Consider the following 72089-nt stretch of genomic DNA (forward strand, 5'->3'; position numbering starts at 1 on the left):
TTTCACTCTTAAAAGAGTGGGGCGATATCTGAGTAACAACATGATTCAAGTTCTTATTCAATATTTCTAATTATAATCTTAAGCATTCTTAAGTCAGTACTAAAATTGGCTGAAGTTATATTTCCACTGAAATATATCAAAATGAGAAAAGCTAATATTACATAGATATACAGCTAAAAAGATATTATGGACGTCTTAAACGTCCGGCTGGGATATCATACCATTGTAACAGCTCCATTTGATCTCTACAGATATTTAGTGGACAATATGATTTTGACTAAAGTTATTCAATTTCAGAATGAAAATTATCAGTAAAAAAAATTACCAATGCATAAGTTAACAATTAAAAAACCGCAGTTATTCTTGTTCCTACCTTGTTAGCTCTAATCAAGGTTGAAATATGATCTGATTACAATCAGAAGGGGGGATAACTATAGTTTGTGCATCAGGTTCTGTAGGGATTGTATCTTGTTCTAACAATGTATGATAAGTCACATAGTTGACTGTATTTCCCTCAACATCAGTTGAACTAATAACTAAATTACCCTGCTGTATAGCTGATTCTAGTTGTTCTGAGTCAATCACAAAATTAACAGTACTGTCTTCTTCGTGCTCTTTCTCTGTCATCAAATCTTCTTTCTTAGTTCGATTTGTAGATGACGGTATTCCGTGTAACTTTTGTTGATGTCTTTGTAAATGATGTTTATGTCTAAATGAATATTCACATATATTGCACATAAACTGTCCAGTAGTTGTATGAGATTTGACATGAGCTTGACATAAAACTTCTTTATTAAATCTCCAAGTACAGCCTGGATATGTACAACCAAATGGTCGACTCATGTCATGCACTCTTTTATGTTTCTTTAAGGTAGAATTATCTAAGTAGGCCTGGCCACAAACATCACATAGAACACTACCATGATTATGTAATTGTCTATGAGCATGAATTAAAGAATTAACACTAGAACTAAAACTACACTGAGAGCATTTAAACATTTTTGGTCTATGTGTTCTTCTATGGGCTTGTAAATAATTTTTCGTTTTAAATGATTTACCACACTCATCACACAAAAATTTACTTTCTGTTTTATGAGTTTCCATGTGTTTTCTTAAATATCGTAATCTATTGAATACTTTGTCACATTTAGAACAGGTAAATATACCAGGTCTATCTTGCATCTCAACTCCTCGAAACTTTTTCTTCTTTTCTTTTGATTCGCGTAAATCAGCAAAATATTCAGACATTCTCATTAGTTTTTGATTTGAATCTAATTTTGGTGATTTGATTTCTATATATTGATGTATTGCCATCATGTCCACATGGTTTTGAGACATATGCTTACATAGAGACATTCTCCAACTGGTTTTAAAATCACAATGAAGACATTTAAAGCCATGTTTCTCATAGGAAAACTTTTTACCCTGTTTGTTATTATTCATAAATATAAAATGAAAATCTTCATCTTCCACTAGGCTGTTGGAATTGTTACTTTTCATTGGTTTTGATACATTAATTGGTTCTGATTTTATTACTATGTCAGTATCAGGAAGTATGATCTTCTGCTCTGGTATTTCTTCTAACGATCTGGTATTTTCTACCTGGGCCATGTCTTGTATCTGTTGAGGTAGAGATCCAGAATCTATATCAGCTGGTCCTTGATTTATAACATCAATAACATTATTAATATCTTCATTAGTTTTAGTAATAACAACATGTATTGTATTCAACTCATTGTTTGAATCAAGAGAATGATTTTCAGTTGATGTGTCCAAGCTTACTGCAACTTCTTCCCCCTCCAGTCTAGCTATAGTTGTTACTATTTCCTCTGTTTCTATATTAGATGGTGTGTCTATAACTTGTTTACGATTACTCTTTATAAATCCTTGTCCTTCAATAAATTCTACACGATGTTTCTTCTTATAATGATCACGTAGGAAACATTTTTGGTTGTAAGATCGGCCACACAAAGAACACTCAACTGGCTGACCACTAGCTGCATCTAAAAACAGTAAGTGTAAGGTATTAAGCATTTCTTATGAAATGACTAACTGATACATAAATTATGTGTATTGTTTCACTTAAATTACAGAAAGAGAAGACAAAGCTTGTTAAGTAAGCAAAAACAAATTCCTAAAGTAGATAGAAATATACACTTACGTTTTATTTTATGATTTATAAAAGAACAAAGACTGTGAAAAGATTCTCCACAAATTCCACATTGAAAAACATCAGAAGCATAAATGTGACCATTTACTATAGGATGAACAAGTTTCTGAATTCCTGAAGCAAAAAATTTACATATAAATTTAAGTTTACTTTATGATGATACTTATTTTCAGATAATAATAATAGTGGAATACATTTGACTCTCCAAATAAGATCTACTTGTAAAACTCATTGAAAATCGTCTTCTATAAAATTAACTTGTGTATTGCCTTTAGGATCATTTTTTTTCACTTCACAAATCCAATCATTTAATTGATCAATGAGTACCTGCTTGCAGACTTTTAGAAAGTAGAAGTGAGGAAGTGGAGGTTGTTAACAATTGACCGATTCAGACATCTCATACAAATGACAAAAAATAAAGGTTATATACAAACCAGGATTTGGTTCTAAACTCATTTCAAAGTCTGCCATTGTCAGCTTACTTTCATGTTACATTTGGAGTTTCAATTTAAGAGTTTTATTGCATAAATACAATAAATTGTTGTTTACAATAGCAGACCATTTTTTAATCGGCCATGACAGTAAAGGGGCGTAACTCCGGAACTAAGTTTCCTCGGGCGGTGCAGATGTTTGCTGTGCCCCTCTTCAACTGACGCGATCAAGAATCTCACGAAGTCTAAATCTGACTAGTTATTCTAAATGAATTAAAGCACCATTTCACCTTTGATACAATGAATTTCCTTATTTTCACTTCAGAAATATCAAATTAAAAGACAAATTATATTTTAACAATCAATCTATCGTGCAAAGATAAATCAATGCACACTAAATTTCATAATTTATCCGGACTTTTTTTTCTCTACAAGGCCAAAGTCAAATTTAATTCTTTTATTTTCTCATTTTAGCTATAAAACTATTTTATGAGCAAACCTTTTTGTTCGTCTCAGATATTTCATGCGGAATCAAAGTCTAGAGCGATTATTTTTCATCTATTAACTTTTGATACTATTTATTTATCATATTTCCAATTTTGTTAGAGAGTATCTGTAGCCTACCCTCCCCTTCATTAGCATATCTGTCAATGGCTGCCTTGTGAATCTCTTACTGTAAATAAGTGAATATTTTTTGTATTGTGTTGTTCACTATACTAGTTAATGGAATTTCAACAATGACGCTTTGTTAAATCATTTCAAGTGACTTGAATTTTACAAACTCGGCTTGGTAGATGCCTCCCGATTTCAGAAAAAATGAATTTAAGGGTGTGTCTACCATCACAACAAATAAAATTCCAAAGAAATTTTTGTTTGGGTCTGAAGTCTCCCCCACCCTGCAACAGACTTCAGGGATGGGTAAACATGGAGGTAGTTCTAAGACTATGAAACATCTAGGTATGTGTGATAATTTAAATGCTCAAAATTCAAGGGACTCACTTCTTTTGAAAGACAATGAGGAACAAAATGAAGCCAATTACCCAGTTACTGTTAAATTGTTTGATAGGTTTGAAGATGTGGAAGATGTCAAATTGAAAGTCAAATCTAAACAAATGAATAACATTCAATCAGACATTAATCAATGGAATGGTAAAGATGAAAATGTGATTTTCAGCCCTAAAGTAGGAGAAATAAACTCGAATGGGGGCCATAATTTATCCAACACAGGGTGTGAATGTAGTGGTGGAAATGTTACAAATTCAAACATGGTGAATGGATCGTGTTTGTCCAGTGAATTGGACAAATTACATGTGAGTGATACATCTAATCTGGGAAGGCACAGGAGTGTATCTGACACAAAACTAATTCGACTTGACAGTCCTGCTCTACCTACATATACAGAGAAATCCCACACAAAGGTGAAGGCTGGATTACTCATGTCCCCTATTGCCCTAACTCAAGATATTCCCATTGATATTGGGAAAGACCAAAATAGGTTTTCATATGTGATGGAAAATATTCCATCACTGTTGTATCTACCAAACACAAAACAGTTAGTGCGTAGTCAACCTGTATCAAGACAAAATTCCATAGGCAGCCATGGAGCCCATAGTAATGGTGTGGAGGACCTGCACAAAGAAATTTGTATTGATGCTAATACATCATTTAATGGTAATGATCAATCATTGGAACTTGTGTCTCCGGAATCAAATTCTAGTTTTTCTGAAACCTGTCCTTTCCCTGTTGGTGCCAATGATAATTCCAATATAGATGCTGATCAGATGACTTTAAACAGTGTAGAGTGTTTGATACCAGGTGAACTAAATGACAGAGGTTGTAATGATACGTCCAGTCTGTCTAGTGTCAGTACAGATTTCTCAACCACTGTAGGAGAAGATAACTCAGAATTTAAAAATGTATCTCTGGAAGGAGATGAGACTGGTTTTATGGAAGTAAACCTTCACTCACGGAACTCATATCAAAGATCTCAAAGTTCAGCCAGTGATGAAACCAAGTCAAAGAAGAAAGGGTTTGGTAATTTTTTGTCAAGGTAAATATTAAGTTTGTTTTTGACATGTACAGATAAAACTCTTGAAGGACATATTCTTTAAACTCTTCTGTAATTGACATCCCTGGACCAAAATGATTCATGGCTAAGCTAAAGCTATGTCTTATTAATTGCCGATTAATGCTCCAAAATATAATCTGACAATGTCTGTCTTTAGAAAGAGTCTTTAGAGAAAAGATAATAAGCACAAAATATAAATTCATAAATCACATTAACAAATTTTAATAGTAAAAAGCAAGAGCTCTGATCACAACATCTAAACAATGTTTGGGAGTTGTGAGAAATATGAGGATTGGAAATTTAGTTGAATGATCACTGAACAGTTGTGAAGATCCTGTATTAAACAAGTATTAAATCTTTTCTGCATAATAAATAGTTTGCAAAGGTAAATGACAATGATATCTCTAATTTTTTAGATTTATTTCTTGAGCTCCTTTTGTGATACCATGCTTTTATAATTATAATCTATCATTTATAAAATACTTCAAAAACTATTTGAACCTTATCAGCAGTTGGACTATTGAAGTAAGCTTAGCTATCAAGTTGCAATCAAAGACTCCACCCTTTATATTACTATTTAAAGGGCCAATATGCAATATTTTCATTATTAAAAACGATGTGAATTATAAGTGAACATTTTTTCTGCAATATACTATTCACTACCATGTATAATCTTGATCAACATCTGAATTTATGTTAAAAGGTAATACAAAACAGAGTGTACAAATAACCAAGTAAGCAGTTTCAACTAGTTTTTGACAAGACTTGTTAATTTTAGTTGAATCCTCCAGAATAATAGGACAAATATTGCTCATATTCTGTACACAGGTCAGTTGTCTGAAGATTGCATAGCCTGAAACTCTGAGTAACAACATGTTTTTTAGGTTCTGCTTTAATATTTTTATATCGGTCTACAATTGTTGTATTGAGCACAGTTACATAATATTTTATTATTATTGTGTAAATCTTTGAGATAATTTTGACATTCTACAAATTAGCAACAGTATTTTTTATTTAAAACTTTTAGATAATTTAAGGGACACACATCTCAAGATTTTCATCTTTCTTAATCTTTCGTAAATTTGATCACCTTAATTTTCCAACCTCCTAAAAATTCAGCCTGACGGAAAGAGATGGAACCTGATTGCAATAGACATTGATTAATCTTATAATTGCTCAGTCTAAATCAATAGCATATTAAACAGATATTTAAAGAAATAGATTTAATAAAGGATAACAAGCTGAATCTATAAAGCGTTTTATTTCTGCAGATTTACTAAAGGTAACACATTTTAAATATCTATGTGAATACAGAAACTAAGATAAACTTTTGATAATAATGTGAAACTAATGGAATTTTATAGATTGATTGATAAAACTCCATTAATTCCTCATTGATTTATGTATTGATGTAGAAACAATAATGATATATGGTGACTGGTACAATAAGTGATATATTATTATTTGTTTGGAAAGTAAATATCATAGCTTCAGAATCTGATGTTAGGTTAATGTTTACTTGCCCTTATTATGCCATCTTTATTTGTTTGAAAATCTACAAGCTGATTATGAATTACCTTGCTTGACTTCAGCCATGTAACTGACATGCAAAAAATTTCATGTCTTTTATATGGGACAAAAAGCTTAGATGGAACACAATATTATTGACTGGGTATTTTCAGCTTGTTTATTGAAATTAGATTGTTCTGTAAGTTTTTCATTTTTGTCATTGTGAAATATTTTGCTATATTGACATCAAAATGCTAAAGTAACTTTGATTTCTGCAACAATGAATATACACTGTGATAGACATTGCCTGTGAGAATAAGTATTGTCTTTCTCAGGTTACTGATTGACCGAATTTGTTAACTGGATCTCTAACAATGCTCATATCCAATTTGGAAAAGTTAGCCCCATTTCCTATTTAAAGTTTCTGTCTTGACGAGGATTGGGTATCCAAAACACATATCAGCTGCATGAGATGAGCAATTACATCAAATCTAGACTGGTTCATTATTATATTCTATCATGGTTGCGAAATAGGTTAAGTTTCTTCTATTCCTGAACGCCTGATGTCACTGTGCCAACTTCTTTCAGGAAGTCCACATCTTGAATAAGAATTATGGAATGATCATGTGATATTAAACACATACTTGGCCAAGAGAATGTATAGACTATGATCTTGATATCAATCAATATAATATGAAACAATTGGTTGTTTTTTTACCCTGACCTTGTTGACAGGCTATTATAATCTGTATGGATGACAGAGATTCCTGTTATTGTAGAGATTGTATTGTTAAGGTAGTTGTATAGAACTGGAAGCAGTGATTTATGACTTGGTACAATGTCTCTACTTATTGATTATTAAGACAAGGTATGCTCAATGTTTATGATGTTGAAAATGATTACCTTTTGGTTTAATGTTCCTATGTTACACAAATGAAGTACAAAGTAACATGTTAATATAATGTTGCTATTTCTATATTTCTTTGGAAATAATTACCAGGGGTTGCAATTTCAAGGGACATTGACACTTCTCAAAATAAATTAGTTAAAGGAAAAGAAACTGTATACTGCATGTCTTGATTTGATTAAGATAAGTGGGACTGGCCCCTCATGTACTTAAAACAGTTAAACAATCCTTCATACTTAAATCAGAAGTCACATATTTGCATGCATTTGTGGCTTTCAGACAACATTTCTCCTCTATTAGATAGTTTGTAAAAAATTTGACTGAATGTGTATAGGAAGCTTGACATTGTTATGGAAGATGTTCTCAAGATTGATTATGTTCTGATGGAGAATGAGACATGTATGACTAGATATGTTTATAATGTTATTATCATTCTAACTCATCTTTATTATCCTATATTCAACCTTTATCCTACATTATCTAGTATTATCTATTATTACATTGTCTGGAAACTCTACAGGGTGATTGATCTACTCCATTGATCAGTTGATACCAGTCTCTCTACCTTCAATACCATCTATACACAATATAACATCTTCTCTAGGCAATATTGATAATTGAGGGGAATGGCTTTTCCTAAGGCTGATCATCTTCACAATGTCAAGCTATAACAAACTTCGTCTTATACCTTGATTGTAGTAGCCACCTTTCTTGTATCACGGAATGGAGAAGTTTGATTGCATTGTACGGCGTACCCTGGTGAATACAAGGTCCGAGACCTCAACATAAAGACTGTTTTGGCTTATTGTTTACAGACTTTCTTTTGAGGCCTCTGATTGGTTGTATTCTTTGGCGTATATTCCAAGAAAATGCCTGCATTTACAAACTTCTGTGACACAAGTCAAGTCAAGTTCGGAAAGCTTGACATTGTGAAGTGATGACTGATATGTCCTTTAGTTATATGTAACTTCTGGTTGTCTTGTTTTCTAACTTGCAAGTAAGATTAAGGGATATTTTGATCCAATGCAAACCAGTCTTCAAGATGTCTATGATTTAAAATGAAGTCTGCTAATTTCATAGAAAAATTGAGATTACATCATATTTGAACTTGCTTGAGCTAAATCTTATTTTTAAACTGAGGACAGACAGAGCAGAGATTTATCTGGTTGTAATCATCTTTTAGATGTGAAATATTAGCTATAAAGCATGAAATTTTAGCATAAAATGTGAAATATTGTATCAGATCTCTTGCTGATCAACTGAAGATACAGCAATTCTATATTGATTTAAATGCTTTTTCCACTTCATTTCTTTTTAATCAGTTTATTCCAAGTGGTTCCATGAAATAGTCTTGTGGCATTAATGGTTAACCTTCTGATGACAGAGTGTGTCCTGAAATTTATTTGAGATAATTTTGAGATATTTCCTCATTTAATTCTGTTCTTTAATACAGGGGCCAATAACATATGAACCAAACTGTAAGGCTAAATACTTCAAGTAGAAATATATAAAATGTAAGTAGTGAGTGGTGGTTTAACATTTTTGGAAAGTCAACATATTAAGAAGGTATAAAATGACATTTAAAATGAGATTTTATTTTGGTCAGATTTAATTAGAAATAGTTGAGTACTGACTTGTAACTAGTAGAAATAGTTTTATAGTATTTGTTTGATGTGGTTGGTGATATCGTTCAGTCCCTCTCTTTTCTTATACTGTCTGTTTTAAATGTATGAATTTGGTAGCCAAATTATAACCTTTATATATGGTATCCCTTTCTTATAACAGTACTGATGCAGGGCGGGTTACAGCATTCAGGTACATACGAAGATGGTCTATTTCAATGACATTGATGTAAATACTTTTCTGCATCTCTAAATGCAAATATCAAAAGTGCCTAGATTTAAAGTATATTGACTAGAAATAAAAGAATATTTGTCAATTAATAAAGACCAAGTTTGATGAAATCAGGATAAGAAATAAGAAATTTGGTAATGCACATGCGCACAACGAAAATTCAATATTTTCATCAAATTTAGAATTGGATTATACACATACATTCCAAGTTTGGTGAAATTCGGATAAGAAATAAGAAATTTGGTAAAGCACATGCGCACAACGAAAATTCAATATTTTCATCAAATTTAGAATTTGATTATACACATACATTCCAAGTTTGATGAAAATCGGATAATAAGTAAGAAAGTTGGTAATGCATATGCGCACTACTCAAATTTATCACTGATATATGAATGAGTTTTGGTATTTATGAAGTTATCATATTTCTGAACTATATTTCTTGTTGTTGCCAAGAGAAACAGCAATGTGCTCCACTAGTTACTGCAGAGTCACAAAGGTAGTGTAGGTTCATTCTAGAACTTTGTTCTTGTATGAATAGCTGATTTTGTTTTGAAAATTTTCATTAGCACTCTGCTCTTTTCAATTCCATTGTTAAATTTTTAAACATTTTGATGGAATGCCCTTTTCTAACTAAGTTCTTGATAGTGATATAGACCAGGGCCTGTTCATAGTTATGACTGAATCCTGAAATGTCAACAAATGTTTGCTTTCAACCCCTGTAACCTGAACAGATATTGTCATAGTATCTGTAAGACATGAACAATGGTAGCATTTCAGTGATCAGGTTAGGTTAAATGTTTAGCTATATTTATTGATCACCTTTTTCAATTCCATTTAGTGCTGAAAGGTTGCTTTTGATCTCTCCATCAAAGAGTGCAGTCTACCTCTGACCTTTATTTATAATGGTATGAAGGATTCTTAGTGTAGGTTATCTGATAAATAGAAATCAATAACAACTGACTGTTTGACATGTATTGCCTCCAGATATTGAAGTGAAAAATGTTGCCTGGAGTTATTGTTTTCGAGGTCACAATTTCACCTGCTTTAGTTTTTTTAATTCGTTTATTACTCTACATACGTTTTTTTGCTTATTTGATTTTGTATGTAGGTTGTTTCTGCTTTAGGGCTTTAGCCATTTACAGAGGGTTAAAGCAACATGTAATGCTGTACTAGTACTGTTGATTGTATTAAGCTTATTTATTGAAGATAACAGGATGAATAGCTAAATATTAGCAGTTTAAAAATATTATTATCACACTGTAGTATATTTATATTGAATTAAATCTCAGTAATTGAATTAGGTTACAGTGTGATTTTGAGTCAATTGAACTTTGAATTATTTGAGAATGAAATTTGTTCATGAGAAGGATGTCAAACTATACAGATTCAGGTCAAGAGAATGTAATATGTTATAAAGAAATTGTCAGTTTTATAAGTGTTTAATAATAACAAGAAGCTGACAATTGGTTGTGTCTCTTTAAAGAAGTTGACTATAATGTAGTATCATTCAGTTTGTTACAACAGTGTAGAGTTTAATAATGAAGGCATGTGATTGAATGAACTTTGTGAGTTGACCGGACATATACAGGTTAAGATAGTGACAGTTGTAGGTAGACTATAGAAGATATATTAATGTGTTATCATTTTATAATGACATAGAAGGACTGATGTAGACATAAAGTAACTTTTCTAGTATACAGTATAATGGACTAGATATTATTAAAATGACTTCTATTATAAGTGAAAGTGCAGATATACATAATGCTGTACATATTCTTAAACGGTAAGCTGAATTCTTTCTTATTTCTTATGTAATAGGTCATTTCTCAATGCAGGTGGCGTAGGTTTTTAGATTACATTTGAAACATTAGATGAATAGAAATTTTAGTATAGTTACTCCCATTGCCAATACAGTCATTTACTTAATCAGAGTGTGGTTGTAGGAGGAGAGTGAGATAGCAGGTAGGCCTACGTGGAAAATTTTTGAAAATCGTGAACTTTACATTTTGTCCATTAAACAAGACTTCTTTGCTGTTTAAATTATTGAAACAACCGAAATGACTCAAACCTATTAAGGGAAGTAAGGATCAGATCTTGCATTTTTGAAGCTATCCTTTAAGGCCCTGTCACACAAGGAATGTGCTGCTACTGCAACGGAAAATTGACTCAGAGCATGTCAAAGTCGCCATAACAGTGGTATAATCTTGTAGATCACGTCGGACATCGTGCAGTTGTTGCCATTGTCGACTCTATTTGCTGAATTGAAAACAAATGCCAAGGTTCAGCGATTTGTTCTTGAACGGGTTGAGAACGCCATGGGATAAAGTGTCATCAGACAGGCGTTGAACAGTATAAAAAGCGTAGATGAGTGGCAAAAATTTTAGAATGCATAATGGTAGAATAACCGCAGTATGAGGCCGACTGTTTTTAATTATTTAAGGGACTTTTTCTTTAGTTTTCCTCACGTTTGACCGCGACTGAGAAATTTTGGTAGCCATAAGATCGCAAATGCAAATTGCAGTCTGTCTAGGGCCTTGAAAATCAAAGAAAGTATGTGAAAGACTAAAAATATAGCTGGGAGAATTGAGATTAATATAAAACAGTTTATTAATGATGATGAGATGTTGAATATCAAGTTGTCCCTATACACATCTACATATTATTTTAGCTTCCTGTAATTATATAGGGCTTGAAGATCTTCCTTGGTTTTCAAGGCACTTGACTTACATAGAGGAAGTATTTCAATACACTTTCTCACTTGGGAAATCTAAATGGAAATCCAAGTCTCTTTTAAAATATATTATAGTATGCTTATAAAGGTGCCCTCACACCAAATCGATTAACAGTTGCGTATGGTCGCATATAATGTAAGTGGTCATGAGTTTCGAATGCAACTTACAACTCAGTTGGATGAGAGTTGTGTTTGAATTTTATCTTTATGACTGCTATTCTTTTTCAAAACCATACCAAACTGGTAATTGCTATGGGCCACTAAAAATATGTTCAGTGTGTTGCTGGGTAGTAAACAATGTATTAGGGTACAGTATGTGTGATATAAAGGGTACAGTATGTGTAATATGAAGGGTATGGTAGGTTTGTGTGATATGAAGGGTACAGTATGTGTGATATGGAAGGGTCAGTACAGAGGTTATGGTGAAGTAATGTTGATTTATTTAGTTTGTACTGATATTATCTAAATAAAAGCCAGTAAAGACAACAATAATAGTCAGTCAATATTGACAATAATACCTGTTGTGTTATATGATTGTTAATGCCTGTTTATATCACTTCATTTTACACCTGCCCTAAACAAATCTCTCTCTTTTACATTCTCTTCTTCATTTGTATGCTCAAATGGGAAGTTATAGAGGCTTTATGACAGCTTTAAGTTTTTAAACTATGTGTGTTTGTTGTGCGGTTGCAATATAAAATTTGCACCAGTTGATTCATCAGGAAGTAGAAAAATATTTTGAAGCAAAATACCAAATGACACCTGACACTTGGTCTTTCTAAAAAGGAAATCAAGAGTTGAATTTGAAAACTGTTTCTTATTAAAACTAAAAAGAAAATACATTTGAATACAAGCCATAATTGATTTGTGAACATCAATTTTGATCTCTAGACAAATTTTATTATAAGAGACAGATTACAGTTTTGTAAAGTAACAATTCCAATGCATCCACAATATTCTGAAATAGCATATTACCACCATTCAGACAAGTGCTCTCTGAGTCTCTAAGGAAGGAATATGTCTAATTTGGAATGTTCATATAATATAGACTCAACTTATAACTTTTCTCTGTTTCTTTGTGTTGACTACAGACTTGCTAAATATTATCTAATGATTGTTTGTCAGGATCAAACTATTATTTACCAAATTAGGGTGATATCAATTTTTCTCAAAGTATTGAATGATGTATTAAATCAAGTATAAAATTGGTGTTTGATTTGATAATGAAAGGTATTGATTGATAGTGCTATATATATTGATATAAGTTTAATAGTATTAATGTAAGTTATAATGAAAGTAATATATATTTTGTATTAATTATTATATACATCATGCTATTCATAGAGAAAAGGTCAGTTTTTAGTATATTTTATTCATTTGTTAAATTTTCAGTTTGATTAAGGTCAGAACTAGGAAGAATACTATCATGTATCACAGAATGTTTTAAATGGTCTTCTGTGAAACTCAGGATTCAAATATGATTAAATCTGTTGTGAGTGGTTAGGTTGCCAGACTCCTTTTGAATTTTTGAAATTCTTCTTTTCAAGATTAGAACATGACTGAAATTATTCGCATTCAAGATTGTTAGAGCCAGAAAGTAAAACCAGTTCAAGAACAACAATATGGACTTCTAACTAGCAGAATCTTATATCAATGGGTTTCAATGACTGTTGATAATTGGCAGAATCTGAGAGAATCAGTTGCTCATGTTCTAGTTTGACCAGAGCTATTACAATCAGCAACAATTCTGTTCATGTTAGTTGCTTGTAGACAGGCAATTTTCAGTTTGAGAATCATGTTGTTATTGACAGTGATAGATTTGATGAAATGCTGCACTTTGAATTTCCAATAGTTCTGAGACTGTAACGTTAGTTTAGAGGTAGATATTATCTGTCATACAGGATAGGTTGAAGAGTGTGAAAGTTGACAACAGGTCATATCTTAAAAGGAGTGGTAAATCTTATCTTTGCTAATAGTGCCATGAGGAATTATATCATAAGGTGGAAGGCAGTCAGAGTCTTAGCATACTTTAACATTCTAATTCATATTTTGTTGACAATTTTAATGATTTTTTGCAATTTTTATTTACAGAAGTATATTCTCCAAAAGAAGTAAAGATACAACTGAATCAAGTGCTCCTGGTTGGAAATTGTTTGGCCATGTCCCTCCTAAATCCAGTGGTGAGAAAGAGGCAGCACAAATATCACAGGAATATCAGGCTAAATTACGTGCCTCACAACTAGCTCCATCTCATCCTAAAAAACAAGATGTTGAAGTCTCATCAACCACAGCACTTATTTTAGAGAACAGACCAATGTAAGTACTTTCTGAAATTTGGAGCAAGTGGCACATCATCAGATTTATCAAGCAGTTCCCAGTGTTCAGCTTGGAATCTAGCAGATACAATATATACAGCCTTGATATGCTACAGAATGTACACATGTGATATCAGATAGAAAAAACAAAAAATGTGGGCTAATGCTGCTGTTTGGCTGTAAAAGTAGAACCCAAGAATCCTTGGTTGTTTCTAGGGTTTAGAGGACATATTTTGGAGGACTATTGTAAGCCCCATGATAATTTTCAAAAAGCTACTATTCTGAAATTCAGGTTATGACCTTGATAGCATGACTACAAATGATTAATACCTACTTTAAATAATAAATAATGTATTGTTCTTGCCCTAGGGCTGATAAACTACAATACATGCAATAATGTCTTGTCATGTCTATAATAATGCTAGACAAAAGCATTGTATATATGTTTAATCAGAAATTCTGCAAACACTGCTTTGTTTAGAATGCTCCTGTTATAAGAAACGAAGGGTTTTATTGTTTAAATATTGCTTTTACCTGTTTATAGAGCTCAGTTTTAGCTATCCATAGTATTTGGTTCTTTTGCAATGTGATGCAAGTCTATTGTCATAGTTTAGATTATTAGTACTAACAAGCTGTTATGAATGTTGTCACAGGCAGTTTTGACATAATATAAGTAAAATCAAAACATGAAAATATTGATTGAATGACAATAGTCTAAACTTCTACAGTACATTTCTGTTGATTTGCAGCAAAACAGGACATATGATTATAATTCTAATTAATTGGTAATACAGGTTTATATATTCCTTTAACTTAAGTACTTCAACTATTTGCAGTAATGCAGGAGATCATGTATATGATATATGATATACTAAATAAATTTTTGAAATTAAAAACAACTTGAATACAGTTTGCCAGTTACCAAATAATCAGTAATTCCTGCAATCAACTGAATGACCGAAGACCAACTGAGACAAGCACAAGATTAATTTAAAATAAAAATATAGTTTAAGAACACACAGTAAAATCCCTATGATAATAATCAGTAAACCAGTCTATATTATATTCTAATAAGATTATATTCAATAAGTTCAATAAGTAGCTGTCTAATTAATCAAGATCATGGGTGTGTAGTCACAAACCAATATAACAATCTATATATTACTATTACTGGGTAATTGACCACAAATAATACTCAGGGTCTAATTCTTGTTATGTTCTGCATTGATAACCATGTTTTCACCTGGTATTTTAAAGTGAAGTTAGATTGAAGAAAGTATGTAATCAGATCCCCTATCTATGGTATGTCTATGGTATGCCACAGATATTCATGCACATCTGCTTGTCTGAAAATAGTCTACATTCTATTAGGATGCATTGTGGTAATAGAATCCATGTATATACATTAGATGAAGATTGCTATTCTTATACTTCTGAATAAATAAAAAAATGTTCTTGGTTTGTTGGAATAAGATTATTCAACCAATACATGAATAATCAGAAATCTAAATCTCATTGAAGTTCAACAAATTTATCAAAAAAAATCAAAAGTTGTCTTGTGGTCAATTAACCTCCCCCAATATATTATTGTTGATAAATGTTTTGACAGAAACCTGTTAATATTGGACACTGTCATCATAAAACTACTCTATGATTGAACTATTGTGTAACCAACCTTCTATTGAATCTTGATTTTGAATGGAAATTGAATTATTCCCATGAATTAAGTTTTTTGTTATTTTTATTATCAGGAATTTACCAAGTAAAGACCCAGAGGAAGCTGAAAAACATAGATTACAATATGAACAAATGATAGAATGTGCCAAGAAAAAAGGTAATAAAATTTACTATAGACAGTACTGTTTGGGGTACTGAAATTGGTTCACCAGAAAAAAGAATAACCTTTTATTTATACAGTATCGAACATAAGACCTTAATATTTGACCTGATATTACTATAGATAACAGACACTTTGAAATTGAATTCAAATAATAATTCAAATCAGAAAGTAACTGTTCCTTAAACAATGATCAATGATGTCACTATTGATGTTTTGTTGTGAACCTCTCTATGTATGATGACTCTGTATATAAAAGAATCTAAAAGAATTTTAGACTTGGCAATATGACATTTATTATGATAACAAAACATTAAAGATGAGATCTTCAGACTTACAACTGGAGGATGTGTCAGCTTATCTGAAACTTTTGGTGACATTTATCCTAGTGAATTCAAGTTTCTATTTCACAATAATTTTAACATCCTAGGCAATTTAAGTATTTGGTTTCAGTCAATTTTTAAATGTTAACTATCAGAAAATGGATATCAGAAATTACAAGTTAGAGCTTGAATAAGAGTTGTTCCATGAAAAAACTACACAGTTTACTATAAAACAAAATATCATGCGGAATTTTTACTCTCATTATAGACAAATTTATAGATAGTGATTTTAGAAAAAGTTATGTCTAATGACAGTTCTCTTTCATTACTTCACTGTTACTTGATATTGAATTTTAAACCACTTCCATTCCCAATGATAGTCTGACCTGATGATAAATTTTGTATTCATAAGATGAAATGTATTTCTATTAGGTCCAATAAAGAAAAGATTTTTCTGTTGCATCTTATTAGGTTAGTTAAAAGTCCATAATGTAAAAGTAAAAACTGATTTAAATGTATTATTAAAATAAAAATATGTTTCAGTGAGGTCATTATGTATATGATTATTCGTGATGTATATCTTATCTATTATTTATCACGAGTTAAAACATCCTGATATTAAATAATCATTGTCATTTTCATATCATTTCAATCATGACTTTTACTTTTATGAAATTTGTTATCATAAATATTATAGAAAAACTTATAGACAAAATTCTGGAATCCAAAAAAGAAAGATCTCCATATTGGAGGAATTACAATATTGATTACTGCTCTCTTTTAAATAAATATTTTTGCTTTGGATTAAAGTCAGACAATGCTCGTTTCCCATCATCATGATTTGTGTCTGGATTGAAAGCATGGCCTTGTATGTGACCTAATTGTGTTCATCCTATCAGATGTGGCAATCATGTTAATTGCTGAAATTTATTGAAAGATGCAAGGTTCTATTGTCGATCGATCATTTCAGATCGTAGGTCTTTCTTTTGTGCTGTTATCAACCTAGGTGTATGAGGATGCAGAACTGTGTATAGAATCCATTGTACTTTTTAAAAAATAAATTGAAAATAGAACAATTCAATATGAAATATTTATAGTTTGTGAACTATGTCATATGTTTTTTTTAAGCACAATGACTATTATAACAATGTCAAACAATGATTAACAAATAGAAAACCAAAATAAATACAACAACTTGAAATAAATAGTTGACATTCTTTTTAATATTGTTTAAACACTGGTTTAATTCTGTATAATATATTAACTTAAATAACACAAAAGACAGAACAAGATTCTTTTCTTGTATTTCCCTTTCTTCTACATAGCTTTCAGTCTGATTTAAATAGTAATATTTAAATATTTATAAAGATGGCTTATTAAAGAACAAATTAAGAAATTTGATTGATATCTGTACTAATTAGTTTGGGTAATGAACTCATTAAAGGACAAATCATTATATCAATGAGATTCTCATCTTTTATAGGAGATTTCAAGTCTTAAGATGTATGTGTATTAGGGACACAACAATTTTGTTTATTTGTTTCATATATTTTGCGTCTCCATTGAGTTTAATCTTACATGTTTTCTGTGTTGAAGTATATTCATACAGTGCCACCATTATCTATATCTGGACCTCTATCTTTCTTTGTAGAACAACGTGAGTTTAAACTACGTAAAAAACAACTACAGAATCAGCTACGACAAGAAGATCAGTTAGCTAAGTCTAGTAGAATCTGGAATAATGAGATATTACCTAACTGGGAAACTATGTAAGCATACTTGCTTTAACCTTGTTATTACCAACTTATGCATTGACACATTTTTGGCAATTTTTTTTATATTGCCTGGTTTATCCATACTAATTGAGCTTTGATGATGGGGGTAATGAAGAATGATGACTAATTCATGTCAGAATCTAAATGCAAATCTTGATTTTGGGATTGGAAACTTAAACATAAAAACTGAATAACAGCTCCCTGCCTAATGTACTTTCTACAATTTGATTCCAAATAAGAAGGGACCCTTGGTATTTTGATAAACACTATAGAGGTTTAAATCAATTGTTCCCTGACCATGTTTTTGAAATTTATACTGTATATTTTAGGCGTAGCAGTAAAAAAGCTCGAGATTTATGGTGGTATGGTTTACCACCCAGTGTCCGTGGTAAAGTTTGGAGGTTAGCTCTAGGGAATGAGTTAAATGTAACAGCAGGTTTGTTGAGTTTTCTGTTTTTATATGATGTTGCTTCAAATTACCAATTTTTCAACCAGGTTGAAATTGGAATAGTTGCTAATTAAAGCCAATCAGAGCCAATCTTAACGTTGTGAAGATGTAATTAAGGGGGAAATGAAATTGATTATATTTGTAATTATCTTTAGAATTATATAAGGGGAAATAAACACACCTGATCTAATTATATCTACTGTAATTATTTTCAGAATTATATAAGATATGTATAGGACGTGCTGATGAAAAAATAAAACTAATGCAAGATTCTGAATCCGTTTCTAGCTATGATCGTAAGTACTGTTTTTACCAACATCTCTAGGAAAGTAGTTGAACATCTAAGACAGCCATGAGGTCAAAACTTTTGGCTGAATTTGTGAATTGATATTCTATGAGCTGAATGTTAGACAGAACAATGTCTCTTTGGTGTCATGGACCTTATTTTGACCAATGTTGAATAAAGAGTTTATTATTATTTATTATAAAGATGTTTAATGGGTTTAGATTAGCCTGTGACACTAATTTTTTCAAAATCTATTTGTGAAATGACAGTCAGAAGGGGTGGTTTGTTGTGTCCATTATGTTGTGACTTTTAGATCTAGACATTCAAAATACCTTTATTAAGATTTGGTTCTCTGTTCTTGGATCAATATTGATTATTATGAAATTATTCTGCAGCCTCATGTGATACACCGTCCAATAAAGAAGATAGTGTTAGTGTAATCAGATTAGATGTATCTAGAACATTCCCTCATTTATGCATATTTCAAAAGGTATGTGGCATTTTCCTCTTATTATATACTATTTTGTGCTATTATATATTGTTACTGAGTAAGAAGTTGCATCAGAGATATTAATGGATTGTTATTTAAAACATACTAGGAATTTGATGCAATTGAAGGTTTTTGACAAGAAGTTCAGGAAATCAAGACTATATTTGAGAAAATTTGAGATGAAGTTGTTCATTGTGACTGTAAAATATTATTTTAATTTGTGGTCAAAGGGAGATAATTTAGAGTCAAACAATAGTTACCTCCCTTCTATTAATGTTTCTGTGTTATTTTAGGGTGGTCCATATCATGATTTATTACACAGTTTATTAGGAGCTTATGCTACATACAGACCTGATGTTGGTTATGTAAGTAGTCTTTGTTATTTCTTTCTTTCAAATTTGATGAAATATGAAGGTTGTTATTAATATGGTATAGCTTTGAGCAGCTAAAAGGACCCAGAGCTGATTTCTGCATCAGTTGTAAATTGTTAGTTCAAAAAGTTTTCTTACATTAAGTGTATATCAGTACTGTTGGTTTTTTTCTTTTCCAACAGACATATTTCAGAAACCCATGAAGTTGACTTAAATCATGAATATTTCAACAACCTGTGAAGTAAATTGAATGAGTGAACAAAAATATCTCTTATATGACCAGCTACTTCAGATCTCCAATCCTTGTGTCAGTGAGTTTCGTTTTGATAAATGCTATGTGAGATATTTATTTTGATATTTTTAGGTACAAGGTATGTCGTTTATAGCAGGTATTTTATTGTTAAATATGGAAGCAGCAGATGCTTTTATTTGTTTTGCCAATTTACTCAATAGACCGTGCCAAGTTACATTCTTCAGGATGGATGAAGCAATGGTAAGTCTGTATGATAAAGTATTTATATTTAAAAATATAATATGCTATTGATCTTTTATTTGTAATCAGTACTGGAATCAAAGTTTTATTAAGGTATTAATTTTAACATGGAAGATTATCAGTTTATAAATAGAAAATGGAAACATTAAAACAGAGCCTGAAACATGTTCGTTACACAGAGTTTCATACTGTACAATCTTCAGCCAACTGACCTATCTATGTTTTTTGTTGTTGTAGATGACTGCCTATTATAAAACATTTGAAGAATATTTTAAAGAAAATTTACCTGTTTTATATGATCATTTTGATAAACAGAATCTAACACCTGATTTATATTTAATAGATTGGTAAGAATATTTCTCTTGTTACCTAAGGAGATGTTGAAATTGGATTGAATAAGGAATGTACTTACAGGCATTGCCAAACACTTGGTGGGGTTCAATTTTTCAATTCATAATTGTTTTATTATATATCATATTTTATACCATACATATTCAGATGAATCTTATGCAAACTTTTATTTTTTCTTTGCAGGATATTTTTATTGTACAGTAAATCATTACCATTAGATGTTGTGTGTAGAGTTTGGGATGTGTTCTGGAGAGATGGAGAAGAATTTATATTTAGGACAGCTTTAGGTTTGTATTTTTAACAAATTTCATCTAAACCTTTCCAAATGATTTCACAAACCCTCACTGTATTCCTTTTTATGCAAATTTTTCATTGATCCTCTGTATTAACAATATTAATACAGTATATAACAATATATTACTCTTAGAATTAGTATTAATTAAGAATTAAAAACTCTCAAGAATGTATTGATTTTGATAATTAATACTCTGGATTAAGAATTTGAAAACTCTCATTTTATAATGAATATTTGTAATACCTAATACACTGATGAATATTTTTAAGCTCAACTCAATTACTTACAAATAACAAATAAAAGTAGATGCAGTCATTTGTGATCCTCATTTCATATTTTTTCTTTATATATTTCAGGTATACTGAGAGCTTATGAAAAAACTTTACTATCTTTAGACTTTATCCATATTGCTCAATTTTTAACAAAATTACCCGAAGATGTTACAGCCGACTTTCTCTTTCATAATATTGAACCTATTAAAATGACAATTGATAAGAAGAAGTTTTCTAATATTCTGTCTACATATAAAGATAATGGTGAATCATGATAATTATAGTGTATAGAATATCAGGATAGTGCAAAATACTCTTGACCCGAGTGATATCATACAGTAGGATAGTGTACAGAGAGTTTAAAGGTTAGGATTGGAGAAGGAAAGGTGATTTCGTCAAGTTGTGTAATGGATTCTTCAAATTCTTTAGCACCATTTTAACAGTGAGAATTTTTCGTTATAATAAATTCTTATACAATTGAGATAAGACAGGCACATAGAAATAACACAGGTCAAAGGTGACTGTATTGAGTATCGAGTATGTGGCAGTGAACCAAAATAAAATAGTGTTGTTTATAACAAGTTGAGATGTTGTATGCCGTGTAATTACATTGATACTATCACCAAAATGACATGCTTCAGTTGCTGAAGCATTGATATCAATAGGCTAGAGGGAAGTACATCTGCAGAATATAACAGTGTTCCTTCTGCTCATTCTCATTATCCATATCTGTTCTTAGCTTGTATGGCTCATAACCTGTGAAATTCTGTGTGTTGTATCAACGAATAGATACAAGTGTTAATGTTAACAGTATTGAACTGTGTTGAGTGAACATATACACTGATATTATACTTTATGATTATCGGGTAAACAATAAAGTCAAAATACATCCAGTGTCACAAATAACTACTATCCCAATTGTGATCAAACATATTGTGCTGTGATTGTGATAGTTTTATGGCCAGATTAAATTCTTTAACATGTTTTTTGTCAATTGTGGGTCTTATGACATTTGTTGGTCAAGATTGGCTAATATTTGTAGTCATCTGAGATCAAGCACTCTCTATTCATACCTTATGTTCTAATTTAGTTTTGTTAAAGATACTTTCTCAGTGCTCTTTTTCAACATTTGAGTTTTAGACAAAGGTATTTCTGTGTTATTGGCGTAGTTATAGTAATTATTTCCATTGCTCATGCGACAAATCAAAAAATCCCAAGTGAAATGCTCTGTAACAAATCATTTATAGATGAATATTGTTAAAGATAAGAATTGAGCCTGTAAACTATAAACTGTGATGTGGTATATAATATATATAGATGTAGATAATACATGTTGTATTTTATACTAGACATTGAGATTAATTGTATATATCAACATCTGTATAGTCCAGCAGAGATAATTCTGCTCATCCAGATGCAATTCAAATCAGAAATATGAGCAATCCATTTATTTTTTTGGTAGAATATATAGAACATGTTCTTGAAATTGAAAACCTGAAACATGTTGAATAGTTCTTTAACACTCTACAATGGATGTATTGAACGCTATTTTAACATTTTAAAGTGTGTTGATTACTATTTACAATACCTGAAAATAAAGAGGCCTGCTTGTATTTATGTTTTAAATTGGACCAGGATAAACAGAAATATCTTTGCTTGATTATATTAAAGCACATTCTGGATTATCTCAAGACATAAACAAGACAGATTTACTTCATTTGAATGTAGTCAATGAGGGCCTTCCATGTAATCTATTTAGCATAAGGTATGGTACTCCTGTTTAGTTTATGTTTTAAAGCAATCCCAGACTATTATCTTTGACCTTTAAGAACACAAGTTATATGGATATACTACTTCTAGGTTTATATTACAGACTACTTTTTGAAACTTGATAACGTTACCTGTATGTGTTTCGAAAAGTAGTATGTAATAAACTAGAAGTAATATATCCATATAACTTGTGTTCTTAAGGTTTAATTTCCTGCTTCTATATGACTTACAAAGATTATCTTTGACCTTTTATAGAATAGAATTCTGTATATATGTACATATTTTAACAAAAAATCCTCTTTCTAAAAACTAGTGTACTCATCTTGACTGGATTTATGCCTTCAAATCATCTCAAATCATCAATTTATGTAAAACACAATTTTTGTATTTTCTAAGTGCAAACTAAATTGAGATATTATTATACATAATATTTAGAATTAGTTTGCACTTAAAAAATACAAATTTTCTTAGATGATTGTGTTTTACATAAACTAGGTTCTGATTTCGCTGGTATGTGATAAGAATTTCATGTACACCAGTACCAAAATATAGAATTAAAATATCATTTAGTTTGATTGGATAGAATAAACACAATTCAGTTAATAATTAAATAAATTCCACACAATTAGTTAAAGGGACTAATCAAGCATTTTATAATTTATTCCTGAGGTTTGTTTTATTCTTCATTCTGAGACATTCTGTGTTGCAGTAACATTCAGTGTTACAGTAACATTCAATGTTACAGTAACATTCAGTGTTTCTTTGACATTCAGTGTTTCTGTGACATTCAGTGTTACAGTAACATTCAGTGTTACAGTAACATTCAGTGTTACAGTGACATTCAGTGTTTCTGTGACATTCAGTGTTTCTGTGACATTCAATGTTTCTGTGACATTCAGTGTTACAGTAACATTCAGTGTTACAGTAACATTCAGTGTTACAGTAACATTCAGTGTTACAGTGACATTCAATGTTTCTGTGACATTCAATGTTTCTGTGACATTCAATGTTTAAATTTGTGTGCCTTTATCTTTCAAATATAAATTATTCTGTAAACAGCTCAATGAAGCTCATCCCCATCAATTGCTCCTTATTTTTTTTAACCTTATTTCTATTGAATTTTGCTATTTTTGACAAACAAGGAATTATTTTCTTGAACATTTTTGTACCTATAATCTTACGTAAGTCCATTATCAAGTATGAATTTTGATCAAACTAACGCTCAACAAATAGTGCTGACATTCCATGTTGGTATGTTACATAAATGGCTCCTTTTTTACTTGCTTTATTCAAGGTCTTTCTGATCTGTACTGGCTGCCCTTAACTACCTTTCAGTTTTTGAAATAATTAATAATGCATAATTATTGATATTTTTATCAACTTTAGAAGAGTTCCTTTGAGAATTAATACATGTGCCACGCTTTAGTTTTGATAGCTTAGACATTCTGACAATTCCCATTTCATATTTAGAATCAATACAGTACTCAAATAGTTATATACTTTCACTGTCTTGTCATGTTTACTGACTTTGTAAATCTAGTAAACACAACATATATGCTTCATGAATATCATTTTCTCTTGTTTTTTGTACAATTACCTCTTTCTATTGCTTTTAAAGGTGCACATACGGCTTAATTTTGAACATAATGTCTTAAATACTCATTTTATGTATATTGTATATCATTGATGATCTCATACAGTTATATTACTAATGGCAAAACACTGCAATGCATGTACCAATATGAAGATAAAACACTGCAATGCATGTACCAATATGAAGATAAAACACTGCAATGCATGTACCAATATGAAGATAAAACACTGCAAAATATTAACCAAATGAGTTGACTGCTATCGGCTTTAAACTAAGAAATATTTGCAAAATATAAAATATATTCTGGTTGTGTATTAATAAAATCAGGGGCTAGTTCAAAGAAATATGATAATATAACATTATAGTAATGTAAAAAGAACTGGTTGCTATCATTACAATATGGTATAGAAAAATCAGTTTTCTAGATGGAATAAGTTGATCAGTTTTAGTTTCCACAAGCCCATGGGTCAACCTTGAGAATTCTATTTCTGATAGATTTTTTGCAAGTGATATTTGAATATTACCATTCTTAAACTTAGCAGTCTATTTTTACTGACTTGTTGACCAGCTGTGTAGGACTAATCATTGAGAGTGATCTAAAGCAACTTATCAACAACCAAGTCAAATTCATAATAACTTATAATCAAGATTGTATATAAAGATGTAAAGATGCTCTATATTTGTATTATATTTTGTCTAAAATTGTAAATAGTTCAAGTTTTATATCTTAGTTCAATTTTATTTATTATCAAACTATTCCTTTTAAAATTGGATTCAAATTTTTTTTAGATTAATTGATTTGTATGAATTAATTTAAAAATGTTGAGAAATGCATTGCTTGTCCACCTGTTTTAAATCTTTGACCTTGTTGTCAAAACGTTTACAATTTGCTTTGGTTGTTTTCTTCTTCTTTTTCTATTTCATCTACCTGTAATATATAAATTGTTTGTGCTTTACATTTGATGGAATATGAAACAAAATCAGGAACTATCTCGTCGCTTCTGTTTTAAAAAAAACTAAGTCGTAAGTTAGAAAGATAATTTTGTTTGATTAAATGAAATAAGCACTAAAATTATGATATTGAGTTTATTTGAAGTTGGACCCAGAATATCAAAGCTTATGGTAAACTAACAGTAAAATTCAATGCAATTCAATTCAATATAAGTATGTAAATAAATATTATGTTGGAAGCATAATTCAATATTAGAATATAGTCTATTGTTTGATATCTAATAAAGATTATGCAATATTTGACTTAAGTTGTTACTAATCAATACCCTGGCTGGATTTTATTAGTTTTTAAGCATTTCTTTGTCTTTGAATGCTTGGGAAAACAAGATATAAATATTAGATCAGAAGCATCAAGGCTACATTTAAAGGGATACGTTGAGTCTAAATTTCCAATATCATGGGTATTTGCCATACACCGCCCCTTTTAAATTGAAACCAAAGTTCTACTGCCGTCACTGCTATTCGGTACAATATTTCAGTCCTTTTTATTGTATATTTCAGCTCTTAGAAGCATGGAAGATGTTAAAAGCTCATACCACAAAACAGTTGAAAGTACATAGATTTAGTTTAATTTATAACTATTTAAGTATTTATTTAGTGTTTGTTGTCGTTACTGATAAATCACGATGAAGTAGGACAATGATTATCAGAAAAAATTATTTCCATCCCAATGATCTACTTTCAATGCCAATAAAAAAAGGCAGAAGTAAGTCTGCATTTTTTGACCAGATGTAGCCTACCAAGAAGAACTCAAAGTTATTTCCTGGTTACCTTCACCTGGAATTACATTTTTTTCGTCCAGAGAGATATTTCCTTTTCTTATTTCTATGTGAACAGAAAGTGTCCTGATTATCAAGCGACATAATGTCACAGACAGAATTACATTTATTATTCCCTTTAAAGCTTGAAATTCCTCGTGTCACACGAAGCTTACAGTTATCAGAGTATGTCGCTCCTAAAGCAACGTTCTCTGTTATTATTTGTTATCGATTGACTTAAAATACTGTCATTAGAAATATTAGATGTGGAGGATGGAGCAACATTCAATAATATCAACACCATAGTAACCGATAAATAAATAGGTAAAATCAATTAAACAGAGTTTCAAACAAATTGTACATCATCAGTTAGTGTGACAATAATTTTATCACTGAGGTGTAAGAACTGACGTTTTCAGTAAGGTAAGGCTTGGGCAATGTGATTAAAACATTTTCTTTTGTATTTAAAATATGGGTTTATATGTTTCATACATCTAAAAAATGGTCATAATAAGGTGAAACATGAAGTGTAAAAGCCGTTTACTTTTTAATTGTAGATCTATACAGTGTAGGGGATAGTCTCCAAGATGAATGACATACATAAAGCGGTTTTACGAGAAAAGAACGATTTTTTAATCCACGAAATAACAGCTACTCATATCCTACAGAAACTGCTGCGAGCTAGAGTTATTGACAAAGACCAAGCAGCCAAAGTTTTGGATGCACATGAGCGGAGTAAAAATGAAGGGATGGGTGTTCTGTTACAATATGTGTCTAGAGGTGGTTCTAAAAGCTTCGACAACTTTCTGGAAGTTCTAAGGAAAGAAAATTATGATGAAGTTGCAAATGAATTGGTTAAAGCTGTCACAAGAAAGGTTGGTACAATATTGATAGTACACTTTTTCAAAAATGTCGATGGCAAATTATTTTCTCGTGTGGGCTTTAAGCAAGAAACATTTCTGATTCAATGATCGACACGAGCTTTCAAAATCCTACAATCGAGTGTAGGCTAACATCCCAACCAACTATAAACAGGGCCCGATAAAAAAAGACTAAATAAAGGTAACAAAACATCAGATTAAAATGTATCCACATTTATTTTCAGGAAAAACTACAACATTCAAAGATACCAGTCACACCTAAATCGAATCGCAAAGCCATGGCTAATAATGGCAATCAACAGTCAGGTCAATTGACGTACAGATCTGAAGAAAAAACACTAGCACCAAATAAGTCTACAAACGCCACTAAAGCTAGCGATACCAGATCGGATAAAACTGGGACAAAAGAAAAGACTTTCATTGCAAAGTCAGAGGGAAAACATAATTCAAGGCAGCCACAAACACAAGCGACCACTGATAAACCAGGCTATGGCTCTCAGCACGGTGTGCGTTCTAATATCAATGACAGTAAAAGCAATGCTACGCGCCAACCAGATGCAGCCGGTAAAACTAAACCAATAAATAATGGTACCAGCCAATCAAGCTCGTTTAGTCCGAAAAAGACGCAAAGCGGCAATACCACTTCATCTGTCAGCACAAAACCCTCGAAGAATGCCACGAGCACAACAAATACAAAAACCTCACAGCCATCTAACACCACTAGTAACAGCAAGGCACCAATTGCTACTAGCAACAAACAAGCTAACGCAAGATCATCTCATGCTGCAAATACACAAAGCACTACCAGTAACGCGAGTCCTTCAAACGCGAAACCATTCAATTCGAATGCGAGTCAATCAAAAACATCCCATTCAACAAGCCCATCAAAATCGTCCCATTCTACAAGCCCATCGAAGCAATCTTATTCAACAAGCTCTTCAAAGCAATCTAATGCGACACGCCCGCCAAAACAGCCAAATGCAGCGAGAGATTCAAAACCTGTGAATAACAAGTCGTCTTTGATGATCAGTTCCACAAAACTACAGACTAAGACGAGTCAGACTAAAGGGTCTGAAGAGACAACGTCAACTGGAACCAACAACAAATCGCAAGGTACGAAACGTGACAATGAGCCCAGAGTTCCAAAAGATGCACCAAATACTAAACCATCGCTTACAGCAAACTCTAAACCACTGAACAGTAAAACTGTGGGGACAGGGAATGCTAAGCAGTCGAAGCCAGAATCTAATAAACAACAACTACAGCAAGAGAAAGCAGCAACAGGCCGTACACCAAAACCTGCTGGAGTTCAACCTAAATCTAAACCAAACAAGCGCTTCATTAATTAGCCTAGTCAAATAAAGAACTATATAAAATTATTGTTAACACTGGATAATCTATAAATAAAATAAATTTTAGTTTTACTGATTTTCTTCTTGTGGACTAGCGAATAGAGATAACACAGCAAAATATCCTTTCTTCAAATTATCAGCAAGAGATACTATAGCTTTTTACCAATCCAATCCTAACTACTTTTTTTACAATAATTGTATAGTTGTGAACTCCTCAAACGAGACCATAGGGCGTTATTAAAAGAGTTTGGGCTATAAATAGACTCATAAAATAATAACGTCATAAACAATAAATTTAACGTCACGTCATTATTCAGTTTCCAAAGTTGAAGACGCTTTTACAGTTCGCTCTGTAAACTTAACAGAAAAACAACAGAATTCTGCATTGTTTGGTGAACATTGTTTGTTTGGCAGATATGAATGAGAAAATCGCAAATATAACCTTGTTCCTTCCATCTTTCTAACTGATGATGACAGAATTACACCAAAAATTTAAAGAGAAAGACCTAGGTAAATATATCTTTATTTTTATTTCAACAAAGACAAAATAAAACTTAGTTTCAGTAAAATCTTACGATAGATTGATACTGTTGATATTAGTTTTTGGTAACATACAGAGAGAGGTAATACGCCAACTCTTCTAACCACAAGTCTAGTTCCACAAGTTCCGTCTAAACTGACACATCAGATCCTTCCAGGTTCGGTTCCTTACTAGAGTTCTGTACAGATCTTGGAACGATTTCCCCATAACCACGGACTCAAAGGATTTTATCACGTGAGGACACCTTGTAGAACAACTCTACCTAGTCCAGTAACATCTTAGCGATCGAACGTCCACAATTAATGATTTAGAAGGCGTTACAAGAGAAGAACGAAACAGCAACAACCATTATATACCTACACCATGTTCAACTAAAATAAAAAAAAAAGCGTAAAAATAAATACAAAGCTGTTTCTTTCTTTTTTCTGCCTTTGAGTTCAGAACTCGGATATTTTTGCTTTCATTTGAGGTTTCTGAATCTTTAAATCGCTAACAGATAATCTTATCTAATAGTTGGTTTAGTAAAACTCAAGTAGCTAGTTTAAAAACACTACCAGACTACATTAAAATAAATATATTGAAAACAAACATTAGATTTTATATCAATAATATCACCAAGTATTTATAAATAGATTTAAATAATCAGATAGCAAACTTTCTATATATTGAACAGAAATAGAAATCGTTAATTATTTAATACATTTAGTTTAAATGAATTTAGAATGTAGTTTTTTTTGTTGAACATTGATTTAACCTTTTCAGTGATAAGCATCACATAATCTTAGTAACCTCAACTCCAAACCCAATGTCAATTGTAGCCATTTTCGAAAAGGGTTCAATATTCTGTGGACTCTAAGCCCACCAAAATAATATATCTTTTTTTATGTTAAGAAGATTAGAAACGAAGAACTCCTTCATTTTATATGTGAAAACTCTATAATATGGTAGGCTATAAATAGACTCATAAAAGAATTACGTCATAAACAATAATTATAACGTCATGTCATTATTCAGTTTTTAACGATTCCAAGTTTGAAGACGCTTTTACAGTTCGCTCTGTAATTTTAACAGAAAAACAAAAGAATTCCGCATTGATTGGTGAACATTGGTCGACAGAATGGATAAAGAACCTGCGGATGTGAGAGAGTCAATACGCCAATTCTCTTATTCTAAGCAATAAGGTTTTCCTTCATTAAAAACAACATGACATCGGACCACGCAACAAGCCAAGTTCAATCATAGTACAATATTGTGATCTAGGATCAGATCGTTAGAGTTCTGTACAGCTCCTGGAACAATTTGATCTTATCACAGGACAAGCACGGTACACTGTGGATCTTATCTGTGAGGTCACGATTCGAAAGGTTTTAAAAACTCTACGACCTGTACCACAATCAAAAGATTTTCCAGCTAAACAACCAAGATATACCGACACCATGTCCAGAGAATATCTATGGCTGGAAAAATGGGTCCTATCTCAGGCAAGAGCAACTGTATTGAACTTGCCACAAACATGAGCGGCCGGTTCATTCCAGAACGATACATTCTGTCTCTCAATACCGTCGGCATAGAGTCTGATGACCAACTATAATGTAAAGTTGTTGTAAGGTACATCTTATTCCATAATTATCTAATACTTTACAAAATTTAGGCCTACTGTTTTCAAAATTCTGGAATTTTCACCTGGGTAAATATTATTTCACCCGGGTCAAAATTCAAGTTTTTAATTAAATATGTTTTATAATTATATTCCAGTTTTTTAATTCAAAATTTAAAAAAACAAAAAAATGATGTCGTATACGAACCACCGTATCCACATATTTTTTTATGTGATTAGAGGGCATATCATTCTGTTATCCAGAATCTTTCTCTGACTGCTATCATAATTTATTGACTAGATATTTACCCCAAATGATCAATATATTAAACAATGGTTTTATTATGAGATTTGAATTAATATATTATAATGAGTATAATTCAACTCAGAGACGATGTTCTGGAGACTTTATTTGATAGAATCTAGCATTACCTGCTGTAGAGTCGTCATTGATTCAATTTGAACATTCCAGCCACAGCCACAGTTATATATTGCACTACCACACCATAGAACTCTTCAGTAGGCATTTCGCTCTTTTGTCATTTTGCTAAAACCTGCACATTCATGGATGCCGGTGTTTCATTTTTTCTTATCATAATACAACAATTATTGTGATCAGTTCCCTCCCTTGACTGTTAAATTGAAAAAATATATTTTCACCAGTTACGTCCCTTGAACCTTCAACATTAATTGGTCACGTTCCTATTTGTAGTGTTTGTTGTGTATGTTGATCACCTATGACAGGATATGCTTACTCTTCTAGATTACTTTTCAATATGAAATACTTACTCACTTATGATTGATATTCTTCCTCATGTGAAAAGTTTATTAGCTTTTAGGTCTACCAATGTTAATAAGCCAAAATGTTGTTAAGATTTCGGGTTTCGTTTTGCTGTTCGGACCCTTAGGGTTGGTTTATTTATTGCCAAATAAAGGCAATCAATTCATTAATTGTATAGTAGTGGACACTTAGGTGTTTTGTAAGGAGTTTGGGTTATAAATAGACTCATAAAGAATAACGTCATAAACAATAATTATAACGTCACGTCATTATTCAGTTTCCAAAGTTGAAGACGCTTTTACAGTTCGCTCTGTAAACTTAACAGAAAAACAACAGAATTCTGCATTGATTGATGAACATGTTTGCTGACAGAATGGATGAGGAACCTACAGATATAGCCGCGTTCTTGCCATCTTTCTCACTGGTGATGACAGAATTACACCTAGAATTTAAAGAGAAAAACCTAGGTAAATATATTAATTTTTCACATTAAAAAAATATTTCAGTTTCCCTTGACTATTAGATTTAAAAAAAACCATTTTCATCAGTGAAATCTTACAGTAGAGCTTGTTCCACATCTAGATATTATAGAGAGACCATACTGCAGTTCTTTAAATTACATACAATAATGGTTTCTATCTTTAAAAACCTTGACCTACTACAAGTTAAATCGTAGTGTAATTGTGACCCAGGATCAGATCGAACGACGAAGAAGAAGACTGTTTCTGAAAAAATAACATCTAAATTAAAATTTAAAAAAAAATGCTCATCCAAATTCTTATGTTTGATATATTTATTTTATTTTACCAGGTGATCATTTTGAAGATGATAGTAGCTCCTAAAGTTCTGGTTATGGTTCCGTCTCTACTGAAAAATCTACGACCCGTACCAAAACCAAAAGATTTTCCAGCTAACCATGTAGAACAATTCTACCTAGTCCCGTAACATCTCCGCGATGATCACCTCGAACATCTAACATTGATGATTAAGAAGATGCCACAAAAGATAACCAGGATATACCGACACCATGTCCAGAAAGCATAATTATGTTGAAAGCAAAAACCCCCTTTCCGATACATAGATGACGTTTAGTCACTTATCAACTCAATTTTTGGAGCCTTTGTTGATAAAATTTGATGTTGATGGAAATTAAAGACTTCCGCTATACCAGAGTTTGTTCAATTTATGAAGACTTTCTGGCAAGAGGTCGAGTTTTGACTTTGAAATTTCTTAACCCTCTCATCAGTAGTATCCAGGATAAAGCTATGCCTGTGGCCTAGTCCGAAACATCTGACTCTACTCCAGCCTTTGGTGGATATTTTGACAGTTGTCAGCTACACCAGGTAACTGGTGAGTGTCTGATCTAAATATCTGATATAAATGTCTAATAACAATATTGCACCTTGGTATGCCAGTCAGACCAGCAAGATGATTACCTTTTAACACACAAATACACCATACAGTTGTTTCAACCAATTTGTGTGGATTGTCCTTGTGCAGAGTTCCAGGGTGTTATTTCCTGAATTTCAAATATTTCTTACTGCAGACGACAGTTGTGGTTTCCTGATGTTTCAAGGGGCACTTCTGGAAAGTGGTTACCAATTGTAAGCCTTTGATCACAAGTTTTTTTCTTGAGTCGCATTTGTGCAGAAGAGCGGAAATCAGCAATTAGTAACAATCAGAGATCTTCTATAAGCTGGATAAAATACTTGTGTCTGCTTTGAGTTGCCTTTGGAATAACATATATGCATTATAACATCTCCACATGAAAATCTTGACCAAAGTCTTTGGGGCCACCTGTAATGTTTTCGGCCTTCGTGTAGTCGTGTTAGTTGATCATTGCGATCACAACCTACCATTAATGAAAATTGTACATGTACAAATTGTGGCATTGGAACGTCTACCACGGAACCATCGTTATTTCTACGTGTTGCTATGGGTACATTTTCTGGGTCGTGGTAACTGAAAATGAAATGAATAGGCTTTCTGTCCTGCCAAAATTATCACGAAACACTTTCACTGCACTTGAATTTGAAATCACGTCTCTCGGCTAGTTGGAAATTAATGTTAATGAAATTTCGATTATTTTTTCAAATTTTCAGAAATTACGATTCTGGAAAAAACAACCCAACTCCAGTCAACATAGTAGTAAAATTGATTTAGCTAAAATAAATAAAGGTAGATATACACACAATGTGTCGGAATGACCCAAATCAAAGATTTTTCCAAAAGTTTTCTACGGGGTGTAGAACCATCTGAGACGTTTCACTGTTTCTTTCTTTTCTGTTTCTGCTTTTTGAGTTCAGGAACTCTAGTATTTTTGCTTTCATTTTGTGTTTCTGCATCTTGGAATCATTAATAGATAATCTTATCTAGTATTTGAATTAAAATCTTGTAGCTAGTCTAAAGACACCACCAGACTACAGTTTCTAATTATATTGAAAACAAAACATTAGATTTTATATCAATATAATATTATTAAATATTTATAAATAGGTTTATATATGTAGATAATTTTCTATATGGTGGACAGAAATAGAAATTGTAAATTATTTAATAATCTTTTTTGAGATATATCTATATAATACTTTCAGCAGCGATAGCTTCACAAAACAAGTTAACCCCAACTCCTAACCCCAAGCTATTTAGACACATTTGTTGTCATTTTCGAGACGACTGATAAAAAATATATTTTGTTGTAGTTTTAGTCATATAGATAGTGTTCTCTCCCTTTATTTAATTTCTCAAAACAGTGGAAAATTACTTTGCTGGAACAAAAAGTGTTAGCGGACAAAGACAGGCAATGGCTACAAATAGACAACCAATCAGCAGGTAGAGTGGGCAACAGCAAATAGACATTCATTTTGAAGATCTAGTGGACAACATTGACTGGATGTAGACATTCATTCTAAAGATCTAGTGCATAGCATTGTCTGAAAGTAGACATTCATTCTGAAGATCTAGTGGGCAACATTGACTGCAAGTCGACATTCATTCTGAAGATCTAGTGGGCAACATTGACTGCAAATAGACATTCATTCTAAAGATCGAGTGCATAGCATTGTCTGCAAGTAGACATTCAAACTGAAGATCTAGTTGGCAACATTGACTGCAAGTAGATATTCATCTAAAGATCTAGTGCATAGCATTGTCTGCAAGTAGACATTCATTCTAAAGATATAGTGGGCAACATTGACAGCAGGTCGACATTCATTCTAAAGATCTAGTGGGCAATATTGACTGCAAGAAGACATTCATTCTAAAGATCTAGTGGATAACAGAAGATTTGGTGGGCAACATTGACTGCAAGTAGACATTCATTCTAAAGATCTAGTGGGCAACATTGACTTCAAGTAGACATTCATTCTAAAGATCAAATGGGCAACGTTGACTGCAAGTAGACATTCATTCTAAATATCTAGTGGGCAACATTGACTGCCGGTAGACATTCATTCTAAAGATCTAGTGCATAGCATTGTCTGCAAGTAGACATTCAAACTGAAGATCTAGTTGGCAACATTGACTGCAAGTAAATATTCATCTAAAGATCTAGTGCATAGCATTGTCTGCAAGTAGACATTCATTCTAAAGATCTAGTGGGCAACATTGTCTGCAAGTAGACATTCATTCTAAAGATCTAGTGGGCAACATTGTCTGCAAGTAGAGATTCATTCTAAAGATCTAGTGGGCAACATTGTCTGCAAGTAGACATTCATTCTAAAAGTTTAAAAGAGACATTCATTCGCAAAGAAATAATAGGTTGAAAATATTCATACCTTTGAGGATTGGTAAGATTGGCTTCAAAGAAACTTTCACTGAAATCTAATGGGCAAGATTGGCTGCATTATAAATTATTGACTGAAATTACACCATCTTCATACTGATCTAATTTGCTAGAGATGTCCATCATGATGAGATCAGCATCAAATGCATATTAATAACATCTGACTGTATGAGAGATACCAGACCTCCCTTCATGAACCCCCTTAATAATTAAATAAAGAATAATCTCAATTACATATGATCTTTTTATTTCTCGTTGAGGGTATTCAATGTACAGATGAAGTACATTAAGGAATGAAGGATTATCTCCCTCATATTACATACCCAAATTAATTCATATAAAAAAATTTCAATTTGGGTTCCAAAAACTGTAGTAATTTAATTTGTAATTTTCATAAATGAGGGCATTAAAAATTTGGAAAAAAACTGCTTCACAGGTCACGATAATTTTCTGTGGAAAATCGAAAAAATTTGAAATTGAATTTCATTTGAATGTGTTATACGAAGGGAGATAATTTTAAGATGATGATGAATTTATATATACAACTGTATTATATATTTCATACCAAAAAAAACAACACAGCACATTGTCTTTTTAACAAATAAATGCACTTTACCACAATATATACTACCTTTAGTTAAGCTTTTCATTAGAAAATTAAGAACATGAATGATACTATTTGTCATTCAAAAAAAAGAGAATAAAGAATTGTTTTTTGAAACCAAAATGTCCTTAAATATTTACTTAAATTTTTCTAGGACTAAATCATAAAATTAATCATTAAGTCATTCACTAAAAATATTTCAAATCAAAATATTTTCAGGATAAGAAAGTAAGAGTTCTGATGTAAATAATTATAACTCTATGTTATACTAATCTGGGCTACAGAAATGTAATTATCTAAAACTGGATCATACAGAAAGAGGAATTTTGAGGTAGATTAAGACATAAAGCTTAGGGTGTCATGATATAAATGCCATTCACTTATTATTAGTTATTTTCGAACGATGAAATAATTTATTTTAATCCAAAAAAAAATTTCCACTGAATATTTCTAATAATTTATACTGTGTTGCAATTAACTTATAATTAAAGTTTTTGTGTTCTTTTAAGAAAAGGATCTTAATATAATATGCCATTTAATTTCAGATAGAAGTTAATTGAGACACATTATCTCAAAATCTTAATTTGCTTATCAATACCAAGCTGTAAAGAATTATTCAAATTCGAAATACGAATTAACATAAAATTATCATAAATTACCATCATAGCACTTGCATAACAAATCATTGACTTACAAATTCTTTTTGAATTTAATTTTTAATTCTGCATTCTTCAAATAAATCAACAAAAACAAAAGTTACCCTGTTTGAAAATATGTTCCTCACTCATGGAGAAAAGAAAAAAATAGCACATTGTTGATATCAAAACAATCACATGCAATCTGAACACTAGCATCACAGACACATCACTGTCACAATCACACTTAATACCTGTCACACCATCACAAACACTGTCACACCATCACACAACATTCAAAATGACAACAAATTATAATATAGTTAGAAACTGTACATATAAACAAAGGGTAGACAAATAAATTATACAAACAGTAGCCAATATTTACAGTTTTAGACATATTCAATGTCTTTTTGAGTCTTCACAACAACTTCTTCACTCGCCATACAAAATGTTTTTAAATTTTTTCTCGTTCGATGTTCACTATAAGGTGTAAGGCAAGTTAGGAAAAAACTACAAAGTAGTTTGAAAATCTTTGGTAAGGTGCACACGATAATAATAATGATAATATTTTGAAGTTTTTTTTTTAATAATAAAATAGATCTATAATAGCCTATATATCACAAATAGTTTATAACACTAAACTTCACCCATTTCTACTTCATACTAGAAAATACTACACGTTTTCACTGAGCAATGGGCAGTCAAGTGCACTTTAAGTAATGTCAACTAAAGTCAGCGTTTCTCGTTTTTGAGGTCTTGACACATGAGCCATTTTATTTCTTGGATTTCATATTAGTTTTATCACAAACACAAGTTTTCTTTAGTCCTTTTCTTTATGGTTGTTCTTTGGAATCCAAGATAGACACACGAGGTTTGTCAGTTGTCAGTCAGTTTTCGATTTCACTTTCAATACAGCCATCTTGCTTCTTTATGTTGTAGAAATTTCCGAAATGAAAATCATACACAAAGTATATTTCTATTGGCAGGTGTTACAGGAAGATATTTTATCGCCAAAAGTAATCACATAACACTTTCAAAATTGAAGAAAAACAAGATGGCTGCCAAGTGTGTCTGCTACTTAGTAATTATAGATATGTTGATGTTGATGGTGGGTATGATGATGGGGATGATGCTGTGAAACTGATGATATGTCTGAATAAAAGTCCACACTAGGGGTTGGAGTTTTAGGGACTTTTCCCTGACTAATTTGCAACATACTTGAGTGTTGTTGATAGTTATTAGTATAAAAGTCCTTATCGTGAGTAGGTACTGGATAGCGCTGAATTTTCAAGTTGCTGCCATTTTTCTGACATTGTTTTTTACGATGACAGTATAAGACAATGCCTACAAAGAGTACTATTAATATGATGGCTGGGATGGCGATAAATAGAGGTAGATTATCTGTTTGACTGGATGAACCTTGATCTGTATATGACAAACCAGTGTTAGGTCCTGAAAATACATAACACACTTACATTAAATTCATTACAAAGAGAGAAAATCAGTCATATTGCTATTTATAACATTACAAAATGGATTTCAAATCTGAAATCATTAACCGAATGAACATAATATTAACTGTAAGTAATCCTAATACAAAAATGGTTTCTCCCTACCATAATAAGAAGTTGAACATACCTGAAGACACTGTTAAGAAGGCGCTTTTAAAATTATATCCCACAGTGTTAGCACCGAGACAAATATACATTCCTGCGTCCGATTGGGTAGCATGAGATATCAGAAGTTTATTAACGTAGGTACCATCAGGTCGATTCCACACTTCACCCGTTTTTAATACCACAAACTTCTGGCCTTTAACCTCTATTGTTGTATTTTGGTTGGGAATGGCATCCATGTCTTCTACTCTTTTTAACCACTGAAATGAGTTAGTTTAGTATTCATATACTTTTTGCTAGACAAAAGATGGACAATAATGTTATGCCAAAATTAAGTAGGCCTATGGAACAACTACAAATTTCTGTGATTCTTGATTTCTGGTATCAAGTATTTGAAACACCTTTTACCCTTTTCAATGCATGACCTATAGCATTTATATTTGCTCAATAACATAATCTGAGCTGAGGCAGTTTTTTATGATCTGAGCTGAGGCAGTTTTTTATGTTTTTTTTTCGTTTACACAAATCTTCAAAGAAACATCAGGCTACTTTTTTCAGTTTCATATATTGGATAATACTTTTCAATGATCATTAATTGATCACAAGGTATCACGTTCCAACAGCCAATTGATTAGTCTTTTTTTATTAAGTAACTGAGCAGGTTAAAGACAACATACCTGTATATGTGGTTGAACTATACTACGTACACGACATTGGAATGATGCAGTACCACCATATTCTACACTAGTATTCATAGGATGTGGAGCAATTAATACTGGCTTGGTATTGATTTTCTCTGCAAAAAATAACAAGAAAATGAATTGACTTTGATGTAAAGTCTGCTGATTTTTTTTTTCTGGTGCCTTATTGTTCAAGAGTTTTTTGACCAATGTGTTAGATGAAGCATCTTCTTTGAAAAGTGATATTATTACAGTTGCAGTTGCTATGATTGGGTATACAAACTAAGTGTTTTATAATAGGGAATTTATTTTCTATAATTCACCATCCAAAGCTCTGTCGATTTTACATTGAAAGATATGATTGAAGAAAACACTATTCTGAAGTTTGCAGAAGTTGACTTACCAATAACCTCTAGAGTATAAGTATGGTTTATTTCTCCCAATCTGTTGCTAACTCTGCATGTATATTGTCCACTATCAGTTTCTTTTACATTCTGTAACTTTAAAATCCATTGTGGATGTTTGGAGGGATCTTCATCTATTTCTAATAAATGGTTATTGAGATACCAAGCTACATGAGGTCTGGGGTTTCCTTCAGCTCGGCATTTTAACCTGACACTACTACCGACTGGCTTCACAATATGATCTTTCTTTGGTAATTCAGTGAAGGTGGGTGCAGCTGAAATATATAACAATATACAAGTTGAAAAGTTTATCAACAATTGATTCCAGGTGCTATACTGTCCTTGACCTTATTCAGCACAGTTTCTTCTGCTAGACATTCGAGCAGCCAAGGTAGGTTAAGGTAAAATCTCAGATGGCTATAAAAGCAATATAATTGTGTAATACCTGTCAATTAAGGGGCATAAACGCTTCCTACCAAATATTTCCACATATTGACATGAAGCCAAGATATGTACTATCCATCAAACTTACAACAAAAATTCACCAATTCAAAATGGTCACAGGGTTGATACAATATTTAAAATCAAAAAAGAAAATAATTACCTCCTGCTTTTCTTAAATCTTCATCAGGTGATTGACTGTATAGAGAATCATCTTGTTTTACTAGACCTTTCTCATCATCTGTAATTATACAATATACACCATGAATAACATGAAATACAACTATGAATCAATGGAATTCTGATAATCTAAATCTATTTTATATTACAATGAACAGCAGTGATAATCCAAATCTATCTTATGTTGTATTCAGATCAAATCAACAGTAAAGATATTACACATTGAAGTTAAATTGCAACTTTTATATTATTTCTTGTATGTGTATTTATATGAAATAAATATATCTAAAGTATGTATAACCATACAAATAATCTGAGATATACTACAGGCTATAATATAAATTGTTTATACAGCATAGAATGAAATGAGTATTTGATTGAATTAATAGATGATTCACAGATAGTGACAAATTCTAGCATGTGACCATTAATTATCTCTTCTTAGTTCTACAGTAATGTACAGTAGTGTACAGTAATGTCGTGTAGAGTCTAACCTTCTACAATTGTCGTGTTCACGTTATTATGTGTTTAAATACAAAACCGTATCAAATTCACGTTATTATCAATAACTAGCTAATACACGAGTGAGTCACATTTCCTTCTTGCCCTCGGCATTATTGATGTCATGTCCCTTTCAATTTGACCAATCAGTCGGTCAGTAATCAATAATGACTAGAATGGTCAGAGATTTAGTCCATCATAGAGTATATTAGTAGTAAACATATTGTTTGTATCAATATACAGGATAAATCAATAAGTATATTAGATATATAGGTAGATATACAGAGCCAATATCAGATTCTACAGGGCCAATATCAATTCTATATTAAATAGATAATCATCTGGAATTAACTTTTTATCTTCTCTAATATCCAATAGACTATTAGTGGTCTCAATGGAGATTTAATAAAGTAGATTTAGTTATTTATGTGAAAATAATTTTTTATCAACATCTAAATCACTGACAGTTGTAAATATTGCCACGGCATGTACCTTGCTAGTGTCTTACATTACATAAAGATATATGAATGCATTAAAGCAAGGTTGATGCAGTTAATTTCTAACTATCAATGAAATTGTATTTTCTGTTATAGAAAAGAAGTAAACCTAAATCTGTGAACAATACAAAAATTCAGTGTCAAGATCAAAATCTTAGTCCTACTTAAACATTGAGGATAAAACTAGGTCACATTTTGTATTGTGCCATGTCCACATTTCCTGTAGATTTAGAACAGAGGAAATCCTCTATTTACATCATGAATATTAGATTTTATTTGTTTCAATCTTTTACTATATATTTCTCTAATTTTTTCAAGAAAAAAAATCTATCACATATTTTATTTTTTAAATTATTCATTTAGATTTTATTTTTTCTTTGAATCAATGTTTCTTAATATTCTATGAAATCTAGCTTCCAGTGTGTACATCCATCACCCATTTTGTTTCACAACTAAATTATACACTTACATATTTAGATAAGATAAAATGAGATTTTTAAATTCAGTACAAGTCTAATAATATGTTTTGTATGGAGTATGAAATGAGATTTGAAAAGTCAGTATATTGTATAAGAAAGGTATTAGAATTGAAAGGTAATATAAAGAAGTATATTATTAAGGTGTATAAGAAAAGCTGTATTCATGCTTTATTTGCTCAATATAAGATAGCTGTAGGCCTATACAGTCAGGTCTCTCACCTACTCAATACCTTCACTTTATTAATATATAGTTAACATTTTATATATCCTTCTACCTTTTGTTACCTTTAATAATTCAGGACTAAGGCTTTGAGGTATTTCTCTTACTTTGATCATAAAGCTTGACGTGATCCCAACACGACAACAAGTTTTTAACAACGTAGCAATTGTATCATGGATTAGCCAATCAGATATTTTCATTCATGGTCTTTTTTAAATAAATCATAATTATTAAATCTTTCTTCAAACTTCAATACCAAAATCAATACCATGAAATTTATTCAGCTTGATCTACTCTTTAACGATGTTTATTTTATTTAATATATTAATTAAGAAACTTTTAAAAACTCATCTTTGACAGTTTTAATTAGAATTTAACACATTAGAGATAACTAGGTCTTATTATTATCTTATAATAATATTTATTTAACCTACCAAACAATTAGAAATAAACTAGTTATAATGATTGAAGGCAAAGATGCTAAAGAATTGTAAGGGTGGGGTAGAATTGTTACTTATTGGATTTGAAATGTTTAACACCAAGCCTTTTTTCTATTTCTAATTGGGAGGAGTAAATGTCTGAGTTTTCAAGTTTTGAATATGCAGTGGTGTCACAATTTGCACTCATATTTGATATATAAATACATTAGTTAAATTAAAAGACAAGACCATGCATGCCAAGTGGAACATAATATAAACTATATCCATTAATGAAATCTAGTAAGAGTGTTTTAAAAATGAGTTTAGTTATTAAAAATACTAAGAACAAATTTTGACAAATTGTTGCTAAAATAAGTAGATGAGTAACAAATTGCTCATAGAATAAATTGCTGGTTAATGAAGAAAATATAAATATGTAGTATTTTATGAAATGTTTATATTTTCTGTATTAGCTATCAATCATGATGTTAAGTACAAGTTTTTTAAGCGTTATTAGTTAAGTGGATGGTTTGTAAGTAAATATTGAGACCAGTGTTAACACCAGATGGTTTGCTAGAACTCAGTAATTGTGAACAGCTGTTTTAACTATTTCTACAGATCACATTTCTAACAGAATGGAACTGTAAAAGGTTCTACTTGTTTTAATATTCAAACAACATCTACAAAAAAAGAAAAAAAACATCTCTTACTCCATATAAAGTAACTTTTACAGAACTGAAACAGCTTTATCTCAATGCTATATTAAATTGTGAATAACAGCCCTGCAAAATATATTGTTACTGGAATTGTGTTGATACCCAAACTGACAGAATGAAACAAACAAAACTTGATAGAAAAATATCCATAAACCGATTGGAAACATCAGAGGTAAAAAGGAAACAACTCATTTATCAGGTAAACTGCAGAGAGAGTTGACAGTGATGATAAAGGAGGGAATTTGATTCTGTCTGATGTACTTGACTTATTTTTGTTATCACTGATGTCCAGGCAAGGTTCTGGCCAATTTACAAAACAGACCATGTACATATTACAGATATACCTTAATCAAATTAAGTCTGAACACAACTTATGTTACTATTTACTTCATCTAATTTTTGCAACTTCGCTGCACAATTCATTCTTTCAAGTTCCCTTTATTGCCTACTTTTACAAGTCTAATAAAGTTTAAATGCTGCCAAGACTAGAATAAAACAATTAGCAATTTAAATTCACCAAAAATATTATTTTTCATCTAAAACCCTTGTGAAATTACAGATGTAAAGCTAAGAGTTTGTGTTGATTCTAATTTCATGTGTCTGAATCCTTAATTTTGATTTTTAAAAAGATTTGAGAAACCATTATCCAATAATAACTGAGTGTTAAAATTGACATTACATGATTTCCACGCTTCATTTTCTATCTGAATTTCTTCAATTCCTGTTAATGCTTTAATGATACAATAACATCCTTTCTGTCTTCAATCCATTTCATACAATAACTCGCATTTCAACCATTAGTCATTAAAAAATCAAACTCCCATTTTCACATGTCAATAACAGTTTTTTTCTCAGAACCATGAAAAAATAACTAGTAACAAAAAACAAACTAAAATCTGACAAATTGTAATTTGACTAATTTCTAAATATCAATCTTTAATATTTTAAAATTCTCCCTAAAGCACATGAAAATAGAGAATAAATTCTGTAAAATTCTCGAAGCAGAACGTTTGAATTGAAATGAAATGGAAGTGATATAAAGACAGTTGTTGAGACGAAGGGGAAACATTAGAAATAACTCTGATGACTTGAATGGACCACTGACGTCTGTTTACATAGTTACTCTTGAATAAATTTGGCAGAAATGAGATTTTCATTGACTTTGGGAGTCTATTGTATAACTATCAGAATAGTTGTTATGGAGGAAAGACATGGCCTATTTCTATACATGTCACATATTCAGTCAGATTTTATTCACATGTGTATGTTGATGTTGCTGCTCTGCTCTAGATGAACTATACAAATGATATTGTGACACCATGTAAAATGAGAACCGTCATCTATTGTTACTGTCTAATTGGCTTGGTATGTGTACAATAGTACTATAAACATAGGAAACCTCAGGCCACCATTTTAAATTTCCTTTTTTCAATAGACTAAAGGAGAATTGACAATGATCACTAAATTAAAAGTTTGTTTGGACAGCCGTAAAACCCTGACCATTGTCCAATGTATAGGTTTATTCAGGGTCCAAGTACTTACTAGAAAGAGATCAGGTGCATTACAATCAGATAGGAAAGTGGCTAAGACAAAATTTATGTGAGAAACAACATCGGTACCTTAATTAGACTGCATGTTTCTACATACAATTGATTCATGATATAAAATATTTTTTTATAAGGAAATGTAACCTTAGTTCAGCTCATGGAAAATTGAAAGCATAATTCTTTGTATCAAAAGCTACAGACTTTTTCATGATCTAAGCCTTTGTCTTTTCTATTCATATAATTATTTCTCAGAGTCTCACCCACACAATAATTTAAATCCTGTAGAAATGATGAAGGGAATCTAGGTGGTGGAATGGAAATAATAGATAGATAGATGTTGATGGTCTAGAATGTAAAATGAAATCTAAGAGATGTAATATCATTGTTTTAAAGTTGTTTACCAGTCAGGGGTTGTTATATTACAATGAAATAGGAGAGAAAGTAGGTACAGATAGATACATAGATAACCTTTTCTATCATTATCATGTCTCTATATCAAATTAATAATATGTTTCAATAAAGAGATGTTCCTATTTACTTAAAAACAATAATGGTCAAAATGTTATCTAAATTAACACTCATCTAATGTCAATCCTCTGGTTACCATTTAAAATAAATGGTCATTTTCAGTTCTAATATGAACAAAAATCATGCAATATTTCAATTTTTCACTAATGAAAACGTAATCTCTTTCAGAGTCCTATATCGTTTTGTTAAATTTTTTTTCATGATAGAATGTTAAATCAAACACCTGCTAAATATATTTGTAAAACTTGTTTGATAAATGAATTTTAAATTTCAATGAGTCATTCCATTATCAAGATTTCAGTTGTTACAATTGCCAAATGATTTTCTAACAATTCCTTTGTTCTTCATGTATTTAAACATTTTAGATTCTTCAAGAATTTAAATAAATGTAATTTATGTTGAAGACAATGGTTGTATTGTTGTGGATAAGAATTAAAGTGTTGTATTTGGTTGTATTTTATCTTACATTGAATGATGAAGAAGTCAAGTTTCCCAGGTTCAATGACAAATATGATAACCTTTTTATAACTATAGGTTATCAGAACCTTATCTGTATTGTCTTACTAAACCTAGATAACACACATCCTATATTACTTCAATTATTATCTATTTTATATACCAGCTAGTTTTACCAACAGTAATACAGGGATGCTGCAAAAACTAGGCTAACCCTTAAAAAACAAGCCTACCAAACCGTCTTATGGTAGGCTAGGATTCTGGTTAAAATAGATGCACATTTTAAAGTTAAGAAGCTAAAATTCATTGCTGATATAATTTAGATAACCTACATTCAATCTTTATTCCAATCTCATGCTTTCTTTCTTTACAACACACTATATATTTCTTGCAGTATTGTGTATCATGAATGGGACTGCAAAAAGTCACAACCCTAATTTCTATAGAATAATAGCATGCTTGTATCACTAACAGTATTAAACTTCAGAATTGTTTTTACAAGGAAATGTGAAATGCACTAAATGCAGAATATACAAGTCTATGTTTTTGCAGTTGTCTCTTCCATTCATATAATAAATATTACTACAGCCGGTTACAAAGCTGTAAAATAATCTGAACTATTCTACCAATTCAAACCAAAAACAAGGGTCAACTATTGTAAAGCTGATCTGAATTGTTTGCAAGTTTGAATGTAAATCTGAATGCCCTGGGGGGCAAGGATCTCCTCAAGTTTCCCCTCAAGAGTTGTTTGTAAATGTTTATACTAGAGACTAAAACAGCTGTACAAACTACACTTGAAAACTTTCATAACAGATCTTATATAATACCACCTCTACTTATTGATCAATTTACTCAGGTCATAGGTCAAATCATTTACTCTATTCCGACTTATTACCATATTTAATTTGCTTTCATCTTGAGAAACATCAAAGGAATTGAACCTGAACAGAAGGCACTACATCAGATTTAGTAGAAGGTATATGTTTGATGTCTGAATCTTATGTTAGATTATCCTTGATCAATCATGATTGAATCATGTCTAAGTTTTTCAAAACATGACAAAGAGTTTCATTCAATTTCTCTGTTCAGCATTCTACCAACAACTGATGGAATATTGCACTTGAAATATAACCAAGTAAATGGAATTGCAGACTGACATAAAAATAATTCAGAAAGCAGAGAACATCAGCAAATACAGAAGCAAAGCATTCCAGAAAGAATTGACCAATATTAAACCTGAAGTACTAGGTATAATCAATGAGGTATTGGACAGTAGATAGCCAGTAGAAAGTTTGGTCAGTGAGGGGAGATCAATAGAAACACATGTTACAATTCCCACTTTAGTCTTTATCAATATCTACATTTTTAACTTCAAATCTAACCTTTCTATGGTCAAAAGGTATATATATATATACCTGGTATTAAATATTCTATAAGGTTGCCATTCAATATAATATCCTATCTTTGTTTTCTTGATGAGATGTTAAATTCTTTTCAGCTTTACAAAAGTTAACTGTTAGTGTGTAAAATCTAAACCTTTGGAACAGTAATGCCCTTGAATGCGTAAAGTTATATTTTGATGTTTTCAATCCATGAAAGTTATTATAATAACCTAGCTTCGAGGTTAGTTTATATCATATATAACCTTCTTCCAGCCAAACTGGTAATATAACAAAATGTTATACCTGATTTATGTGTAAATACTCAATAATAGCATATCAATTGTTCTTAGCTATTCAACCTTGTTCAACAATTTCAAGACTACAAATTCAAAGCTTTTGGTAGTTTCCAGAACTCTGATTGAAATAGAAATTTAGAAGTTGAAACTTATGATCAGAGTAAACATAACCAACTCAACTACCTAGCAAATATCAGAAGTTCTATCAAATAGTTAGATTTTAAATGATAAGTGCCAAGAGGCTCAATGAAACATTTTCTCATAAAGTTAACAACTTTTCATATAAAAACTACATATGATATATTTTTCTCATACAAAAGTCAATTGTTTTGAAGTGAAATATACAACTGTAAGAAAGATGAACGATGACACAGTTTGAACCAAGGTGGAGTTCCAACACATTTAACTTTAAACACAATCCTATCAAAATAAACAGAAATCAATTCCAGAAACCATGAGGCAATTTCTGATGTTATAAAGTAGAAAATGTGCTAACCATGTTCTAATTGTTCTTCTGAAGAAACATTCTACATTTAGAAAATGGGATAAAATTCTTGATTGAAAACATTTTTATTCTGGATAAATACTTTCCATATTGGAAACTTGATCAAAAATCAACTGACAAGTAACCATAAAAAACAACTAGTCTAGTACTGCTCAGTCAACAAGGCAAACTTTGATTCTATTTTAAATATCAAAGAAAGTAAGAAGAAAGATTTTTTGATTAAAATAAGATAGTAAAGTTAAATAAATAGAAAAGTTGGTATGTAATATTGAAGATTAGACATGAAACCTATTACAATGATAATATTACATACTGTTATTCTTGGCTTCAAGCATTCCATTTTAACTTGTTTTTAATAACATAATATACATGCACTGTTTTACTGATACAATAAATTTAACAAGCTATTTCCTTTTTTATTCTTTCTACAAAATTGTGCTTGCATTCAGTTAACCCTGGTTTATCATCCTCATAGGCCAAAGTCAGTGATCATCAAATTTGCATTCAAAATATCTATACATATTTATCAACTATCTTCAGAAATTCCAGCTCTGATTTGTGTAAATTATAATGAAAATTTTCGAGTTTTAACTGATTTTAAAAAGTTGCATTACTTGATTTACTTCAGATTTATACTAAAATATGTAAGATAATTCTTGTCTTAAAGAAAACAAGCAATGAAATATTCATAATCATATAAGGTCTTGAACCCAGGTGGTTGATATGAATTAATGAATTCTGATTAAAATAGCAAATGTTACCATGTTTTTTTTAATCTATTCAATAAAAATACATGATATATATTGTTACTGTATTGTTCTTCAGTTCATGACCTTTACTAACAACAATTCTACAATCTGGTCAACATTCCACAAAACTTAAATCTTTTCTTTTTGGTTATTTATTAGTCAAAATACTTAAGCTTATTAAATTTTCAAAATTTTTTGCAACAAACAAGTTTTAAGGTCATGGATGGCAACGTTATCTCAAAAAGATCTTTGCACTTGGATTTCCAAAAAAACATTGTGAAGACCCTAGGACATCTTAGCACTAAGAGTGTTTTGAGAATTTCCAGCCAGGATGCTAAAACTGGTCCTTGTTTTCACATCTGATGGTGCTTGTTAGCTGAATTTAGCCTTATTCAAAATTTCATTTCATTCTATTCAATTCTTGTAGTTTGAGGCAATGATGCATCAAATAGGAAAAATCAACATAGTTACAATTTCTGAACAAATTTCAGAATAAATAGTCATTCTAGATCAATTATCATACAAGTTATTTTGTGAATTCTCAGACAATCGTTATGTTTCATTTTGTGTTCAATTTCCTTAAGATTTGAAAGCTCGTTAAAAGAAGACAATTTGCATGTTAATAATGGAATACAAAAGGTAACTTGATACTTGATCACATTACTCATTGCATGATTAATGGAGTAGGAGAAGACTGTAATGTTTCTACGTCTGCCAGTCCTCATTATTATTCAGTGCCAAGTCAAAATTGAGAATCCACTATTCATATCACTGACTTGATTTCATTATCAAGGAATAAATAAGCATCATGTTTGTCATGTTATTTGAAATCAACCAATCATATTGCTTGATGGTGTAACTAACTAATAGTTTTCTACGATTGGTGGAATTTAAGTTACAAGTTTAGTGGTATTTCTATGAATAAATGGATTATTTTTTTTTACGTAGAATTAATGAAGTGATAGTACAATTGACCTGATTTTGTTCGTGAAGTTTTTAGGTTTCGTGATATTTATATGAATGAACTGTGTGAGATACTGTGTGTGATATGGAAGGGTGTAATTTTACGGTCAATATAGTTCAGATAAATAACTACTTACCGACTACAATCAGAGAATAATTGATTTTAATATTTCCAAATCCATTGATAGCTTTACATTCATATGTTCCTGCATCATCCATCTCCACTTGCTTTATACGTAATTGTCCTTCTTTAGAAACTTTGAACCTAGTCCAACCATTGGGAATATTTTGTCCATTTTTCTTCCACAGCATCAATGGTAGAGGATCAGCTTCTACTGGACACAAGAGTTTTGTATTGTGACCAACTTTAGCAATATGGCGATGATTAACTTTACCAATGACTTGTGGGGGACCTGAAAAAACACAGAAAAAACATAAATTATAAAATTGGCTCGTTAACCCTTCAAGAAATTGATGTAATATGTTACAAGAGTGTATTTGCTAGTTTTTACAAGTTTTTAATGAAGTTATATTACTGGTAATAAATAACATGCCGTGGTATATCAGACTGTAGGACTACCTGCTGGGTCCAACTATCAAATCTGGCAACACTGCTTCATAAGATATCTCATGTATGTAGTTATGGTAGATTTTAAACTGGCGAGAATTCAGAGGGAATATTTATGTGTCCTATTATCTTCATGATATTTGCCCGAACATTGGTTGTTTATACCATTATGTCAAATATCAACAAATAAATGAAATAAATGAGAGAAATGGCAGAGTTCATACCAAATTCCTGAGATAAAACTTGACAATCCAAAACGTGAGTCAAATTATCCTATCACTGCAATTTATATACTTTATATATACTTTGTATATATGAAAAGTTCTTACACAACCGTTCCCTAACTTTTCAAATGAAATCAGTGACTTTTTGCTCAAATACAGACACAATAAGAATATTGAAAAAATATCAGGGCCCTGTATTCTAGAAACCTCTACAGCATTTTATCTGAATTATAACTCTCATAATACATTAACTCCCAAAGATATTTAAGAAAAGAATCTAAAAAAGGGTCAACTCAGGTCACAACCACTAATCCCTATATTACTTGTAACAGAAAAAAATGTCTAATGCTACAGCTAGTGCATTCAAGAGCAGGCTTTTCAACCCTGATGCAATGTTTGAACCATTGAAAAGAGATTTATACAACTAGTAGTATTTGAGTGTATGTTTATATCCCAGTAGAGTTAGTTAGAAGGCGAGAAGAAAAATAACTGTTGAATTATTGATAGAGAATTCTGATAGAATTTATTACTTCTTTTACTTTAGTTTCACTTTTTATATTCTACAATCAAATATTTATATAGAAAGAGATTTTGATTGATATTCTGTTATACATTATTGTGATTTTCAATTGCCAAGTTATTCTGTACAAGGCTAAGATATTTATAGGTGGTGATTTTGAGAGGTTTCCAACTGCATTTAAACCCTTGGACAAAATGTCTCAAAACTCATAATCATAAGCATGGATATTTGTAATTCAGCTTATTTTCAAAAAAACAATTTTATCAATTTCACTTCATACTCTTGTGTTTTCCATAGACTTTTAATTCTCAGATTCAAGTGCTAGAATGTTTGACTTCAACATTCTATGCTTAGTTTTCAATAATACAATTGTTATTTTTTTTACATAAAATATTGAAAAGAAGAGGTTAGTTTCATGACATATTGATGAACTGGGAAATGGAATCAACAATGGAAGACAATAGATGATGGTTTAATAGTACCCTTGATATCAACATCTGATAGTACCTGGTATTGTTACTATAAATAGTATCAAGGGACTATGTAGTACTATTCCGCCACTAGTCTGATTAATTTGATCTGTGCCTCTATCAAATCAACTACAGCTGTAGCAATGTAGAAAACGTTACGGGAGAAGTCGGAGCAGATGTAAGACAAGAGAAAAAGCCTTTGGTATGAAGAGACAAGCGTTGTTTACAAGTTAGCCATATATTCTTCTCATATGTCTGTTCATTTAAAGCAGACACAGAGTAGCGGGAGGGTGAAGAGAGGTAAAATGTTTCATGATATTGATACCTTTATTCTGATACCCTTGTCCTTTGATAAAAACTTTAAAACCAGTTTAACATTGAAATATCTGCATTTTAATTTGTCAAACATTGTCAGGTTAGGTTGCATATCAGGCTATAAAGAGCAGATTTTTTAACACAAACGACAAAAAATTCAATGAAAATGTGAATTGAATATCTTTTTTTATAAATCTTTGACAGTTGTTGCATCTACTTGTGAATGAAAGCTTTAAATAAATGTAAAATATTTCAAGAATGTTTTTCATAAACTGATAAAATTACAGTCAGTTTTTTAATTAGTTTGGAGTACGATATGCAATAAGCTGTCCACCCTGTAATTAGAACATTCATAATAATTATCTATAATTTCTCTATATTTCATCACCTATTATAACAGTTAAAGGGATATGGTATTATAATAAATATAGTTGTATGTGTACCTTACATCATGTTCAGTTGATAAAAAGAGGTTATTTTATTCTACCACATCCCTTTATAATTATCTGAAAATGTAACCTCTCAGGTCAAATTCTACATTTCATTTGCTCACTAATTGCTGTTTGCTAATTGTTATTTGGCTTAATTGGTAGAAATTATATAAGTATTTTGACATATGCCATTAATTTGTCATGTCATATGTTGTTGGCATGATAGATAACACAGTTTTTATTTCAGGTTCTAATATTCGAACAGGCTGTAATCTTAACACTCACGTTAATTTGATGAAATATATCTTGAATATCAAATCTGTTGCCTTCTGATATCTCTGATTCTATTTCTAGCATTCCTACAAATTTAGCCAATTAAACTGGTCTTGGTTTTAGGTTAGATTAAATCAGTAACATACTTCACCTATGTTCTCTGAATCACAGCAATTGTTTTCAGATCAATGTGCTTACAACTACTGATGCAACTTTCAGGCCTATTTTACTTCTTAGTAAGTTCCTTCCGAACCATGAACATTTTAATATAAAGTTTTTTAATCTATTTTATCAATAAAATGTTTGCTTAATTTCCTCACACTTGATGTGTTTTCTTTCAATTCAAACATCACTGTCAATAATTGACTGAACATCAAATTTAAATTTTAATGAGCTCAAACAACCTAACTTTCCCAAGATGCAAAATCTTATCTTGCATGCTTATCTGACTGACCCAACCAACCCGAAGATAAGAGATCCAGACTAATCTCAAGAGAGTTGTAGTTCAGACCAGGGGGTGTTCATTCCTTTGTCTGGAATCAGGAGAGGTCTGGAATTCCACAGGATGTGACAGAACAGCTGTGTCTTGTTAAAATACATATAGTGGTAGGTTCTAGGGTGTAAAATCAACATTTCAATACATTGGGTTTATTTCATTGACAGATGGTACTGTGAAGAGTGAATTGTTATTTCTTTACTACATTAACACTAAGTGGTGTAAACACACTAACTAGCACTTATTCGAACACAGTGAATTGTTAGTAAAGTAAAGTGGTTCAGCTTATTCATTAGAGCTACTTCATAAATCAACAGGAGTTAATGAACATGATTTATGGCTACAAGATGGTTTTTTAAAATACTGTGCTAAAATAACTCAGACTTATTTACAGTCTGTAAAACATGGCTAAATCTTTCACTAGTCTATCTTCTATATTTATATTAGTGGGTGGCTTATTTTCGGTTTCAAATTGTTTTCAATTATGCTATAGGACCATAGCATGTTATTGTTTTATAGAGACTTAAACACTAGGATTACAATATTCTTAATGTTGTCTACGGATTAAGTGAATTATGATTAAATGATTAAAATAGTTCAGCAGCATTAATGAACAAAATCCAAAAGAGCAGGAAAATATGTCAAAGATATGAAAATTGAAATCTGTAATCCCAGAATTACCACATAATGAAAACACATTGCCATATTTGAGCTCAATTCTTGTCTGGAAAACATAAAACATTTTGCTTTAAATCTTGAAAAAGTCTTCTAGACACCTAATAAAATTTATTTCCAAGTTAATTTAATAAAGATTTAATTTGATTTTCAACATTTTTTACTGGAAAACAGCATGTACATCAAAACCAACTTAGTTTCTGTGGCAGATTGCTGGTAGTGTGAAGTTTTTAACACTTTCCAACAGCTGTCTGTAGAATGAGTGAAATTTGACAAGCTTTTAGTGGAAACGAATTGAAAGACTAAAGAAAGCAGGAAAACATATGATGAAATATTTTGTCTCAAAATACATTATGTGAGTTTTATTCTGTCATAATTGGACAGTTGTAGATTTAAATTCAGACCAGAATTACAAGATGTTGGGAGGTGAAAAGCACATTTCCTTTTGAACTTTTTATAAACACATTTCCAGAATTGATTTTTGTCTATTCAAATTTTTGAAGTGTGAATTATCCAATGAACCAATGGCGTTTTAGAATTAAATTGATGTTGCTATGGTTACTACTAAAATTAATGACCAATTATCATGTCTTTGAACTATTTGTACTGTTGGACCACTGAATGGTCAAAAGTTTGAATTGGTCAATTATTTAGCATAATGGCTCAAGTGACTAATTTCTCTGAAGTGCAAAGTGGGCCTGAGTCACTCCTAGCTCGGCAACAGAATCAACACTGAAACATGTTCTCAATAAAACAACACCAAATATGGAAAATTCAGTCTGAATGAATAAATTTGATTCAAAACAAAGTTAATTTGCTAAATTTAATTTCATTCATGCTGTTCCCATGGATATCCATTTTATCCAAACATATAGTTTGGGTGACATTTTGGATTGTGGGTGTCGCTATGATCAAATACATGATTGAGTTCAAGCTGCAACTGACATTTATAAAATTGTTGCATTTTGAGTTTGAATTGTGAGTAATGTGTGGACGTATTTTATTGAATTTACTAGTAACATCAGATATTTGTATTGTAGCCAGCAGACAAGACAAGATCAAAGGGTCGGAGAATTGGCAACATTGTGGAAATTCTCAGTGTGAAAGTAAAGGTTCCTCCCACCTCCTTTCTAAACAGTATTGTTAGTTTGGCTAGCCACATACATTTACCATAAATACACATAAAACATACCAAAATATTCACTATTTTTTATTCTACGACCTAATTTCATTTTAGGAATTGAAAGAAAATAACTTATTTTCAAAAAAAAATTCTGACATTGCAAAATTTTTGACATATTACTGATATTTACTGTATTATTTTCATTTTGGATGAATTTAAAAATAAACTATGGTTAAATTCTAATAAAAAAATTACTCTGAAATCTGAATTGAATTGTTCAATTCCCACAGATGCACTTTTACTTGATTATCCTAACTTTGTTTCCAAATGTAGCAGCCAGTTTAATTAGAAGTAAATTATAATTTAAAGGAGGTGGTCTAATGAACGGATGTTTAACATGGAAAATAATAATTTCTCTTCAACTTAATAGTTTTCTCTTAACCTCCATTTCAACTTTATTTCTCCTCCTTAAAACTGTCAAACCTGCCATCTGCTTTACCTCCATCTTGACATCCAATTTCTAGTAAATTGAATTTATCACATGTAAATTGATGACAAAGACTTAGTACAAGATAGAGATAGTGGGGTAAAAAAGACAGATTTCTAGTTCGAAAAAAACAAAGGGCACTGAGTGTCAAAATAAATTGTGGTATGGTATGATGTATCTTGGTTAGAATTAAAACATATTGATTTTTAAATGCCATTCTTAGAATAGATATATTTTTGTATTTAAAAGTAAAAATATTCTTTGGTCGGTATTGTCTTGAATTTCGCCTCATACCTCAAGAAAATTTGAATATCAGTGTGCATATAAATGTCAAGAAAAGCATATTTCAGGAAACAACATGTGAGAACATTCCATGTTAATGGAATATGGCGAATAAATATTATCAGAATCAAAAGTCAATGAATTTGTGGGACTGTCTAGAATGGATTTCTTTGATAAAATGTCATTAAAAGCAGACTAAACAATATGGTGCCGGCCAGGCTAAATTATGTGAATTCATATTTGTCTAAATGGATATTATTCAGTTCATTAAGTATTTTAACAAATTGTCAACTGGAATATTGATGAATTGTGACGCTGCAGGAAGCTTGAAATAACAATGTAACAATCAGTAGAGAATTTGTGAACCAATAACCCCCTGCCGTTTAACATCACATAAAATAACTTGCTCCATTGAATTTTACAGTCATTGGGTACTAAAATACATGACCTGTACCCATATTTCATAGGAAAACAAACTTTTATTAATATATCAACTATGTTATTGTAAAATTTCAAATTATGTATATAATGTAATTCAATTACGTAAATAATGACATAATGTAATGAATGTAATTCTATATATTGATGTTAAAAAAGATTTGAATAAGCCAGACACATTGTAAGATCAGAAATCTTTTGAAAAAAATCTTTTAATACATGAACAAATGTCATAAGAAATTTTTATTAATAATTATATTGTAGACATGAAATTTAATTCAAATTAACTCATAATTTCTTTTCCTTGGCATGTATGACACATTCCTTCTTAGTACAATTTATAGCTTAAATAAATAACACATTTCATTTTTATAATTTCAAAACCATTTATTAGTCAAAGTTCACAATAAACAGAAAGAATACCTGTATCACCATGTCTCAACATATTCAACAAATGTCAAGTTTTTTTTTTAAATTCATAAATCAAACGTGAAATTAGAAAATCTTGATAAAATTATGAGTGAATAGAAACTAGTCTAATTCTGTGAGGAGGTGACAATAATAGTGATAATATCAGTGTATAGAGTCTATGTTAAACATGATAGCTGGGTATTATCACACATATAGTATTATATTCAATCCCTTGTCACATCACTGATTTTAAATAAAAGAAGGTGAAAAATGATCAAATATAGGATCGTAAAATTATCAACTATGTAAAAAAACTGAGACATACCCTGTATGCAGTATTTTCATAATAAAATAGCATATTTTTTAGCCAGTGTATAAAATTAATCCATTAGTTTCAAGTTTTATTACCAAATTAAATCCTTAAATAATTGCCAAATTAACTATTATAATAGTTTGAAATGGGACCGAAATATTTCATAACTATTTCAATCATATCAGATGTTGTCATGTAATGCAAGCCACACAATGTCATCTGCACTTTTAAATGCCAAGTTTATTTCCTACATCTGAATTTTTAAATCTTGACCTAGTTGGTTTTTTTTAGTTATTTTAGGAACTATTTGTCCTGTTTTGGCTCTTGTCTTACAAAGGGGTGTCTTGCTGTAAAAACCAAACAATAGTGTTGACAAATTGTTGCCAACATTTTTGTCTTGTTTACCAACACAATATATAGCTCTATCGTGCCCTGATACCAAACAGGTTCAACCATCTTTTATTTTTCTCTTCATTCAATAATGTCCTTCAAACTTCAACATAAAATCAACATTTTTCCCTTAGTTATATTTATTAGACCAAAATTCAAACTTATTCTACCAACAGGGTTCCGTTCATGTGAAGTTTGACACACAAAGTGATTCAATATTGTTGATTTGACATGGTTGACTCAATCAATATACAGAAACAAACTTTCTTCTTTTATTTCATATTTCTTTGTTTTAACTCTAGAGGTCAAGATATTATATAGAGAAAGACATGGTTCAAGAGAGTAACCTTGCATTACACCAGTTTAAAATTTACAATTTACAATAGGCTTAATAGATTCCATATAATATATGATGGCTCAATAAATAAAATAATCATGTTTCTGTTTATTTTGTATATTCTTCCTATCTGATTTTGGGGTTAAACTGAGTGATATTTAAGGGATAATACGGTGGACATCTTGGATGTTCTTTGTTTATATAAGAACCCATCTATATCCACTTGTCACTAATTAATTACAAGAAAATTGAAGTAGTAATGTAAATAAGATGAGGTTTTGATTAAAATCTTGAAAACCAATACCTTAATTTACATTATTAACGAACGTTTATCATGACTTATCATCTTATTTACACAAATTGTACTATTTATAAAATAAAACATTTATCTTTGACCTCTCTAATATAAATAATTTATATATTTTGTTACATTTTACTGTAAATTTCTCAATTTCTTTCATTCTTAAAATTATAAGCTGGTCACTCCTCAGATGAGAGTTTTCTCAAAAATGAAATAAATCTTGTTTTTACATAAAGACTATTACAATGTATCAGCTTTTTGAGAGAAAAAAAAGGCACTCCTTGAGGAAAATTTGAATCTTTGAAATCTAAAGGAAATTAGCCTTTACTTCGTCCAATTTATGAAAATAATCTATATTATTTGAACAATATTCAAATCTTTTTTTACTTTTTTCTTGGTATTCTCTCATTTTCAAAACAGATTTAGAAAAAAATGGGGTTTACAGAAAAACTTATTTAATGCCTAGAAAAACCAATTTTTTTCTTATATTAGATAGTATTTTATTTGAATTCACGGGCAATAAAGTGTCAATATACCACACTGAATAAAATCTTTTATAAAGGCTGAAAACCCAGAAAATAACCTAGCTACAATAACCTCTTAATTCTTTTATCATGCTTGGCCCTTGTCAGTCTTATCAAAGTCGAATTTAAGCTGTCTTCTTATAAAGTAAACAGTACATGTGTTATATTGAACTGGGTTGAGATATGAAGTGTAAGAAGGGGGAATAACATGAAGTCATGTGAGTGTATGAAAATATGACAATGGAGGCTATAGAATAGTATTGTATGGCTGATTTAAAACGCGTAGGATTTATTAGATATTAATCCACTCAGTAGTGACAGTAATAAACTCTCTCAATTATTCACATTTTACGCTACTTCATTTTATTTACCCTCTGCTCTTCATATTTCATCATTTTGCTTTTGCTCTTGCTTGTTTAAGCTTGTACTTTATCTACAGCAGATCAAATCTCTATCAACTGAACTTTGACCTTATAAACAATTTTGAAATTAGGATGACTGAATTACTACATTCTGTAACTAGTGAATATTATTATGATATCCTTATAGTTATGTTAAATTAACCCATATGCAGCAAAACATATCTACGTTTATGCTAATCAATATGCTCCCATTAAAAATTGTCAAAGTTTAAACTGCTCCAATTGATCTCCAAGTAACAAAATCCTAAAAGATAAATGAAGTATGGAATTTGGTTACAGACGGATTTATATGAAGAAATCCCAGATGGGGCCCTTAATTCTAAAGTTCTTGAATTGAATTTGAATGAAATATTATTGAAGGAGGTAATCTTGAGACATTTATTGCCTGGTGGTTTGAATAATAATTTACAGCAGTGAATATTTTATATGGTGTAATAATAATTTATGATATTTGAAGTTAAGATTAAAATAAAAGGAAAATGTATTGAATGTTGTGTTTTAAAGAAGAATTATGACCATATTGAAGCTGACTATATATAAACAATATGACCGTGTAAAATAAATAAAGATTAACTAAATCAATATAACTAGAATTTATAGATGAAACCTTCCTATCTGAGATTTATTGTTTTTTACTAGTTATTATATTGTTAAAGGTTTAAACAGAGTCAAATATAGGCAACTGTTCACTGTTTCACAGAAACATAGTTGAAAAGTTTTTAGAAATTGAGGTTGGATGAATATAAACTTAATCCATATCAATTTGAAAGATTTTATTAAACTGCCCCCAAATGATACAAAACTAAACATCAGTTATATATATCATATCAGGACAAATTCTGAGTTAAAAATCTAGGACAATCTTTGCTCTTACAAACGCTATGAATGCATAATCTGGTGCCAAGATGATTAAATTCATATAGCCTCTTATCAATTTATATAAATTTCAAAACTATCTGAAAACTCAAGATGACCAAAGAATGAGTTTTGACTATAGAACTAAAGAAACCATCAGAAAGAATTTATCAATTGTAATGCATGTGATCATTACAGAATTACAACTGCAGATATATAAAGTTTTTAGGTGTATTCTATTTCTATTCAGAATCATAAACAAATTAACATCAACGGAGTAAGTCAGATTTTAACAGAATTACAGAGTGCAGACTGAATGCACCGATGTTTTTACTGTGGTATAACTTGGTGTGATATAATATATACAAACGTATATTACCAATATAAGTTTATAAGACGTCTGGTCAGAAGAGATAAGATGTATCATGTATATCAGACTCTCTGCTGCATCTCATTATAATATTACTGTATGACTTGGCAAGAACATATTATCTCTTACATTAAGTTGTGGCTGAATTCTTATGTAATTATATGAAATTGTAAATGTAAATATTTCAGTCAAATTTGTTTGATTCCAAGAAACCAAAATATTCCTCTTTACTTTTAGACCATGTTTTAAGTGCATGACTCAAAAAGAAAATTCAAGATTTAAAAAAAAGTATGTAATAACATCATACTGATATTTCAAAGGGAAATGTGGTTGAATATCAGCGAAATCCACACCAACTTTAATGTATAACCTACAATCATGTTGTCGTAAAGAAATCTTTTGTGTTGGAGGTGAAATCGATATAACCTTATTATTTTCGCGCTGAGATCATTCTGATATAATTATCAACAAGTCAACTTGCATCTTCAAATTATCAACAACCACTGTAACATCTTATCCTGTATTCCTTACTTGTCTTAAAAATCCTGTAAAGTTTTTGAGGCAAAATTGTCATGAATAGACATGTTTCTATTTTTAATGGTTTAAGAACTAGGAAGCATGTGTCTGCATGTCAGAGAGTATGTCTGCTGTCTTATCAGTATTATTTACTATTATTGATGCATTGCATTTCGCATTGCACATAAAAACATACTAATATGTAACCAATAACTATTCAAAAATTCTACAACTTCTGCCATGCTTTGGATGAAATTTTGATTTACAGAATTGTCTTGCTTGTATTGAAATTGAAACTTTCTTTGAAAGACGAAGACCAATATATTTTTTTGTATATGATGAAGACCATTGTCAGGAGTAAGGTCATGTAAGGTGTGATTTTCGTTTGTAAATAGTAAAAACAGACTTACCACTTGCTCTACTGGACTGTAGAATATGTACTATAACAACTAGTACTAGCCACTGCCTTAAATAGTTGGCCATTTCAATATTATCTGAAATATACAAGGTAAACATAAATTACAGTAACATACCCAGTATTGATGAATTGACCAGGCCAAGACTTTATTTTGAAGCTCCTTAAACAGCTTTTCAAAACAAAAATTCCCTTTTGAAAATCTGAACTCAGTCAGATATGCATCATGGTGTCAAACCTTGGGCACACAATATCAGGTCTTTCCTGCTAAAAAAAAGTGTCATAAGCCATGATTCCAAGACAATCCAAAACCTGTAAAACAAAAGTATTATCCAAATGTATTTCTGACCTAATGCAACAAAAACATGTGAGATGTCATTTTTAGGAGCCAAAATTTTAAAACATTGTTACAATGAGAATTATAATGCCCAGTTATAAATTTATATATTAACAGAATATAACAAGCAGTTTAAGAGTTGTAATATGAAAGTATATGATGGTGTATTATGTTAGTATATCTCTATGATAAATTGCCTTGTTTCAACCCTGCTATATTTACTACAGAATATGAGAAGAATGAAACCTCCTATCTTTTGTAAACTAAAAACACTTCAAAGAAAAGAGGGTGAAATTAATCTTATCCAAGGTTTGGTGTCGGTTTTAATTTAACAGTTCACCTTTCTTGTCTGGGCAGATAAACAAAAAGAGACCACAGGTTTCTGCTCAACTTAGTCCTATAAGTGTAGATTTCATTCCAGAATCAAAATGTACCTTGGTTTCCCCAAAAACAGTCGCTCAATTTTCCTTACATTTAAGTAATGGAAAACACAACTTCTACATTTCTTAAGCTAATGGTCACTCTCTTCCCGCTTTGCTTAAATAAATTATAATTTAACACTTAATAAAACCTATATTATACCTAACTTTCTATTGTAAACATGTTAAAAGTTGTGTGTTCTTCTAAAATTATAGGTTTACTTTCAAGGTAAAATTTTGAAGTTTCAAGGGCTATTGACTAGTTTCTCAAGAAGTTGTAAAATTTAATTCCATGCTTGAGTGTTTTCTTTTAATTTTGACAGCTATTGAAAGGGAGTAAGAGCGGTAAATTCAAGTGTCATAGTCAAAATACGGTGTGAATAACCCAGGAAATATACCATAAATCAGTACCTAAATCACTGGTTATAGTTGTAAAATTATTTCAATATATCTACTTTAAAACATATAAAAATGTCACATAGATTATCTTACTAGGCCGTTATAGACCATTCCTTACCGTAGTTATTAAAGTTATCCGTATATCATAGTATAACATAGCTATATAGTCCTTTTATAACAATAACTCTGAATATATCCACACTTATTACATTATATATTTATGTTGGAATTGCAATACACTGACCGCTATCAAGTCAATTCAAGTCATGATTAACTGTTACTGTACTTGGCCTTACAACAACATCCGACTTAAATCATGAAGTGAGTGTAGTTAAAATCTCTGACTAGCTAGCTACAACTCCAGCTAACCACGTGATAAAAACTAACAGAAAGTAACCAACCATTATACACTGATATAAAGCTAGTGGCGTGAAGCGTGATGCTTAAACCCCTCGTCACACTTAAACTTTCGAAAGAAATTCTGATTATAATATTTCACTATAGGGGGTCGTGTCATACACTTCTTTTATATTCTTAATATTTCCATAGAATTTACTTGTTTTCTTTTCACAACTTTCACAAAATCAAAACATTGCCGAAAAAAAAAAATAAAAAAGAACAGCGCGTTATATTCTGAGCGGGGAAATCTTTGTTAGTTTTATCTCGTCAGGGTGACCCACAAAGTTCATTACTTTCAGCAATAAATAATCCACTAACAAGACAAATTTCTTTCAACTGACAACTTACATACGGTTATATATTTTTATCATAATTAAAAATGAATTCACAAGTCTACTTCACCGACTGAGACATCATTCATATTTATTTCAAATGATTTCAAACGAAATTTTATCATTTAACTTTATAATTAATTTATATAAAAACATAAAATTTTAACTTACCAAATTTATTACACAAATAAAATTTTCTGAAATCTTTAATACAATACCTAACTTGCCCTATCACAAATACCCGAACCAGACCAAATGAATCAATTATAAATTTTTTGAGGGTTTTAAACAGAGTCAATGAAACCTGCGCTTGGTTGAGTTCTCGACTGTCGTTTTAATTAGTAAAATAAACAAAGTGTATTTTTCATGTTGCTCATTAAGGTGGTATTGAAAATTTCTATCTCTTGAGTTTGAATGAGGGACAATAATATTTGTTGTTCACGGGTCGGTGCATTTCATGTCTTCAGTGTGAACAATACCATTATTACAGCGGCTTCTTTCTAATCTATTGTCTTATTCAAACCAAATCCAGCAAAAATATCTCCTCGATTGAGTTATAACATCACCACAATGATTGCTTGACCACAAACCCATAGTCCAAGAGGGGTTACTCACTTACTCCGACTGTTCAATGTACAAGGATGAAATCTTTTAAGGGCCAACTTAAAACTTTGTAGAGTGCCAATGCCAAAACAGACACTGATTGAATATCAGAAAAAAATGCAGCGACTTGAGGAATGTCGACACGCCCTAGAAGAAATCTGCTGCAAGCTGTATTATGAAGGGGACATAATTTAAAAGTACCACATCTGCTGAACACCTCTCGTGAACCAACAAAAGACCAATAAGAAAACTTGGCAATGCAAGATTTATATTTTTGACCTTTTAGTCCGGATTGTATATTTATTGTATATAAGAGCACCCAGGGACACCCAATCTTTACCAAATGTTAGTATATTTCACATGTCCACCATATTATTATTTGAGTAGGAAAAACAGGTCGCACCCTGGGGATAGGAGATTGAATGAGAGCTCACATTAGTTAGTTTTGGTCATGTTGACTCGTGGAATGATGAACTGACTGATATAAGTAATCATTGACTGTAGGGGATGGTGCCAAATTTTGTCAGGCCCATATCCAGACTTGATTGTTCGGAGGGGCAAGTAATATATCCAAATAATTTAAGTCTTACGAAAGACTACAGACTTAAGGTGACAACTTCAGGATTTATCATGAAAAAAATGTTCATACCGTCATGTGACAATATTATGAGTTTCTGTCCATTAAGAAGAAAGTAAACCCCATCTGTCAACCACTGGATCATAAAACCCAAATAAACATGATATTTTATGGCAGTTTTATAACTTTTACTATGATTTTAAGACCAATTAAACGTTGATGTCTTCATACATATTCAGCTATTGATTTTTGTGGTATTTGAATCCTGCATCGCTGTGACCTTTTTCTCAAAAAGTTACAATTCCTCTCTCGTTCTCTCAAAATTTAAAAAATCCGCTCGGTTTCTGTATTATATTGACTTAAATTCAAAATGGTCAGCTCTGTCATCCATTAAAGATTACCATCTTGTAAGAGGCTTATAATTTAAGACCCCAGTTTCGAGATTATAATCCCTAATCTGTGAGATTGCACAGGAAATGAACGACAGATTTCTTCGACTTTGGCTTAAATATACACCCAACTGAGGGAGGGGGTGTCGAAATTGACTGGATTTAAAAATAAAGAGCTTCAAAATGTCTCGCTTTATGTTTTTTACCACTGCCCTTTTTTTTAAACTAAATACCTAGAGACCTTATTCTACATCTTTATTTAACATCCTTTGACTTGTAGCACAAGTCAGGGATGTCCAGTTTAAGGTGTCAACTGCAGTATTTGTCCATAAAGGCGGCACACGTCTCTCTTAAAAGTGTTTATAAATAAGAGTTATTATAAACACAATATTTTGACAGAGTTAAAAAGCGATGATTGAATTGAAACACCTCATCAAATTCACATTATCACGTTTGTGTTCCGTTTAAAAGCTTGTAGAAATATGTTATAGCTATCTGACTATTGTAAGCCCCGTTAAACTCTCTTAAACTAAATAAACTCCCTCTATTGGCGAGGCTGAATAAAAGAAGCTAACGGTTGGCTGTCAAAGTCAAGATTTATTGCCCGGCTCGTAAAAAAAGAGAGGATTGTGCCTAGTGAAGATAGAAGTGAAATAACCAATAAACTTGCTCCACACTCTATAGATTACTAATCATTGTGAATCAATTAGAATTTACGACTTTCACAACCCGCCTAGATTAGTCAAATTAACGCCTTCTATTCAACGACTGGAAAGCCAAACGCATAAATCATTTTGTACAGAACACTTTTCTTGAAAGGAAGTGCATAATCTAGTTTTTTTAAAGAATGTACGAGGAAGAGTCAAAAAATTGAATTTATATCATGATACGAATAAGAGTTATTGCTTTTTCTGTCTCAAAAGTACAACTTGTTTGGAAAATCTGTGTAATAGCAACTATATAATCCATCTATCGTCTTGTATCAAAGAAAAAGGAGAATTTGATCGAGTTTTTGTCAATAAAACAAGATATATAATTTTTTTGACCAATCTATACATTAGTAAATTAAGAAAAGCGATATTTCCTAGATTCTAGATCTAAGTAATTATTATGATGGGTAATACATCAAGTGGACGAGGCAAGACACCATTGTATGGTTTATAAAAATATATCATAGTCAGATTTCCTATATCCTGGTCAAGTTCACCAAACCTAGAAATTCCATAAATTATAACTCTTGCTTGACCTATATTCCATAGAGTTAAGAGTGTTTGAAAGGTAACTAGTTAGTATTCAACGTTCGAATCGCCCAAAGTACGAGAAAATTTCTGATGCCCCGATCAGTTATTAGGACATTCATTCCTACCAAACTCAATTCAAATTCCCATATAATCCAAAAGTATTCCCAGAGCACCATCGAATTTTCACTCTTCATGAGAACATTAAAATCCAAAAACAATTCCAAATATTCCAGAGAGACCCACCTTATATCTTCAGTGGAGTAAAAGCGAATAACAATGAAAAGGACAGTTACCATATATATAGAAGAGTTAGCAAACTTTCACACATGCTATCCTCTTAATATCCGACAGTAAATCTCTTGATTAGTACGAATTATTATACTATCTTAAACTGGGATAAACTTAGCTAAATATTTAAATAATAAATTGAAAGCAGAGAATATAAAAACATTTAAGAAGATCAAATCTGACACTTGCATCAAAATATTGTAATCCTTTCTCCAAACTTTTAATTAGTATAATCCGCCAAACTCTAGCCTCGAGAAAATAACAAACTTTAGAAACAAAACGTAATGCGCGTGTATCACACGTTAAAAGGTCAATATTATTTTGGTATATCTGGTAAAAGATAAGTGTTATTATTCTACAATTCATCTTCAATATTTTGAAATGCATAAAACAATAAGACAGTGTCAATATACGTAAGTTTTAAATAAACCAATATTGATAATGGACACATAATTCTCTCAGATAAGTGCGCCAGTTATTTTCTTTTAAACAGACCCAAACACTAATCAAATTTCGAAATGAATTTGCTAAAGCCTATCGACTTCTAATATTTTCAGGCAATTTATTCACGAGAGAAAAGATTCAAAATTAGTTTTAAAGTAGGCCTACAATGTAAATTGCAATTGATAACAAAATCCTATTTTCTACACTTAAAATATAACTAGAGCCACGCCTTTAAAACAATGGTACAGAAATATAAAAACAATGAATATATAGTATTTGAGATATCTATTTATTCTAAGAGAAAAATCAACATTCAAATCTAACATTATCACAATATGTGTCATATTTTGTTAACTTTAAAACGATATTGTATATTTATTCGGCATATCGACTGCTCAGTCTGAACAAATATCAGCTTCACGTCAAAGAAAACAACTTGATTATTTTGCAAATGAAACTTTATCGACGTTAGATAACGAGCACAAAGTATTTATACAATGCTCTTTTGTATTCAATTTTATATCTGAAAGAGAGAGTTGCCAAATTTTTACATTTATAACCATTTATATTGTCTAATTTTTTATTTCTAAAAAAAAATCATAGATATGGTTTCATTCTCAGAAGAAAACAAGCCTGTACAAAAGACCCGGCGTAAAAGAGAAACGAAAACGAAACATACATATAATTTTAAGATTTTTGAATACGACAGGGTGACCATTTTAGGCCTTAGTTGTTTAATAGTCTTACAAATGGATTGTAGACAAGTAAGACTAATTTTAAATAAATTGAATGTAGAATTAAGTGAAAGAGGACATGTTCTATCAATATAATATCGAAAAGTTATGACCGGATAATTCCCATGTCCAATGCTGACTATCAACAACAAATGTATATTGATGGTTGAAATATAAGATACTTGAACATGATGAATGAAATGTCAGCCACCAAGGAGGATGTAATGTGACAGGTAATAAGTATAAGGGGTAGAACATAATGACTGTAAGATAGGGGTAATAATGATATAACGATCTCTAATCACGAGACAGATTATATATGACATGTTGAATAACAGATTAAAATAATCTTCATATTCAAACTAATCCTTCAAATTATCATTATGATTTATGGGAAATTTCTTGATTTTCTCTTAACATGCACACTGCAAAAGGGTGAACAAATTAGTATCCAATTTGCGTCAGGGCAAGTAACGAACACAACGTCTTCGGTTTGCAATATAAAAAAATCCATAGGATGATAATACGAATCATTTCAATTTACTTTAAATTATATAGTAAACAGTGGGGTGTCATCGTCTGTTTACCCCACTCCCTTCTTTAACAACGCTAAAATAGGGGTCAAACTAGGGGTCATCAACTGGCCATAATGGTCTAATAATGAAGTATGGTTTAGTTAACACATCATCAAATGATTATTATTATAACCACAGGCATCTTAAGTCAAGTGACACTTAGTCTTAACAAAAACCTTCTGGCATATAGCAGTAACAATAACATTGAGGGCATTTATATATCCATAATTACTCAATTAATTAGAGCCTGCTTTGCCTCTTCCCTTCCAACCTCTACCTTCAACCTTGGCCCCTTCTCCAATCTGACTTGTCAATCAAAAGTTATCCCCCTATTTGACAAGACACTCGAGTTTATTAAAGAGCGATAAGGAGTGATATTAAGGAGATAATGAAATAATTTATGACCCTTTATAGAAAATTGGTGAGAAAATTCACATTCATCTTAGAAATCTTCTGTAATGGTTACTTGAAATTTGCATGCGGACACAGCTTGATAGTGAAAATCCAGCATCCTACTCTGTCAATTTGGAAGATGTCAGTTCTCAAGCCTCCTAGCTTCGAGGATTTATATCACTATGCTTTAAAAATTATGTCGAATATTCGAGATAGAAACAAGAGCTGTCATGCCACGTTTTGTTCTAGAAAAGTCTCTTTGCTTTCAAGACTAGACTAGTAAAGAGTGCTTTGAAAACTGGACATTCTCTCCTGCGAGACCTGAACACTTGGTCTTTTGACTCTCCGAATACTTGGGCCACTTGGTTAGTGCTGCCATACTGTAAAGCAACATAACAAATATTCTTTGAATCCCGAGTCAGTTATGCATTAAGGACTTGGCATCGTGTTATCAAAACGAGAACATCATTTCTAGCTGTATGAACTGCATGAAACTCAAACGTTGATGATGAGACCATGTGTGACACCACAACTCTGACTTGTTTACAGAATAACATACCCAGTGTAAAAGGGGTGAAACATGAACATAAAAATATTATGTAAGTTGGTAATTGTTTTACACTGAATTGAACTATTTTATGAGGAAATATTAGATAATAACAATATACATGGCGTGTATTTAATCTCTTTTCAAGAGGAATCCAATTCAACAGTGATGTCAGAGGTGTACCGTTCATATTTTGTCAAGAGATATTTCCTTGATTAAATATATTAAGAGGAAACGAATAAAATATAAACAATTATAAAATAAGTATTTTATTCCTATTCAATGTAAATTGTTTTGAGTTTTTACGGAAATGATATGAAATTTGAATAAAGTGCTGACATTATTAAAAGTATAACTCATTATTGTTTTAAAAAAAGTTATTATAAAAGGCACGTAAGCCACTATTCGAAAATTTAAACTAGAGTCACAAAATACTTCATGTTGAAATGCAGAGCTACATTATAAATTTAAACAGGGTATCTTCAATACAACTTTGCAATACAGTTTTGTGCTGATTTGTCAAATTCTATTATGTATAGGCATGCTCCAACATTTAGGGACTAGTTAGTGTCACTGTTGTCACATATTGTATTTGCATGTCATAAACGAAAAAGAAAACGATTTGACCCATTCCTTTCATCTAATCAGACTATCTCATTGGCAATATATTGATGAAATTCCAATGTTGATGTTCACGTAACAGTTTACATAATATTTGATTGAAGTAATGTTTCTAGTTGATTAAATGTTGTATAATCTTACAAGGTTTGGACATGCCATCAATTTATCATTGAACGAGTCATTGTTTCCTCTTATTTTAGAGCGTATAATATGTTCTATCATGCATACTGCTGTATAGTTACAGTTCAATCATTGATATTATTGATGATCTCTGTTGGTAACATTAGCTAGTAGGTCTATCATTATCTAGTTATCGAATCACAGGGGATGAAAGCTGAGGTCAAGGTGGGGTATATAGTCGATTGAGAATATAGTTCTTGTGAAGGCAGTGACTAGGGGAGATAATTGTTACAATTACAAGATGATCAAAGGATTTCAAACATAAACATAATGGACACATAAGGGTTTAAACATCAAAATCTCAATCATAATATATGATTTGGAGTAACAACTTTTGATCTAGTAAGATGATGCTGGCTCTGGTTGTTTTTCATATCCAGTTGGTTTATATAGCAATGGCTCTAGTTTTTTCCAGAGGCCTGAGGCATGGGATATACAGGGACCTTGGTTTGATCAAAATGTTGTTGTTCAGTAACGGATGGCTTTTCAATTTGCCCTCCCAGCATGAATGAGATTATTAGATGATGTGATTATTTTCTGGCTGGATGAATAGATAAGCGATATATAATTATATAATAATATAATTCTGATTCTACCACAGATATCACTCTATATTAAATACTATATCATAATAATAATCACAACTTGTTGATCTTATCTATAGACTAAAACACTCCAGGCGGAACACACCATATTTCTTTTCAATGGTTTGAAAACAGGGGTAGAAAACTGATCTTAAATCATTGAAAGCTTATATTTTTTTTTTTCTATAATGGCAAGGAATTTCGTATGTCTCCTCCTTTCTGGGCAGCAGTTGGCGATAGGTAATACCGTGCCCCGAACATTTTCAATTATAAACGTGTAACTGATCCAACCATGGAAGTTTCAAGGAAGGTAATCATCTGAGATGCCAGAAAATTGCAATATCTAGTATCGTATATAGGTCGACAACAACTTAGCCAGAGAAAAATCATTCAAGAAATTCGATTTGCTTGTGTAGCATTGAGCTGATAGCAAAGCTAGAATACTTTCTACAAATACCAATGTCTAGAGTAAATCTTTCAAGTACCAACAACATGTTGGGTCACAATATACCAGTCTGAAGCAATGCCATACAGATATCATGGAACTTGGGTTACTATTTCCTTTATCACAAACCTCCATCCCTTCCACTTCAAATACAGACGTTTACAAAAGGTCAACTTTGACTACCTTGATTACAATTGTCTAAACTTGAGACTGACATTCTGTGCTATTAAAGAAATAGAATGGAAAAAATACCACAGAGAATTCTATCTGTAGATCGTACGTAAATAATTAATGTTCATCAACTATTCTCTGATTAAAATACAAGTTCATTAGTACAGGTGGATTATAGAAAAGAACTAAAGGTTATATTAAACCATATGGATTTTTTGAAGTAGCCTATTGGCATTTGGTACATTGCCTACCACTATTCTGGAAGTTTTACAGGAAAAATTATGTTAGAAAATAATTTAATCAATACACAGCAATATCAGACAACAATCACACTAAAACACAAAGATCTCCATGGAATTTCAAGGAATCATTCGGATGGGTCTTCCATATCAAAGATGGGTCTTTCATATCAAAGAATAGGCCTTACATTTTCCATTCTGGTACAAGAAAGTGGGAAGTAAAACTGTGAATAATTTGGTTGGCGAGTTCAAGGTTGTGAAAGCTCTATGATCTGTTAAGAGATACAATAAGAAAGCAGATTAAGATCGTGTAAAACTCAACTTGAACAACTATCAGTGTGTCATCTTTAATCTTCTTACATTCAATAAAATAACAAGACAAAATTCTTCCACTTCAATACACCATCAGTTTTTTTTACTCTACAACCAAATTATTGAACCGAGCTGGCTTTAAAAGGAGAGCAATATTCGATACGAGTCGTTCCCGCCAAGACCGATAACTTGTCAAACAGACGACACTTTGTCTAGTCTTTATTGACCAGTCATTCGAGATATGCATTGACGAGCTTCAGGCTGAAATGAAAACCGTGGTACTGGGTGACCTTTCTATCCAGGAACAAATTAGATTCATTCCGAATTGAAGAACACGTAAAATAGTTGTCGAAGTAGGAGTGAAAACGTGATACTAGGAAACTACAAACGGAAGAAAGATTATCAGTTTCTTGGTAACTCACAGTGTTAAAGTTATTTGTACCAAGGTCGTTGAGAATAGAAGCAGGAAAAACTACTTTAGGTCTTAATGAACTCGCTGAATTAGAACTTGGTGACGAATTAATGTTAAGTCATTCTGATACCGTTCCTAATGGTAGGAATTGGTAGAATGTTTCTAGTAGCATATGCTAGTGAAATATCAGTTAATGAAGTAGGTCTCTTTAGATTATCGTCATCTCGAATTGTCACGCACTGCTCTATCAAATATTGAAGGAAATCAGAACACCAGGGCAATGTTTTATTCTTGTAGGAAAACTTATAATCATTCAAATCACATCATACATTAATCAATAGAAAATCTTCTTGCTCTTAATTTTATACTCAAAATTACCATAATCTAATACAGTTGCTCGTGGTTGACCTATATTCATCTAATATCCATCATAAATGATTTATTTATGCAATTTCTTTTTTTTTAATTTCTGAGATCTGAGAAGATATCGGCAATATGCTCTCAAAGTTTTATGCACGTTAGATATATAGCCTACAGAACTCCAAATTATAATATAATATAATATAAATATACAAGGTCTTACTGTACTTCCGGTAAATTTGGATATGCTCATCTCCTGCCTTGAATCACGAAACAGTGCTTCAGTTTCTCTCTGTGGTATTGTTTGATGTATATTTAGGTCACATGGCACTTCCGGCAAGTTGATGTTGTTTTATGTCCTTTCGAGACCATTTATTTGGTATTGGTTCACAGACTATTGTCTGATCTGTTGAATGAACTATTATTAGTTTGAAAAATTGAGTTTTATTTTCGATAAATAACTGAATGAAATATGGGTAGTCAGAAATGTTTTATTATTAAGAATTGTTAGATATTTCCATTTATCAAGAGTTTAATCTACAACCCTTCACAAACCTACAGACAACTTCCAATTCTTTCTTCTCTCAAATCTCATCTTTAACTTTCACCTCTTTATTCAATATATGATGAATTACAAACAAAATCAATTTTTATTCATGGATATAGACTTTTAATTCTGATTGTTATTATTTGGAAAACAGCGATTTCGAAAGGAGCAACAACCGGAAGCGACTATGTATGTCTTCTATTACAATAATAAACATTACACTCAATATAATGTCATCGAAAAGAAAAAAAATCTGTAAGAGGACGCTAGCACAACTGCGACCCAAATTAGTTGATATTTGGCGACCATGATGCGTCTTTAACCAAGGTCAATTTTAGCCAAAGAATATATACTTTAGAAATAAAAATTCGTACAATTGTCGTACAAGCAAGACAATTTCGAGAATCATAATCTCGTTCTAAGTATGGCAAAATCGAGAGTAAAAGTTTTATAGTAGTGGACTCCAAAGAGAAGTACCATCAGGTGTAAGTATACTTTAAAAAGCATTCCTAATTTTGTTCTGATCTAAATACTAGTACATCATTAATTGCTGTTAACTTTCATGA

At 31.2% G+C, this 72089-nt stretch overlaps 6 protein-coding genes across 6 annotated transcripts; 4 read left to right on the plus strand and 2 right to left on the minus strand.

The window, feature by feature from the left end:
* Window positions 1-678: 678 nt before the first annotated feature.
* On the minus strand, window positions 679-1161 carry LOTGIDRAFT_75700 (hypothetical protein; the record flags this gene model as incomplete). Its single annotated transcript, XM_009064468.1, has 1 exon — window positions 679-1161. A coding segment is annotated over one exon (483 nt), but the record flags the coding sequence as incomplete, so codon positions are not given.
* Window positions 1162-3515: 2354 nt separating this feature from the next.
* LOTGIDRAFT_167115 (hypothetical protein) lies at window positions 3516-4655 on the plus strand (the record flags this gene model as incomplete). The annotated part of the gene is made up of 1 exon (XM_009064574.1): window positions 3516-4655. The coding sequence occupies one exon, from the start codon at window positions 3516-3518 to the stop codon at window positions 4653-4655; it is 1140 nt and encodes a 379-aa protein (XP_009062822.1).
* A 6011-nt stretch (window positions 4656-10666) lies between these two features.
* On the plus strand, window positions 10667-21204 carry LOTGIDRAFT_167116 (hypothetical protein; the record flags this gene model as incomplete). Its single annotated transcript, XM_009064575.1, has 12 exons — window positions 10667-10725; window positions 13765-13989; window positions 15740-15822; window positions 17800-17917; window positions 18253-18359; window positions 18587-18667; window positions 19053-19147; window positions 19441-19512; window positions 19883-20011; window positions 20249-20358; window positions 20546-20649; window positions 21014-21204. 12 exons carry the CDS (start codon window positions 10667-10669, stop codon window positions 21202-21204), a joined length of 1374 nt encoding a protein of 457 aa, XP_009062823.1.
* Window positions 21205-23418: 2214 nt separating this feature from the next.
* Window positions 23419-23742, plus strand: LOTGIDRAFT_128977 (hypothetical protein; the record flags this gene model as incomplete). The annotated part of the gene is made up of 1 exon (XM_009064576.1): window positions 23419-23742. A coding segment is annotated over one exon (324 nt), but the record flags the coding sequence as incomplete, so codon positions are not given.
* Window positions 23743-26649: 2907 nt separating this feature from the next.
* LOTGIDRAFT_167117 (hypothetical protein) lies at window positions 26650-28292 on the plus strand (the record flags this gene model as incomplete). Its single annotated transcript, XM_009064577.1, has 2 exons — window positions 26650-26937; window positions 27168-28292. The coding sequence occupies 2 exons, from the start codon at window positions 26650-26652 to the stop codon at window positions 28290-28292; spliced, it is 1413 nt and encodes a 470-aa protein (XP_009062825.1).
* Window positions 28293-37852: 9560 nt separating this feature from the next.
* LOTGIDRAFT_128829 (hypothetical protein) lies at window positions 37853-49245 on the minus strand (the record flags this gene model as incomplete). The annotated part of the gene is made up of 5 exons (XM_009064578.1): window positions 37853-38116; window positions 38534-38652; window positions 38940-39215; window positions 41798-41880; window positions 48953-49245. Coding segments are annotated over 5 exons (1035 nt in total), but the record flags the coding sequence as incomplete, so codon positions are not given.
* Between the last annotated feature and the right edge of the window lie 22844 nt (window positions 49246-72089).

The sequence above is a fragment of the Lottia gigantea genome (assembly GCF_000327385.1).
Source record: "Lottia gigantea unplaced genomic scaffold LOTGIsca_63, whole genome shotgun sequence".
Lineage (NCBI taxonomy): Eukaryota > Metazoa > Mollusca > Gastropoda > Lottiidae > Lottia > Lottia gigantea.